The 65,236-nt window shown below is 43.1% G+C and overlaps 1 protein-coding gene across 1 annotated transcript; it reads left to right on the top strand.

Moving 5' to 3' along the window:
• The first annotated feature begins 22,620 nt into the window (after nt 1-22,620).
• LOC120924968 (C-X-C motif chemokine 10-like) lies at nt 22,621-29,543 on the top strand. The gene is made up of 4 exons (XM_040335901.1): nt 22,621-22,742; nt 22,861-22,984; nt 25,192-25,275; nt 29,243-29,543. The coding sequence occupies exons 1-4, from the start codon at nt 22,682-22,684 to the stop codon at nt 29,295-29,297; spliced, it is 324 nt and encodes a 107-aa protein (XP_040191835.1). The 5' UTR covers nt 22,621-22,681; the 3' UTR covers nt 29,298-29,543.
• The last annotated feature ends 35,693 nt before the right edge of the window (nt 29,544-65,236 follow it).

The raw sequence follows: 65,236 nt of genomic DNA, 5'->3' as shown, positions 1-65,236 counted from the left end.
TCCTCAGTGGCGGATGATACGCCATCTCCCAGTTATCCAGTGCCACCCTTGGGCACCTGAGCCAATCCAAGTTTTATTCTTTGTATTTCCTAAACAAGTGCAACCTGGTCCATCCCTTGCTAAAACAGACAATGCCAGCTTAAAGGTCCAATTGACTCTCGAGTAAGGTTCCTAGTGATATCTCCGTTGGAGCTGCAGGGTTAAAAATACAAAATAACTAAGAAGTAGCTTTACTTATTTGATTGACCCAAAATTACTGCCAGCAGGACACTGCCAGGAACATTTCACAATGGGTACTGTTCCTGGGAAACAAAGACAATGGTAACTATAGTGTAGCCACCTTAGGAAGTATGGGCCTGATCCACAAAAAACGGCCGTAACTTAACTTTTGCCATTTAAGTTACACCGCCGCAAAATCGCTACCTAAGTGTCTGATCCACAAAGCACTTACCTAGAAATTTTGAGCGGTGTAACTTAAATCCTTAACTTAAAGGCGTTCCTAATCTAATGGGGCGAGTCCCATTTAAATTAGGCGCGCTCCCGCGCCGGACGTACTGCGCATGCTCCCGACGCGATTTTCCCGACGTGCATTGCGCGAAATTACGTTACGCCGAGTTTTGTGAATTGCGCCGGGTAAAAAAAGTTGCGTCGGGAAAAAAAAGAGATGCGGCGGGAAAAAAAAAATGTAAAAAAAAATTTTACAGCGTCGCGGGAAAGAAGGGTCTACTTTTACATGGTGTACTAACTTTACACTTTGTAAAAGCAGCCCTAATTTTGCGACGGCAAACTAATACTTACGGAGAAAAAACGAAGCTTCGTGGATCTCCGTAAGTGCTAATTTGCATACCCGAAGCGGCATTTCGACGAGAAATGCCCCCAGCGGCGGCTGCGATACTGCATCCTAAGATCCGACAGTGTAAGTCCCTTACACATGTCGGATCTTCTGCCTATCTATGTGAAACTGATTCTGTGGATCAGTTCCATAGATAGAAACAGGGATACGACGGCGTATCAGTAGATACGCCGGCGTATCCCTTTTGTGCATCAGGCCCTTTGTTATTTACAGAAAAACTGAGTGAAAAAAAAGGAGGGAAAAGAAGGCCTGAAATAAACAAAAACAAAACAAATACAGGCACCTAATTTACTGACTGGTAAGCTGAAATATGTAAAATTTGTATTTTTGAGTTTAGATTTAAAACTTCTAACACACGTTCTTAAACAGTGGATTCAGCAGGGTAACAATAACAGTATTTGTGATTTCAGTTCAATTCACAGGCAGTGCATTTGTGTCAGTACTTATAGAAAATGTACATAGCCTGACACAAAGAAAACTAAATGCAGCCATCACATTTATGGACTAGTAAGCTGCAATATAATAGATGTGAGTTACGTTTAGATATTTCCTAACTGCAACAGATGTCATTTTAATTAAATAAAAAAAAAAAATGCAGACTTATTTAGCTATAATATTGTAAAAGGAGTCCGATATTAATTCTATGCAGCTATCACATATATATCAAATATATTATGATGCTATAATAACATCTTTAATAATCTATTAGCCACACGGATCTCTGGGAAAGTCCACAAGACAGGAATTTCCAAAAAGGTCACGACCTAGCTTTGTGCTTCGACAGGAAAAGATCCTCAACTCTACTTTAATAACTTCTGAAAGGCTTCCTACAAAACTGAAACATGAACGGAAAAAGTCATGACATCATGGGATTATGCAATCCAGTACAAATGTATATAAACAGACCAATGCTGCTGCCCTTCACATAGTTGTCTACTCTAGATCTTAGTCAGAGAGAATCCAACACCATCAATATGGACAACAAGTGTGCTGTCATCATGTGCGTTCTCCTGCTCTCTACTCCTCTTATACAAGGTACAGTCCCTCTGCCCCGTTGGGCTTCAAAGCGGAGCAGGTAGGGCAGGCTGTGTGGGAGGACCCCCTCACACACCCACCATTGCCACCCGGGGCATGGAGAAAGATGGCAGATTGCCTCTGGGGGAGGCCTGCCTACTCCCAACTCCTGCAGTCCGGCTCCTCTCTCGAGTACACGCACAAAATACACTTTAAAAAAAGGAAAAAAAAAAAAAAAACAACGTTTTTAAACCCACGCATGCTCAGAAGCAAGTTATGACGCGAGCTTGAATGGAACAGAGTGCCGTCGTACGTGTTGTACGTAACTGCGCTTTGCAAGAGCATTTTCAGAAAACGATGGTGTGTGAGCAATGTCGTTTTTAAAAAAAAGTTTGAAAAAAGTCGTTTTTTTTTATGAAAAAAACAAAGTTTTTTTACAAGACAAAAAAACACCGTGTGTACGTGGCATAAGTGTAGCAATAAGTTTCTAAATGTTGTAGTTTCAATAAAAGTAACCATATTGCTACACTTAGAGGCTCCTCTCTTCTTTTTTTTATACTCAGTTGTGACATGACACTACTTGTATATCAAGACATCGCTGGTATATCAAGGCAAAATGTATTACAACATTTTGCTTGTCTTGCAAAACGCTCTCAAACCAAGGTTTTACTGTACTTACTGTACTGTACAGTACTAAATAAATAATATCACAATTAGAGTGTATGTAACCCCTAACAAATAATTTTTCTTTTTTGCTCCCTTTGCTCTATAAAGTATACAATTTTAGCAATATTTTATATCAGTTGAATTAGTGGAAAAAATACTCGCTAGACTTGTCAGTAAGCCTGTAACTCCCTGTAAACTTATCAGCTCCATCAGTTATCACTTCTGCCCAGCTGTCTTCTGTGGATCCCAGAACAGAACATTGAGCGAGCTTTGTTATTTTAGGACAGGACATGTTTTACTGGCAGAATCACCTGGGGCTCTCAGACTCCTCCAAATTTCGTTTTTTTTGGCTGCTGTAATCCAACTTCTTGTTAGAAGGTGGCTACCCTCAGTCCCCTTGTATGTAGGTATGCAGCCACCCTCTCTTGTTTACTCTCGAGATGGACTAGAGACTATGGACGATGGGATTTGTAGTGTGCATAGAGCAGTGTACAATACTGCATATAATGTGCACTGCATGTTTCAAACAAATAGAAGTGAGGGAGAACAGGAGAGGTTTGTGAATTCATAGAGGACATTACAAGGGGGCAAAAACCCAGTAATAAACAATTTTCATGAAAAACAGATTACAGGGCAATTAAGGAGTACACGAATAATATATATTTATATATATATATATATATATATATATATATATATATATATATATATATATATATATACACACAGTTTTCTCACATAACTCAAAAGAAAACAAACAAAATACATACGTAGCTCAGGCGCCTACAATACAGTCACAGGAATAACAAGTACAATACATTACTGCAGTGTGTATATTATGACAGATAATAAATTGGGGTGAGGGTGCATCAACTCCCCCTCCAGTTACAGCCCCAGCAGACCCAAAGCGCAGCTCAGCCGGAGCAACCCGCGAGGACCAAGCCACAGAACAGTATCTTTGCGCACTCCAATTCTGCAAGCCTTGTCGTACTTCAGTGGACAGCCCCGATTGACATACGTGTCTCTGTACAGGGGAAGGCTGGTGTTTACCAAGCGCTTCCACTGCACCAAAGAGGGGGGTGTGGGTTTCTTCCAGTGCATAGCAATATTTTTACGTGCATAAGAAAGCAATAGGCTGACCAGAATGCGTTTTGCGGAAGTCAGGACAATGTTTTCAACAATTCCTAAGAGACATACCTCCATCACCAATGGCATCTGGACCACTGCAACTTTATTGATCATGTCCAACACCATCTCCCAGTACTGTTTCACCCCAGGGCACCGCTAGAAGATATGGGCGAAGTCGCCGGGGGAGGCGCCACACCTCCAACACTCCGGGGAATGCGCGGGGTTCATCTTATCCAAGAATAATATTTAGTTATACTTTTAAGGGTCTCCTTTTTGTCTATACATTTGAGTTTTAGTAAGCAATGTAAAAGGGCACAATCTGAAGTATAATAGGCTGTATTTGGGGGCATTCCTGCATAAATATCAATTACAGTAGGTACCGTATTTTTTGCCGTATAAGATGCTCCGGCATATAAGACACACCCAATTTTAAAGGAGGAAAATCTAGAAAAAAAAGATTCTGAACCAAATACTGTAGTAAAATATTTGCCCCCCACTGGTCATCACCATCACACCACCCCAACATTAGCCCAGTAACATTAGCCCAGTAACATTAGCCCAGTAACATTAGCCCAGTAACATTAGCCCAGTAACATTAGCCCAGTAACATTAGCCCAGTAACATTTGCCCAGTAACATTTGCCCAGTAACATTTGCCCAGTAACATTGCCCAGTAACATTGCCAGTAACATTGACCAGTAACAGCCAGTAACATTACATTGCCCTGCCCCCTAATAGCCAGTCCAACACACCTTACTGTTCCTCCGATGCGCGCTCTGTTAGGATCTGCGCGCAGAGGGGTGATGACGTCAGCGCACACCGCCGCCGGGTGTACCAAGATGGGGGACGGGTAAACTTGTCTATTCGCCGTATAAGACGCACCAACTTTTCCCCCCCAGTTCTGGGGAAGAAAAAGTGCGTCTTATACGGCAAAAAATACGGTACATTTGTATGAATTTAAATATTTTTATTTCTCTACTCCAGTCTTTCCCAACCTTTTCAACATAGATAAACCCTTAAAAAAATGTTTTGGTCTCAGGGAACCCCTACAAAAAATGACTATATTTACAAATCATTATACATTAGTGTGATGGTCAGTGGGAAGAATGCTCCTTACACATGTGGCCATTGGAAAGAATTAGCCCCTTACAGATAGCTAAAAAGATCAATGTTGTCAGTGGGAACTTATCTGATGCCGCGTACACACGGTCAGAATTTCCGACAACAAATGTTCGATGTGAGCTTGTTGTCGGAAAATCTGACCGTGTGTATGCTCCATTGGACATTTGCTGTCGGAATTTCCGACAACAAAAATTTGAGAGCTGGTTCTCGATTTTTCCGACAACAAAAGTTGTTTTTGGAAATTCCGACCATGTACACATTTCTGCGCACAGAAATTCTACGCATGCTCGGAATCAATTTGACGTATGCTCGGAATCATTGAACTTTTTCTTGGCTTGTCATAGTGTTGTACGTTACCGCGTTGTTGGCGTTCGGAATTTCCAACAACATATGTGTGACCGTGTGTATGCAAGACAAGTTTGAGTGAACATTCGTCGGAAAAAAAATCTACGGGTTTTGTTGTCGGAATTTCCTATCGTGTGTACGCGCCATTAAAAGCAAAAATTGCTCATTGCTCAAGGAACACTTAGCAACCTCTGGAGGAACCCTAGGGTTACATGGAACCCTGGTTGAGAAATCTCGCTCTAGTCCAGGGGTCTCCAAACTATTGTTAAGGAACTACAATTCCCATCATGCCTAGTCAACTGCTGGCCTAAAGCATGTTAGATATATATCAGCTAACTTGTGTACAGGGAAATAGTGATTGTTTATTGAATTTTATAAATTAAGCATTTGTATAAAGCAGGGAATATGACGTTTATCAAACATTGACTGAAAGTGGATCTAAAGTGATTGATTCATCTGCAGTGAATGTTTGGTGGATGTCACATTTACTGCTTTATACCTATGCTCCTTTATGTGTCATATTTTGGACAATTCAACATTTATGGAATGTCATATCAGCTTGTATGTCTTATGATCTATATTTTCAATGCTCTAGGTTCCTGAAACATATTCCTGTGATCAGACACCCATGAGTGAAAAATAGAAGCTGAGGAATGTGGAGAACCTTCTAGGAAAAAAAATTCTACCTCCCTCACTGTCAAGTGACTATGTATATTAGGGCATTTCAGTACACAGTTGGAAAATGGTAATATGTGTGTAAAGTTGTATATGTTTAATGTACGGTATGTAAATTTCTTTGTTTTAAAGCAAGTTCATGTATTTAAAATATGCATGTTGTTTGCACAGCTCACTAGAAAACCAGATTATTTATTATATTTCAGTTATTTATATAGCGCTGACAATTTATGCAGTACTTTACATATATTATACAATCACTTCAGTCCCTACCCTCAAGCAGCTTATAATCTAAGGTCCCTAACTCACATACATACGAGTAACTTTCTCTAATGCCTTGTACACACTATCGGTTTTCCCGGCGGTAAAAAGTCCGCTGGAAAAACCAAGGGGAAAACCGAGAACCTGCTCGGCAGCTTTTTTCCCCCTACACACGGTGGGTTTTCCTGGTAGGAAAACTGCCAATAGAGCTTTGGCCGGGGATACCGGTCATCTGTATGCTCCATCGCAGTGTTTACCATAGAAAAACTGCCGGGAAAAAGACCACCGGGAATCCCGGCAGGAAAAAAAAAAAAGTTCTCATTTTTCCCGCCGGGATTCCTGGCGGTTTTCCTGTCTGGAAAACTGCCATGGAGCATACACACAGACTGTTTTCCCGGTCAAAAGCTGTCATGGCAGTTTTCTCGACGGGAAAACTGGTCGTGTGTACGTGGCATAAGGAGCCAAAAATCAAGAAGCCCAAGGAATAACTTTCTTTAGAGAGAAAAAAGCAATTATGTAATTTTCCTGGAATGCATGTTGGCACAAGCCATTATTTTCTGGTTCTCATATGCACAAGGTTTTCTATGCATCTGAACAGAGAAGTGTACAGAATACCTCTATGCTCTGCTGTATTACCCAGTGCACTAGGTGTGCTGTAAAGGGCTCAGCACTAAGGCCTCATGTACACTAGATGTTTTTACCGCTGCTTTTGGGTGTATTTTTTCCCTGCCTCCAAACTCGCCTGCATGTTTAGATGCGCACATGGTGGAGATTTACTAAACCTGTTGCGCACAGAATCTGGCACAGCTGTCCATGGTAGCCAATCAGCTTCTATCTGGTTCAATTAAGCTTCAACAGTAAAACCTGGCTGCACCATAAATTCTGCATGCACAAGTTTTAGTAAACATCCCCCATAGTCTTTTTGCAGCGTTTAATGGCAGGAGACTTTAGAGGAAGAAAAACTTGAATGTAAACGCACGTAATTGCGTGTAAACGTTAGGCTTCTATAGCGCTTAAGAGTTAATTAATTTTAATGGCCACATACTTATTCTGGTCAATTAAATGAAATAATGCCCAAATGATTGATGCCTGTACAGTATTTATATTTGTCAATACCATCTATTTAAACCACCTAGATGTAAATACATACCTACACATGTTAAAAATAAAGTACTAAGATACTTTTTTAAGATGTTTATGTTTTATGTTCAGAAATAAAATTATGAAAAAAAAAAATGGTGTGCTTTTGGTGTTCTGTTTTGTAACCTTTAACTCTGGGACCCAGCCTGGTCCTTACTCTACGGAGATCCATTAAAAAATGGGGTTCCATTCACATAGCAGGTTAAAAAATTGCCTCCTAGAAATTCATAAAATTCGTAATTGATAGTTCATTTAGGGAGCCTCCTAGAAGTGACAACTGCACGTTTGCTTCCACAGACATCAACTCATTAATGCGTCTTTATTAATGACAATACTCTCCCTCACCTATTTCATCAGTCTTCCCACCTCTCTGCCCTACATACAATACATATATGTGCCTCCAGACGGCAGATCAGACTGAGATGACATAGAGATGTCCTAGTAGACTTGTTTATTATATCCACCTGTAAAACGTCCCATCACCTCTTTAGAATAATATGTACTCTGAGAATACTCCTTAATGTTATTACTTTTTATTACGTAAATAAAGTAGATGTAAACTCCAACTTGGTATTTTATTAAAATAATTATGTTCACATTTTAGCATCCTGTAGCCTCTCTGCAGTAAATTTTTGTCTATATGTTGCACTTCTGAAAGACTGTATATTTCTCAGGGTGGGTTTCCAGATGTGACTATTGGACAATGCCTGTACAATGTGTGTTGAAATGGCCATTTGTAGTCTCCATCAGGTGCCAGTGTGACAGGGCAACAACACAAGAGTACAGTTGGGAGACAGGGACAGGGCATTATCACCCTGGCAGGCAGATGACAGGTCCATGTTCCCTCTGCTGATGCCCGCTCTCCTCAATCACCAGTTCGTTTACACCCAACTGCCATCTGACCCGAACTGCTGCACAGTAGATTGGATGTAGGCGGGTGTAAACCGACACTCGTCCATAAAAAAGAATAGAGGTTCAGTTTGGGTCCGCCTGAAAAATGAACAGGAGGACCCGATCTGAACGTTCTTGTGAAAGAAACCTAACCTACTACACCCTACCCACACCCCCGATCCCTGCTGCACTTATTTTCTTCCTTGATTATCTTCTGCTGCCCACACCAGCTGTGTGTAGCAGTCTGAGCATCTGAAAAATGCAGTTCACAGCCAAGAGGTTGTATAGCATGCATAATGCTCACAATGATGAGCAGGTATTGATCAGCACTGGCACATGACCTTGCTGGTCAATAAAAAAAATTCAGAGCCTTAGGTGCAGTGGTATAAGTACACTTACATCCAAGGAGGTAAATGCAGTGGGGGATCGGGGATGTAGGGAGGGTGTTTTGAGTTAGTTCATCTTTTCATGTTTTGTGAAAAGGTCAACTAACCCTTTAAAGTCTATATGAGATTTCAGTGATTGGGTTTACAAGTGTAATGTAAGGTAAGGTGCTGCTGCCAAAAACTTTTCTCATATTTTTGCACAGTCATCCACTTATATGACTCTCCTTCACTGCTATGCACACCTATTTATGTGCTGGTTTACAAATTCCAGTAGTTTATAAAAGTAGATAAAAGATTGCACAGGAACACAATGACATACTGAATACTTGAAAATGCTCCAAATATAAACCTTGATAAAAAAAAGATATATATCTTAACATTCCGGTGGTACTATCCAACCCGCATGCTAACAAGTTGTTTAAATGAGAAATTGAATTGAAAGAATGTGGGGAAATCACACAACTATGAAAATCTCCCAAACTTTTTTTTGTATCTTCTTTTTTGGTCTTCTAAATCTGGGAAATCTGGGAAAACTGACAGTATACCTATAGGCAACTCTCTAATTTCTGGCTGTGTGACATGTGTCTCTGTCTGCCTGTCAGTCTTCCAGGATGTTAAAAAATCCTCTTTATAAAACAATGAAGAGCAGGGAAGCCTGAATTTTGTAAAGTCCATTATTACCAGTATCTCTGTTACATATAAAGTAGAGCATCTAAAATGATCTGATGTTGTTTGAGCTACATATCAGAGTTTTTAAATAGACAGTCAGTCATTGCAGTGATTGAGATGATCAGGTCACTACTGAATTGCATCATGTAAGGCCGCGTACACACGGGCAAACATGTACGATGAAACCGGTCCGCCGGACCGTTTTCACCGTACATGTCTGCCCGGGGATTTCTGTACGATGGCTGTACTAACCATCGTACAGAAATCCGCGTGTAAACAATACGCGGGGCGTGTCCGCGGCGTCGCCGCGACGATGACGTGGCGACGTGGGCGGGCCTGCCAGTTAAATGCTTCCACGCATGCGTCAAAGTCATGTACGGTAGGTCTGTACAGACGACCAAACATGTCCGAGCGGGCAGGATTCCAGCGGACTGTTTTAAAACAAGTCCAGGAATATTTGTCCGCTGGGAAAAGGCCCGGCGGGCAAATGTTTGCTGGAATTCTGTCCGCTCGGTCCTACACACAACCGAACATGTCTGCTGAAACTGGCCCGCGGACCAGTTTCAGCAGACATGTTTGGTCGTGTGTACGGGGCCTAACAGTGACACTGTAAACTTGATGAGAAGATGGTAAGGATAGGGATGACCCCTTAGCGTGCTGCTGCTTCTTTTAGCAGTGATTGTAATGATGCTAAAAGTGAAACAATAAAAATTTAAAATTCCTTTAAATATAGTGCATGGGGTCCCCTAAGGCCTTGTACACACGGTCGGACCAAACCGATGAGAATGGTCCGTCGGACCGTTTTCATCGGTTCACCTCTGAAGTGGCCGTACGGCCTGATATGTGTACACACCGTCAGTCCAAAATCCGATCGGGTCAGAATGCGGTGACGTCAAACACACGACGTGCTGAATAAAACGAAGTTCAATGCTTTCAAGCATGCGTCGACTTGATTCTGAGCATGCGCGGGTTTTGAACCGATGCTTTTCTGTACTAACCATCGGTTTGGTCCAATGGGGCAGCGGTCCATCGGTTCGGTTTTGAAGCATGTTTTAAAATTTTGGACCGAGGTAAACAGACCGATGGCCTATACACACGGTCGGTTTGGTCCAATGAAACTGAACTTCGGTTCATTCTCATCGGTTTGGTCCGACCGTGTGTACGGGGCCTTAGTCTGCCTGGACTATACCATGTATAGAACCTGCTGCAGCAAAACTGACACAAAGAAAGAAACTTTTTTTTTAAAACGGCATGGAATCTCTCCCAGAATCCATACCAGAGCCTTATACGATAGGCCAGGATAAGGGGGATGAGCGAGCGCTCCCCCCTGAACCATACCAGGCTACACACCCTCAACATGGAGGGTGCTTTGGGGCAGGGGGGCCCCAAAGCACCTTGTCCCCATGTTGATGGGGACAAGAGCCTATTCTTGGGCAGTGGTTGTGACGGTCTGCAGGCAGAGGGCTTATAGGAATATGGAAGCCCCCTTTAACAAGGGGGCCCCTAGATCCTGGCCCCGCTATGTGAATGAGTATAGGGTACATTGTACTCCTTCTCATTCACCCAAAAAAATGTCACTAACAAATAAAGACACTGAGACAGTTATTGACAATTCCTTTAGCAAAAATAAATCTGCAAAGTTATCTGGTGGCACCACCCCCTTGTGACATCACCGACTGGTGTATGCTGGGGTAGTGATGTCACAAGGAGTGATGTCCACAGGCGATGTTGCCAGGTGGCCCCGCCTCTTGCATGGGTGGAGTTAGTATAAATTGGGGGACCCCCATGACATTTTTTTAAAACTTTTTCTGTTGCCGGCAAATTTGGCAATGCTTTTTTTCATTCAGCTGTCAGTGGGGAACCCTGCTAACAGCTGATCACTGATACGTTGTTAAGGATGTGGCACCCAGCTTCCCGACACACTGCTTAACCACTTGACCACCAGGCCTATTCTGGCACTTCTCTCCTTCATGTGAAAATCACAATTTTTTTGCTAGAAAATTAATCAGAACCCCCAAACATTATATATTTTTTTTTAGCAGACATCCTAGGGAATAAAATGGCGGTCATTGCAATACTTTTTGTCACACCGTATTTGCGCAGCGGTCTTACAAGCGCACTTTTTTTTAATAAAAATCACTTTTTTGAATTAAAAAATAAGACAACAATACATTTTGCCCAATTTTTTTATATATTGTGAAAGATAATGTTACGCAGAGTAAAATGATACCCAACATGTCACGCTTAAAAATTGCGCCCGCTCGTGGCATGGCGTCAAACTTTTACCCTTAAAAATCTCGATAGGCGACGTTTAAAAAATTCTACAGGTTGCATTTTTTGAGTTGCAGAGTAGGTCTAGGGCTAGAATTATTGCTCTCGCTCTAACGATCGCGGCGATACCTCACTTGTGTGGTTTGAATACCGTTTTCATATGCGGGCGCTACTCGCGTATGCGTTTGCTTCTGCGCGCAAGCTCGTCGGGATGGGGCGCTTTAAAAAAAAAATTTTTTGTTTTCTTATTTATTTTTATTTAGTTTTATAATTTTTTACACTGAAATAAAAAAAAATTGATCACTTTTATTCCTATTACAAGGAATGTAAACATCCCTTGTAATAGAAAAAAGCATGACAGGTCCTCTTAAATATGAGATCTGGGGTCAAAAAGACCTCAGATCTCATATTTAGACTTAAATGCAAAAAAAAAAAAAAAAAATGTCATTTTTTCAAATGACAAAAAAAAAAATGTTTCTTTAAGAGGCTGGGCGGGACTGACGTTTTGACGTCACTTCCGCCCAGCAGAGCTATGAGGACGGGTGAAGGAGATTTCTCCTTCAGTCCCGTCCCCGCTCAGCTGCCGGACACATCGGATCTCCTCCGCCGCTACCGACGGCTCCGGTAAGCGGCGGAGGGCGCGGGAGAGTTGGCGGCTATGGATGCCGAATACAGGACTCGGGAGCGCGCTCTCAAGGTTCAGCGACCACCAGAACGGGCGATGTTCAGGTCCGAACTATTGCTTGCCCCACACCGCTCGCCAATCCTTATTCTTTACTATTCACTGAAAAGCTGGACTGGATACTGAACCTATATTGTTGATCACAGTGTAAACAGCAAGCAAATGCAGCACCCGTCTGGTAAGGGTGTTAAAGTTAAAATGATTCACATATCTATTTTACCTGTACATTCAGCTGTTTGCTACATGTTTGGTCCTAATAACAAATGCATACGTTAGATCAGGGCTCAAAATTTCAAGTCCTGAGCTACTAGCCATGCCTTAAAAATTGCTCGCCACCAATCAGATTGGACAGCTTTGGCCATTTGCAATCAGATTGGACAGTGTTTGGCCATTTGCAATCAGATTGGATAGAGTGGGGCCATTTGCAATCAGATTGGACAGCGTATTGCTTTTTGCAATCAGATTGGACAACATAGGGCCATTTGCAATCAGATTGGACAGCTTATGGCCATTTGCAATCAGATTGGACAGCGTAGGGCCATTTGCAATCAGATTGGACAGCATAGGGCCATTTGCAATCAGATTGGACAGCTTAGGGCCATTTGCAATCAGATTGGACAGCTTAGGACCATTTGCAATAAGATTGGACAGCTTATGGTCATTTGCAATCAGATTGGACAGCGTAGGGCCATTTGCAATCAGATTGGACAGTATTTGGCCATATGTAATCAGATTGAACAGTGTTTGGCCATCTGCTCTCTCTCCCCCTGTCAGCATGCAGTCTGGTATTGAACTGCAGGTGTGGAACTACAAGTACCAGCACTCTACAGGCAGGTAGGGGGTAGAAGCACAGCTCCTGCAGACACTCTGATTGGACATTATTGGTGACAACTCCCAGCATACCTTAGCTGTACCACCTCCTCCCTGTTTCCAGTCTATGTTCTCTGCTCCCCGCCTCCCCTGTACACGCCCTCATCTGGGCACACCATCCAGGGCTGTGAGGCGGCAGCCGGCGCTCATGTGATAGCTCCACATTCGGGCCGCCGCGTCCCAGGGCCGACCTGAGTGTCACTGCTGTAGTCCGCAGTTCATAAAAGGCGCCGCCGCAGTGAGATCGCTAACCATACACCCGGTTGCCCGCCCCCTGTCTGAGCCTGGGCTGGCCTCGGAACTGCGCCTGCCATATTTTTACAGGCTGCAGCTGACCATAACGGACGATTGGCAGCCTTGCTCCATGCTTGCCCCCAAATTATTTTCCCTCGCCAAATCCGAGCAGACGAGGGGAAATTTTGAGGGCTGCGTTAGATAGATACACTATATAGCCAAAAGTATTGGGACACCTTCCTTTACACACACACACATGAACTTTAATGGCATCCCAGTCTAATGCCGCGTACACACAACCGTTTTTAATGTCATAGAAAAAACAACGTTTTTCTTGACGTGATTCTTGTCAAGCCTGCCTTGCATACACACGATCGTGAAAACAAAATGCCCGAGCAAAGCGCGGTGACATACAACACGTACGACGGCACTATAAAGGGGAAGTTCCATTCGGATGGCGCCACCCTTTGGGCTGCTTTTGCTCATTTCGTTTTAGTAAAAGTTTGGAGAGAGACGATTCACGCTTTTCAGTCTTTGTGCTTTTCAGGCTGTTACAGAGTGACGACTGTGCTATCTCCATTACAAACGCTAGTTTTACCAGAAAGAGCGCTCCCGTCTCATAACTTGCTTCTGAGCATGCGTGTTTTTTTCCTGACGTTAAAGCCTACATGCTCTGGAGCCCACACACAGTCGTTTTTTAATGACCAATTAAAAAAATTGCATTTTTCTCATCATGAAAAACAATCATGTGTATGCGGCATTAGTCCGTATTGTTCAATATTGAGTTGGCCCGAACTTAACATAAATCTATGGTTAAAAAAATATTGAGTTGGTCCGCCCTTTGCAGCTATAACAGCTTCAACTCTTCTGGGAAGGCCGTCCACAAGGTTTAGGGAATGTTTGACCATTATTTTTAGAAGCACATTTGAGAAGGCCTGGCTCACAGTCTCCGCTCTAATTCATCCTAAAGGTGTTCTATCAGGTTGAGGTTAGGACTCTGTGCAGGCCAGTCAAGTTGCTTCACCCCAAACTTGCTCATCCATGTCTTTATGGACCTTTTTTTGTGTACTGGTGCGCAGTCATGTTGCAACAGAAAGGGGCCACCCCCAGACTATTCCCACAACGTTGGGAGGATGAAATTGTCCAAAATGTATTGGTATGCTGACACCTTAAGGCAGGGGTCTCCAAACTTTTCAAGCAAAGGGCCAGTTTACTGTCCTTCAGACTTCAGGGGGGCTGGATTCCGACCAGTGGGGGTAGAAAATGCCTAGGGGCCAAGCATCAGTGAGAATAAACACGGCCTCAGTGTTGGAGGTCAGTAGGAGCAGGAATAGTGCTCCATCATTGGTGTTAGTGTAAGAAATAGTGCCCCATTGTTGGTGTCATTGGGAGGAATAGTGCCTCATACCATTGGGAGCAATAGTGCCCCAAGAGCCGGATGAAGGCTAGCAAAGGGCCACATTTCGGCCCTCGGGCCGCAGTTTGGAGACCCCTGCCTTAAGAGCTCCCTTCACTGGAACTAAGGGGCCAAGACCAACCCCTGAAAAACAACCCCACACCGTAATCCCCCCTACACCAAATGATTTGGACCAGTGTACAAAGCAAGGTCCATAAAGACATGGATGAGTGAGTTTATGTACAGTATTTCACAAAAGTGAGTACACCCCTCACATTTTTGTAAATATTTTATTTACTTTATTTTTTTTTTACTTTTCATGTGACAACACTGAAGAAATCTAAATGTCAAATATTGAATGAAAATAGTATAAAAAATCACACACACACATACATATATGTGTAAATATATATATATATATATATATATATATATATATATATATATATATATATATATATATATTTATAGTATCTCACAAAAGTAAGTACACCCCTCACATTTTTGTAAATATTTTATTATATCTTTTCATGTGACAACATTGAAGAAATGACACTTTGCTACAATGTAAAGTAGTGAGTGTACAGCTTGTATAACAGTGTAAATTTCCTGTTCCCTCAAAATAACTCAACACACAGCCATTAATGTCTAAACAGCTGGCAACAAAAGTGAAACCCCTAAGTGAAAATGTCCAAATTGAGCCCAAAGTGTCAATATTTTGTGTGGCCACCATTATATTCCAGCATTGTGCTCCTCCGCCTTCCATTTGAGGATGCCCCACAGATGCTCAATAGGGTTTAGGTTTGAAAACATGTTTGGTCAGTCCATCACCTTTACCCTCAGCAAGGCAGTGGTCGTCTTGGAGGTGTGTTTGAGGTCATTATCATGTTGGAATACTGCCCTGCGGCCCAGTCTCTGATGGGAGGGGATCATGCTCTGCTTTAGTATGTCACAGTACATGTTGGCATTCATGGTTCCCTCAATAAACTGTAGCTCCCCAGTGCCAGCAGCACTCGTGTAGCCCCAGACCATGGCACTCCCATCACCATGCTTGACTGCAGGCAAGACACACTTGTCTTTGTACTCCTCACCTGTTGTCACCACACACGCTTGACACCATCTGAACCAAATAAGTTTATCTTGGTCTCATCAGACCACATGACATGGCTCCAGTAATCCATGTCCTTAGTCTGCTTGTCAGCAAACTATTTGCAGGCTTTCTTGTGCATCATCTTTAGAAGAGGCTTCCATCTGGGATGACAGCCATGCAGACCAATTTGATGCAGTGTGCGGCATATGTTCTGAGCACTGACAGGCTGACCCCCCCTCACACATTTAACCTCTGTAGCAATGCTGGCAGCACTCATATGTCTATTTCCCAAAGACAACCTCTGTATATGACGCTGAGCATGTGCACTCAACTTCTTTGGCCGACCATGCGAGGCCTGTTCTGAGAGGAACCTGTCCTGTTAAACTGCTGTATGGTCTTGCCCACCGTGCTGCAGCTCAGTTTCAGGGTCTTGGCAATCTTCTTATATCCTAGGTCACCGGGGAGGGAAGATGGCTAATTGGGCCCAATTTGGACATTTTCACTTAGGGGAGTACTCAATTTTGTTGCCAGTGGTTTAGACATTAATGGCTGTGTGTTGAGTTATTTTGAGTTGACAGCAAATTTACACTGTTATACAAGCTTTACACTCACTACTTTACATTGTAGCAAAGTGTCATTTCTTCAGTGTTCTAACATGAAAAGATATAATAAAATATTTACAAAAATGTGAGGGGTCTACTTACTTTTGTGAGATACTATATATATATATATATATATATATATATATATATATATATATATATATATATATATATATATATATATATATATTATGTGTGTGTGTGTGTGTGTGATTTTTTATACTATTTTCATTCAATATTTGACAATTAGATATTTTGTATTTACTTAATTTAATTTTTTTTTTTTTGATACACCATGGGCTAGATTCAGGTAGCTGCGCTTGATGTTACGGCCGCACAGCGTATTGTATTTACGCTACGCCGCCGCAACTTACAGGAGCAAGTGCAGTATTCACAAAGCACTTGCTCCATAAGTTGCGGCAGCGTAGCGTAAATGGGGCCGGCGTAAGCCCGCGTAATTCAAATGTGGAAGGGGGGGCGTGTTTTATGCTAATGTGTGATGATCTGACGTGATTGACGTGTTTTAGGAAAGGCGCATGCAGGGGAGGGCTGGCAGCCTTAGGCCTGGGGGGCAAGTCTAGTCAAGTGGCCCACTGAACCAGCTCACCATCCATCTGCTCCACATTTCCCGCAGAGAGAGAGAGACTTCTCCACATTGCCCACATTTCCGGAATTTGCCTAAACAGAGAGAAACCGTTTCACATTGCCGGAACAGAGAGAAAAATCGATCCACATTACCGACATAGAGAGAAAAATCGCTCCACATGGCAGTCTCTCTCTCTGTGCGGTCAATGTGAAGTGGTCCCTCTCTCTGTGTGGGTAGTGCAGTGCATGTGCAGGCACAGGCCTATGCACTGGCCACCAGGACCAGATTAAAGGCATTGTGGGCCTGGTGCGGCAGTGGAGCAGATTTAGGAGCGGCATGGATATGATGCAAGTAATGTTCTATCCCAGCTTTCCTCTTACTGGCCACTCTCCTGCGTTTCCAGGAGCCTGTGCTGGCTTGTGCCCAGACTTGGTTGCAGCCACACAGGTGTAATGCTAGGCCTGGCATTTGATTTACCAAGCTTTCGTAAGAGAAATGTGTCAGTGTGTGCTGTGCTCTGAGGTGAACGTTTCCCAGCCATCAGAATACAGTGATCACTGCCGGCAGCTATAGCAGCCAGCAGTGATCGACAAAAAGAAAAAAGGACAGGCTGGCTGTACTGCAGTCAGCAAGCAAACTGAAAAAATTCAGAAAAAAACATCAAATGCAGCCACTGTTGCCCATCAAACGCAGCCACGGTACCCCATTAAACGCAGCCACTGTTGCCCAGAAAACGCAGCCACTGTGCCCCATCAAACGCAGCCCCTGTGCCCCATCAAACGCAGCCCCTGTGCCCCATCAAACGCAGCCCCTGTGACCCATCAGACGCAGCCCCTGTGACCCATCAAACGCAGCCCCTGTGACCCATCAGACGCAGCCCCTGTGACCCATCAGACGCAGCCCCTGTGACCCATCAGACGCAGCCCCTGTGACCCATCAGACGCAGCCCCTGTGACCCATCAGACGCAGCCCCTGTGACCCATCAGACGCAGCCCCTGTGACCCATCAGACGCAGCCCCTGTGACCCATCAGACGCAGCCCCTGTGACCCATCAGACGCAGCCCCTGTGACCCATCAGACGCAGCCCCTGTGACCCATCAGACGCAGCCCCTGTGACCCATCAGACGCAGCCCCTGTGACCCATCAGACGCAGCCCCTGTGACCCATCAGACGCAGCCCCTGTGACCCATCAAATGCAGCCACTGTGCCCCATCAAATGCAGCCACTGTGCCCCATCAAACGCAGCCACTGTGCCCCATCAAATGCAGCCACTGTGCCCCATCAAATGCAGCCACTGTGCCCATCAAAAGCAGGCAATGTGCCCCATCATATGCAGCCACTGTGCCCCATCAAATGCAGCCACTGTGCCCCATCAAATGCAGCCACTGTTCCCCATCAAACGCAGCCACTGTGCCCCATCAAATGCAGCCACTGTTCCCTGTGCCCCATCAAATGCAGCCACTGTACCCCATCAAACGCAGCCACTGTACCCCATCAAATGCAGCCACTATGCCCCATCAAATGCAGCCACTGTTCCCTGTGCCCCATCAAATGCAGCCACTGTACCCATCAAACGCAGCCACTGTGCCCCATCAAATGACACCCCCTCCGGACACGGACACCTAAATAGGGGCTGGGCACGGCGGCCATGGATAGATTCATGCAAGGCAGGAATCTATCAATTTTACATATAGGGGGTGGCATGATAGAGGGGGCAGCGCCTGTGCACCCTTAATAGACAGGCCACCACTGCACTGATGTGCTGGCGGTTTTCCATAGCCGCAGTACCTCAGACTTCTTTTAAGTTGTGCGTTTTTGCTGCATTTTCTGGAATTGCACCAAAGATGAAGCATGCAGGACTTTATGTGCACTTTCAGAACATGTAGCAAAAAGGTACAACCTAATAGAAGTCTAACGGGACCGGGGGTAACATGCAGCAAGACAGTGCCAGTACACCAGCATTGCGACCAAACTGCAGCGTACGTGTGTGTGAACCCACATCAAAAAACATAGGAGGGCAAGAAACTGTCACAGGCTGCAGTGCTAGTAATGACAGGCTGCTGGTAATATGCAGAGGGGGGGGGGGGGGGGAGAGAGAGCAGGAAGGGAGGGAGGAGGGGCTCAGTCACTTGTCACTTACTTGGTGGCAATGGACAGTCCCAGGAGGCTCACTTCTTTCCTTTTTTTTTTAAGCCTGTGTATGTCGAGCAGAGAAGCAGACTGCTCTGTTTTAACTTTCCCTCCCACATATCCTCTTCAGACAACACGGGCTGCCAGTGTGGGCGGGGAAAGAGCAAGCAGATCCACCCACCCCCTGATAGAGCTTCGTGTGGAGGAGGGAGGGGAGGGGCTGGGCTGAACTTAGACACACAGAGACTGTGTCAGGCTGTCAGCCCAGAACAGAGCCCATCGCTGCTGCAGTACTAAATCCGGCCGTGTCTTCCCCCCGAGCTGCCGCTCTCAGCCAGCTCAGCGGCCCTTGTACAGAACATTAGAGCGGCCCGGGGGGAAGATGCATGCCTGTCACCCAGGCCAGTCCGCCCCTGGGCGCATGTGCCGTCCGTGTACATATCCTAGTGTGCATTGCTCCCAAGTACACCGCAACGACGTATTGGTTTCGACGTGAACGTAAATTACGTCCAGCCCTATTCGCGAACGACTTACGCAAACAACGTAAAAAATTAAAATTTCGAAGCGGGAACGACGTCCATACTTAACATTGGCTGCGCCACCTAATAGCAGGAGCAACGTTACGCCGAAAACGCCTTACGCAAACGACGTAAAAAACTTCCGCCGGGCGCACGTACGTTTGTGAATCGACGTAACTAGGTAATTTGCATACTCTACGCCGAAAACAGAAGTGCCCCTAGCTGCGAAAAGGAATATTGCACACAATTATACTCCGCCGCATTAAAGTTACGTCGGCGGAGGAAGCCTATTTTTTAGACGTATCTGCCTTGGAGAATTGGCGTAACGATACGCCGATGCAGATTCGAAATTACGCGGCGTATCTGGAGATACGCCGCCGTAAATGCTTGCTGAATCTAGCCCCATGTGTTCTGTGAAAGTAGCTTCCCTCTGACTGGTATTCCAGTCACCTTTTTTCTTTAGTAATAATACATATTGTATGCTGCAGGGACCACGCTGACTTGGTGAGTTGGCCTATCTCTACAATTTAAACCATTTCAAATCTTTATTAGCACTAAAAACAGACAGTGGTTCTAATCCTTCTGCACTGTATCCATTCCACTGACTATCACTTCATGAGATAAAATGCAGAATGGCTTTATGAGTAAAATATCTCACATTTTGATTAAAGGCTTTCCGACCGTATACTGTACATATACAGCAGCAAGGCGGCTACCCTGTTCAGAATCACTTACCTGTACATGATCCTGCACTTCCGGATCTGTGGCTCGCATGCTCACTGTCTGCCGGGACCCACCGATCGTTCCTGAGAGAGGCAGAACAGCAGTTTGTTGATGTAAACAAGGCAGATTGACGTTTTGTTAGTAGGGAAGGCAGAGAGCCTGTGTTTCTAAGCAGAAACTTCCCACAGTAAAAACACCCCACACACAGTTAGCAAGCGCTCCCTAGAAACACATCTAACCCCTTGATCACCCCTGATGTTAACCCCTTCCCTGCCAGTGTCATTAGTACAGTGACAGTGCTGATCACTGGTCTCCAAAAAAGCATCAAAAGTTTCACTTAGTGTCCGATTCGTCCGCCCCAATGTCGCAGTCCCGCTATAAGTTGCTGACCGCCGCTATAACTAATAAATAAAAATAAATAAATATTAATTCCTTAAATATATCCCATAGTTTGTAGACACTATAACGTTTAGGCAAACAATCAATATACGCTTGTTGGTATTTTTTTTTTACCAAAAACATGTAGCAGAATACATATTTGCCTAAATTGATGAACAAATTCGATCTCTTAAAAAAAAATTATTGGATGTGTTTTTTTTTTTATCGGAATATTTTTTTTTCACTCTTTTTTTGTTAATAGAACAAACCATAAAAATCGCAGAGGTGATCAAATACCTCCTAAAGAAATCTCTATTTGTAGGGAAAAAAGGGACAGACATTTTGGGCCAGATTCACGAACAATTACGGCGGCGCAACGTATCCCCTTTACGTTACTCCGCCGCAAGTTTTCGTCGTAAGTGCTTGATTCACAAAGCACTTGCGTGTAAACTTGCGGCGGCGTAGCGTAAAGCCGTCCGGCGCAAGCCCGCCTAATTCAAATGGGGCGTGTACCATTTAAATTAGGCGCGTTCCCGCGCCGAACGTTCTGCGCATGCTCCGTTAGGAAATTTCCTGCCGTGCTTTGTGCGAAATTACGGCGCCCCAACGTGTTTTTTGAACGGTGACGTGCGTTACGTCCTTTCGTATTCCCGGACGTCTTACGCAAAAAAAAAAAAATTGAAATTTGACGCGGGAACGACGGCCATACTTTAACATGGGCTGTCTATTGTTACACCACCTAAATAGCAGCCGTAACTTTGCGACGCGAAAAGCCGACTAGCGACGACGTAAGAGAATGCGACAAAATTATTAAATAACTCATGCTTTATTTTAGTATTTTTTTTTGTGAATTGCAAAAAAAAAATAAAAATTGAAAAAAGCTATAAGTTAATTTATCTCTAATTTTAAGATGAAAATAACTCTGTGGGCCAGATTCACGTAGCGCAGCGGATCTATAGATCCGCTCGTTCTACGTGAATTAAGATCCGCTCCCGCAAGTTTAGGAGGCAAGTGGCTAATTCACAAACAACTTACCTCCAAACTTGCGACGGCGGATCCTAAATCCCCCGGCGGAATTCAAATTCCGCGGCTAGGGGAGTGTACTATTTAAATCAGGCGCGTTCCCGCGCCGATTTAAATGCGCAGGCGCCGTCCGCGAAATTTACCGGCGTGCATTGCTCCCACTGACGTCGCTAGGACGTCAGTGGTTGCGACGCTTACGTAAACGACGTCCGTCCGTATTCGAGAACGACTTACGCAAACGACGTTAAAAAATTTAAATTCGACGCGGGAACGTCGGCTATACTTAACATTGGCTGCGCCTGATAAAAGAAGGGGTAAGTATACGACGGAAAACCGCTACGGAAACGACGTAAGAACACTGCGACGGGTCCGCGTACGTTCGTGAATTTGCGTATCTCGCTGATTTACATATTATTTATCGTAAATGGGCGCCATTTTTAAATTGAAAAAAAGATCCGACAGTGTAACACATTGTAACACTGTCGGATCTAGCCCTTTCTATGCGTAACTGATTCTATGAATCAGGCGCATAGATAGGACCAGTTTACGCCAGAGATACGATGGTGTATCTGTAGATACACCGTCGTATCTCTTTGTGAATCTGGCCCTGTGAATTTAGCCCTGAGGGTGACATACAAACATATGAATAGTATATGTGTGTTTGCATTTATAGTAAAACTCTGGTAACACTAGAGCACCTTTTATTTCTGTAATTAGTTTAATAAATTGTAACTTATGACAGTATGTCTGGCAAATGCATTTCTGGGAAATGCTTGTCTCCGGCAAGAATAATATATGTCTAACAATGGAATTTATTTAGATCGAAAAAAAGTATTTCGGGGACTTTCACTTCTTCTTAGTTTTTCTGTGATGCAAATACAGGATATGAGGATATGAGAAATTCCAAGCAATGACAAAACGTAATGATGCAACCCGGCACACAATCTTGGTGTATAAATAGGGAGATACAATACTCCAAGCTACTATCTGCACTAACTCATAGTCAAGGACATCACAACTACTATCATCATGGACAACAAGTGCACTATCCTCATCAGTGTTATCCTGCTCTCTGCTGCTGCCATTCAAGGTAAAGTCATTAGCATTACATATATTCTTGCATTTACCTTATTTACTTTTTTTTTTTTTTTTTTTTTAATCTTTTTTAGTCTTTTTACTAATCTTTCTTTATTTTAACTTTTCAACAGGGTTTTCAATTGCTCGAGGCAGTCGCTGCTTGTGCACCAAGCTGGACAACAGGCTCAATGTACGAGCACTGGAAAAACTGGAGATTTTCCCAAGCAGCTCTGGCTGTGAAAGGATCGAATACATGTAAGTACCTGCTAAATTAAGAGATAGCTAAAGAAATATGAAGGCTGCGACTACTAACTCTATCTAAAAATGCCAGTTCCCTGGCTATCATGCTGGCCCAGCCTTGTCAGAACTTTCCGAGTCACTGAACGGTACAATGGGCCAGATTCAGAGAGACTTACGACGGCGTATCTCCAGATACGCCGTCGTAAGTCCGATTGTGCGACGTCGTATCTATGCGCCTGATTCTTAGAATCAGTTACGCATAGATTTCCCTAAGATCCGACAGGTGTAAGTGTCTTACACCGTCGTATCTTAGGGTGCATATTTACGCTGGCCGCTAGGTGGCGCTTCCGTCGATTTCAGCGAGGAATATGCAAATTAGGTAGATACGCCGATTCACAAACATACGTCCGCCCGGTGCATTTTTTTACGTTGTTTACGTTAGGCTTTTTCCGGCGTATAGTTACCCCTGGGTCTATGAGGCGCAGCCAATGTTAAGTATGGCCGTCGTTCCTGCAACGAAATTTGAATTTTTTTACATCGTTTGCGTAAGTCGTTCGCGAATAGGGCTGGACGTAATTTACGTTCACGTCGAAACCAATTACGTCCTTGCGACATCATTTGGAGCAATCCACAGTGGGATATTTTACGGACCGCGCATGCGCCGTTCAACAAAAACGTCAAAAATGCGGGGTCAAGTAAAATTTAAATAAAACACGCCCCCAACATCCCCATTTGAATTACGCGGGCTTACGCCGCTACACATACGTTACGCCGCCGTAACTATAGGCGCAAGTTCTTTCTGAATACAGAACTTGCGCCCAAAGTTACAGCGGCGTAACGTATCGGAGATACGTTACGCCAGCAGAAAGATCCGCTGATCTTTCTGAATCTGGCCGAGGAGGAGGTGCTCTGACCACACTAGGACTATGAATGCTGTATGCTTCTTCCTAGTCAGTGCTACAAACTATTGAAGCCAGGGGCAGCCAGCCAGTTAGCAATGGCTGACTCCATATTTACATGAATTTTCTAGAAATATAAACATACAGGGGGAGAAAAACTCGAGCGTGCAAAATCTGGTGCAGCTCTGCATAGTAACCAATCAGCTTCCAGGTTTTATTGTAAAAGCTTAATTGAACAAGCTGAAGTTAGAAGCTGATTGGCTACCATGCACAGCTGCACCAGATTCTGAGTGCTCACGGTTTTACTAAATCTTCCTCACAGTTTCCATGTTACATTTTGTAAAACAGCTCCTACTTGGGTATATCCAGTATATTACTATAATTTTTTATGATGATTATGATGATGATTATTATTATGCAAACTAACATCATCAAGTCGAATTTAAATCTATCATGCTTATAGAAAGCCAATATCTGATTATGAATATCAGTTTCTAGAGCAGTCCTGATTTGTCCTCATTTCTGAATGATAAATCTGATCATTGAATCACTTAGGCCCCTTTAACACTGGGGCGGGGGCAGCGCCGGCCCGTCAATTTAGTGGCACTATTTGGCTCGCTAGTGGGTGCTTTTACCCCCTGCTAGCGGACGAGAAAGGCTTAAAACCACCGCAAAGCTCTGCAGAGGCGCTTTGCCGGCAGTATAGCCATGGTGCCAATTGATTTCAATGGGCAGGAGCTGTATACACATCCGTCATCTGTGCCCCATCACAGAGTTTTACCTTGACTTCCTGTCCCACAGCTAAACAGGAAGTGCGAGAAAATCCCTGCAAACAAAGGGAATTCCTTGGGGACCCCTAGGCCACCAGAACTAGTGTCCCCATTGGAATATTTCCCCTCTATTACTTTTCTGGGGACAACCCAAAATGTGGGCTTTTCTTTCACTTTCACTTTCAATGATAATGTTAAACAGAAAATATAGAGAACACACAGAGGGCACACAGACAGCAATAACAACATACATGTGTTCTAATCCATCTATACTCTGTCTAAAACAAAACAAAAAAGTTTTGCCTTTAGTTATACTTTAAATATAGAAAAAAAACTTTTTTAAGATTGTTTTCTTTGACAAGTTTTACAGTTTAGTCCATTAGCAGGAACATGCAGTACATTAGGTAGTTTTTAATCCAGAGAGAAAATAGCTTAGGCTACATATAAACCAGGGAAAAACATGGTAACTTCAAACCAAATGTAAATTCACTTTTGAAGATTTTATTTTAAAAGATTTTATTTTAAAAGTCTCCTTGTTTTCATTGATTTGCAGTGCTACTTTGAAAAACTCACCTACTAAAAAATGTGTGAGCCCCCACTTATTTGAAGTAAGAGTGCTGCTGAGTGGAAAAAATCGGTGAGTATTCACTATTACAATGGAAAATGTCTGCATGAACATTGGGGGGCCATTGCAAGCTCCCCTTGACCCAGACTTCCTAGTTGTGTGTATTTAGTCTTGGGACTCATTTTTTGGCAAGATGAATCCCTTTACCCCCTCTTCACCCCGCCTCTCTTTTTGTCCACTTTCCTAGTCTATAGGTATCTTTGCCTTGCTTCTCCTCACTACCCTCAGATAATACCATATCCAATTTGTTCCTACCTTGTTACCCTTCTATACCTTTAGAGGATTTGTCCTACACCCGCTGCCACCCTCCCTCAACATACCCAGGCCCGGATTTACTCCCTTTGCCGCCCCAAGGCCGGGTCCTTCAATGCCGCCCCCGCCTGCGCAGTACAGGGGGGACATTATCCGGCTGGGGACTTTTTCGGCAGGACACTGAGAAGCGGGGGGGGGGAGTGTTGCTGTCGAATATGACATTGAGAACTGAGGGGGTTGTCACCACCTCTTCCCTCAGTTTTCTCTCCTCTAACCATCCGTGACATGACAGGGGGGAACTCCCGAAATGAAAGTGGTGAAAGTGTCCTCTCCTCTCAGCCACAGTGCCGCCCCTGCACCCACTGCCGCCCCAAGGCCTGGCCTTGCTGGCCTTGTCTGGAATCCGGGCCCTGAACATACCCTTTCCATAAGCGTGCGCACATAGGGTGTAAGGTGTGCCTGGGCACACCCTAATCACCCTGTACTGTGCAGATTCCCCCTGCTGCCTGGCTGCAGAGAAAGGGACTGGGGAATCTCTGTCCTCAGTCCCTTCTCTGCCTCAAAAGTTAGACATCAGGGGTCTGTTTAAACCACTGATATTTCACCAAAACCCCCAAACAGGGCTCCTAAAAAAAATAATATAAAAAAAAAAAATAATAATAATAAAAATAAAAAAAATAATACAAATAAAGATAAACTACTGACACCGATCTCTGCCCTGCTGACAAAGCCCTACTGACTTGCTCACTGCCATATATGGTATATTATACACGCATGTGTGTTTGAGCTTTGGTGTGCACACCCTAATGCAATAGGCTGCGCACACCTATGACCCTTTCCCTTTAATTCATAAATACAAAATTCAGACCGAAACTGGGACAATATCAGTATGATGTCTTAGCATCTCATACAGTAATTTCTAGATACCAGCTATGCCCAAAATATCTCCCTCTGTAAGCAATTACTCATACCCATCAAGATTTATGTAACTGTTATTACTTTCTGTAATCGCTTTGCATTCTAAAATGTAAGACTGGAGGTTTCATTTTGTCTCACTTCGGTCTGAATAAAAAAAAAAAAAAGAATAAAAAATAAAAAAAAAATAGCTCCCCTTGTATCAAATTCCTATGGGCCATATTCTCAGAAGAGTTACGATGGAGTATCTCAGGAAACTCTGTTGTATCTCTGTTTTTTGACCCGCATATCTATGCGAGTGATTCCTAGAATCATTTTCGCATAGATACGCTGTAGATCTGACAGGTGTAAGTCACTTACACTGTCGGATCTTAAATGTAATTCGCCGCCGGCCGATAGGTGGCGTTTACGTTCAGGTCTCATTTGTTTATGCAAGTGTTTGGGGAATACAGCACTTGCTCCTGTAAGTTCGGGCGGCGTAGTGTAAATAGCTTAAGTGACGCCGCCGCAGGATCTTAGAGAATCTGGCCCTATGATGGGATATTGTGCAGATAAGGGTCTTCTGCTGCAGGAATACTAATGTTGTATGAATTTGGTGAGTTTGCAGAAGAATAGGTCAGTTTAAGTGTTTGATTATGTTATTGTTATACTCAGTTTGTGAGTTAGTTAGGTTTAGAGCCGGTTCACACTGGAGCGGCACGACTTCGGGGGCAACTCGGCAAGGCGTCCTGAAGACGACTTCAGAGGCGACTTGCAAAATGACTCCTGTATAGAAGTCAATGCAAATCGCCCCGAGTCGCCCCCAAAGTCGTACAAGAACCTTTTTCTAAGTCGGAGCGACTTGCATCGCTCCTATTAGAACGGTTCTATTGAATAGAATGGGACGCGACTTGTCAGGTGGCTGAGTTGCCTGACGAGTCGCCCCAGTGTGAACCGGCTCTAAGGAATTATGTGTTAGAAGAAAAGGTTACATTTTAGGGGCTCACTTGGGTGGGGGTCACCACTATCCAAAATGTAAAAAATGTACTAGATTTAGTGTCTGGGAACAGGTTTAATGTTAAAGCAGATCTCCGCTGAAAAAAAAAATATTAAAAGCCACCAGCTACAAATACTGCAGCTGCTGACTTTAAATATTAGGACACTTACCTGTCCTGGAGTCCAGCGCCGTCCGCAGCAGAGGACGAGCGATCGCTCGTCACTCTCCTACCCCCACCGCCATCCTCTATGAGGGAACCAGGAAGTGAAGCATTGCGGCTTCACTGCCCGATCCCTACTGCGCATGCGTGAGTCGCGTTGCGCCATGCTCACTGGCTCCCGCTGTGTTCTGGGAGCCGTGTGTTTCCCAGAACACAACGGGGGGGGGACGGGATCTGACGTCCTGCCCGCAGTCTACCCGCAGAGAGGACTCCCGGAAGTGGGTGCAAATACCTGTCTTTAGACAGGCATCTGCACCCCCCTAAAAGGTGTCAAATGTGACACCGGAGGGGTGGAGGGTTCCAAAGAGCGGAAGTTCCACTTTAGGGTGGAGCTCCGCTTTATTAAGAGCATTTTTTAGTAGTTAGGTAAAGTATCAGGGTTAGGGGTGGGGGCAGTGTCGGGGACAAAATCATCCAGCGTTCAGGCCAAAGATGCACAATTGCTCCCCCCCTTCATTATGTGCGAGGGGGGGAGCACAGCCTGCACCTCCTTTTGGAAAATCCAACAGGGATCTAAGAGCAGAAAGTAAACCAAAGAGCCAAAGTAATGATAAAAGTCACACTGGACCGTTGTTACCGCACTCAGATGACCAAATGAGAAACAGACAAAAACACCAGAATTGGGAAGCACAGATCCAGGAGGATGCGTGGAATCAATTGGAGATGGAATCCATGTTAAATTTAAAACAGTTTATTGCTGATAAAACCATGTAACCAATACACAGTGCTAATGGGAGCCAAAGGTGGTGGAGAAATGGCTGTCCCACTTCCGTGAGGGCTGTTGACAAAAAATGGGAAGCCTGAAAACACTTTCCAACAGCTGGGATCGGTGACCACAACCTCCTCTTGGCTCTCTCCTCATCTCCTTGCCAATTCCAGTGCTGGGCTGACAGAAGTAGTGCTGCTGCTGTCACTACTCCTCTCAGCCTTATAGCTGAAGAAACTAGCCCCCATCCCTACAATACATGCTGCACCCAGGGTAGCCACCCCGTCTGCCCACCCCTTGTCTCAGCCCTGGGTGGGGGGAGGGGATGTAACTTTATAATGCTTACTTTTTGCTAAATAGCTTACATTATGTTTTGAAACTGCCACATTTATAATATATATATATATATATATATTTGTAAATGCCATTTACACCTGTGTGGTGTATACTAATTTGCATAATGAAACATTTTTGTAATTATGGTGACAAGTCGATTAGGTAAATCATAGTGACTGTGATGCTACATGACATCAAATGTCACACAAAGCACAGGCTTGGGCAACAAATGTTCAGAGGAAGGCATGTTGCCCTTGTTTCATTATATTAAATTTTTTTATTCTATTTATTTAATTTTATATACTGAGTACTGATTTATTTTGTATAAATCAGGAAAACATTTGGGGTCAGCCTAAGACTGTAAACAGGCAATACATACAGTTTATGCATATGTTATATTTCAAAGTGAATTTGCTATTTAATTAATGATGAATAACTAGATTAATGCCGCGTACACACGATTGTGTGTACAGGGCATACAAGTTGATAATGGGTATTATTTATTTAACATGCTTACTTAAATTGGATGATTACCAAAGTATTCATAGCTTTTATTTTATTTTCTTTTCTTTAGGCAACTCAAACATATTCCAGTGATAAGACACCCAGGAACGAAAGCAACAAATTAAGAAAATTCACACCATGCCTCTTATTTATACACTAGTTTGCTACTTTGAATGTATTACACAGTAGCTTTGTTGTAACTGTTGTTATTTAAGCCTTGTTCCTGTAATAATGTTCTTTTTACCACAGTAAATTATTTTCTGAAACATTTGTTTTTACCACTGTAAAAACATATGTTACCTAAATTATTTGTATATATGTGAATATATTTATAATGTATAAATAATACAGACCCTTCTGTGTAATATTTTTTAAAAGAAAATTTAAAATTTAAAGAAAAACATAAATACAAAATATACTTTTGTAATATTTCAATAAAGAATGAATTTACTTAATTTAAATTGGTCTTTGTTTTTTTCAGTTCACAATTCTAAAAAGTGTTTTTAGTAATATTTTAACAGTAACAAGGAATGAAGTGTGAGGCCGCGTACACACGGCCGAGAAACTCGACGGGCAAAACACATCGTTTTGCTCGTTGAGTTCCTTGCGAAGCTGCCGAGGATTTCGGCGAGGCAAATTTTCCCATTGCTGTCAAGGAAATAGAGAACGTGTTCTCTTTTTGGCCCGACGAGATCCTCGCCAGTTTCCTCTTCGAAAAGTGTACACACGACCGGTTTCCTTGGCAAAAAAAAAAAACCAGCAAGCTTCTTGCTGTTTTTTGCCGAGAAACTCGGCCGTGTGTACGAGTCCTGAGAGTGAAACAGCTTATGTATAGTGATAAATCTATATGTAATTATTAATTTGTTAGACGCTGGCAAGTGAATGCAAAGGTTATCGATTTTTGCAGTTTTGTGCCTGCGGAAGGTTTCATACTGTATAAGATATTTAAAGTATATGTAATAGTGTAAAGCTGCTAAGTCTTCTGTTGGTAAAACATAATATGTAACTCATGGGTTGATTTACTAGAGGCAGTTTGGCTGTTCACTTTGCAAAGGAATTGCTTAGCCAAGGGTTTGAAGTGGTTATACCGGGATCAGTGGCGGTGCGTCCATAGTGGGCGCAGGAGAGGCGTTGTCGCCAGGCCAAGTTTTGAGCCAGAGGGCTCTTCTGGCCGAGTTAGCCAGGGCTGCCGACCTGGCTGACATGCGCACTGATTCCGCTGAGGCGTCCGCTATGTAAGTGACTCCTCACAGGATCATAGGGAAGGAGGACAAGATGGTCTCCTTCGCTGTTCTTGCTTCAATGTGCTCTTGTATCTTAGAGAGCCAATGCTCCAGGTTGCGGGCCACAACCGTAACAGCTAGTTCTGGCTTTAGATTCCCGATTGTAGAGTCCCACGTCTTTTTCAAGAGGAAATTAATTCTCTTGTCCATGACATCGCCCAGGACTCCCATGCCTGATCGTGGAGGGTAAGAGGTTTTTTGTCGGCCTGAATGCTGAGGGTTGTGTAAACTGCCCCTTAGGCCTTGTACACACGGTCGTTCAAAACCGATGAGAATGGTCCGACGGACCGTTTTCATCGGTTAAACGCTGAAGTGGCCTGACGGCCTGATATGCGTACACACCATCGTTCCAAAAACCGATCGGGCCAGAACGCGGTGATGTCAAACACACAACGTGCTGAATAAAAACGAAGTTCAATGCTTCCAAGCATGTCTCGACTTGATTCTGAGCATGCGTGGGTTTTGAACCAATGCTTTTCTGTACTAACCATCGGTTTGGACCGATCGGTTCGGTTTTGAAGCATGCTTTAAAATTTTGAACCGAAGGAAAACAGACCGATGGGCTATACACACGGTCGGTTTGGACCGATGAAACTGAACCTCGGTCCACTCTCATCGGTTTTGTCCGACCGTGTGTACGGGGCCTAAGAGGTCCTCTACCTCGTCCAGTGACAATTTATAGGGAGGGTTTCCTGGACTCCCCGTCCCAGTCCTCTCCTTCTGACCCCTCTTGGAAATCAGAGGTGGCACTATCTGGTAGGATATGTTCCACCTGGGAAGGGCCTGCAGGAACATCTGCTGTAGCTGCAGCCGCAGGTATGACAGGTGCAGAGCCCTGGGCCTGTGGCTCGGTTGTAACCTGGGTGGGAACAGCGGGAAGCTGCAATTTTTCAAAGAGGGTTTTGACGGAAGAAAAGGTGGATGAGAGCTCTTTAACTGACGCTGCTAATCCAGATTCCTGTTCCAACTCCCTTTCCCTGACTAAGGACTGTATGCAATCTCTACACAAAACCTTAGTCCATGACTCTGGGAGAGTGTCCCTACAGGAGGCACATTTTCTTTTAGAGCTATGTGTCCTTCCACCACCCGCTTTCTCAACGGCTTTCTGAAACACAGGTAAAAAAAAAGCAGAAAAAAACAGCACATTAAAATATGGTTACAACCCTGGGAGTGCGCTAGTCCCCTATTCTGATGGAACTAGGGCCTCCCCCCCTGACCACCCAGGGGGATTTGCCTCCCCATGCAGTGAACCATACATGGGGGGGCAATCCTAAGATAGAGAGGACCCTCCCCAGGGTGCTCTTACCTTAGACTGGCTGGAGGTCGCATCCGTTGTCTGGGCTTGCTCCAGAGATGCTGCCGGCATGACTGCAGGTGGCTGCTTGCTGTAGAGTCTCACATCGCCTGTGCGAGATCCGACTCTCCTCCAGCGTTCGCCCAGCCCCCTATCAGCACCGCGACCCGGAACCGGAAGTCGCGGGTCAAAGGGGAAGCATCCGCCCTACGCCGGAGATGACGTTACCCACCGTCCGGTTCAAAAAATTGCGGCCTGTAGAATGTACAGGGCAAGCTGAGCTGCTTCCCCTGCTGTGGCCCTGTGGACGCGATAGGGGCCCCCCGCAACCTACTACTGTGCTCGGCGAGGATGGGGTGGCTGTTCAAGAACAGCAGGTATGTACCACACCTTTTAAAACCCTGGAAGCCCCTGCTTCCCACTAGGTATGTAGATGGCCTCAGTCCCCTGACTGCTCAGCCAGGTTCCCTGCACAGTGTCTCCCCACCGGAGGAAACACTAATAACTGAGGTCTGGCAGGGGGAAGTGAGAATTTATGTGCTGGCGCAGTGTTTCCTAAAGGAAGAGGAGGAGCCTATCTCTCAATAGTGGCTGTCCTGAAAGACGGGAAGGGAAAGTAGGAAGAGAACCAGCGAAGTGTAGAGTCACAGAGACCAAGGCCCAGATTCTCAAAGGACTTACGACGGCGCAGCGCCATGTACGCCGTTGTAAGTCCTAATCTGGGCCGTCGTATCTATGCGACTGATTCTTAGAATCAATTACGCATAGATATCCATTAGATCCGACAGGCGTAAGTCTCTTACGCCGTCGGATGGTAACTGCAATTTTTTTTTTGCCCACTAGGTGGCGCTTCCGTCGATTTCCGCGTCGAGTATGCAAATTAGCTAGATACACGAATTCACGAACGTAAGCGCGGCCGACACAGTAAAGTTACGACGTTTACGTTAGGCTTTTCCCGGCGTAAAGTTGCCCCTGCTATATGAGGCGCAGCCAATGTTAAGTATAGCCGTCGTTCCCGCGTCAAAATTTTAAAAAGTTACGTCGTTTGCGTAAGTCGTCCGTGAATGGGGCTGGACGTCATTTATGTTCAGGTCGAAACCTTGCGACGTCATTTGGAGCAATGCACACTGGGATATTTTAGGGACGGCGCATGCGCAGTTCGTTCGGCGCGGGGACGCGATTCATTTAAATGAAACACGCCCCCTACCCGCCGAATTTGAATTCCGCCGGGTTATTTACGCTACGCCGCCGCAACTTTACAGGCAAGTGCTTTGTGAATAAAGCACTTGCCTGAAAAACTTGCGGCGGCGTAACGTAAATGATATACGTTACGCCAGCACAATTTTGCGCCCATCTACGTGAATCTGGGCCCAAAAGCGTGGAGTTTTTTGTGGAGGAGGGGGTGGTCAAAGGTATGCTGTCATGCCTAACCATTTTCAGTACATGTGTTTTTTTATTTCTGTTCTATGCAGTGTTTAGTGAACAGGGGTGAAAGCAGCCAAATGTGGCAGACCTTGAATGTTTTTTTCTTTGCTTTTTATTTTAGTTTTATTTACTAGGGTTGTCCCGATACCACTTTTTTAGGACCGAGTACAAGTACCGATACTTTTTTTTATGTAGTCGCCGATACCGAATACCGATACTTTTTTTAAATGTCATGTGACAGTTTTCAAACCACAATACAGACTAAGGATATTTTCTTTAGAATTATGAAGAACTCTAACTCAAGACATTATAAAAGAATAAAAATGAGTAAAAATGAATAAAAATGTTTTATTTGCTTGTCACGCAGTAGTAAAAAACTCAAAGAATTTTCATAGAACATGTTGATAAATACAAAAAAAGTATTCTATTTAGGTATCGGGAGCATTTGCGCGAGTACGAGTACTCCCGCAAATACTCGGTATCGGTCCCGATACCGATACTAGTATCGGTATCTGGACAACCCTATTATTTACCATATGGATTTCTTTGTATTAAAAGAATGCTGACTAGCAACAAAATATACCAAGGTATGGCCTTGAAAAGGAGGAACAGTAAGTACGGTATGTAAGAAAAGTGCTCTGAGAAAAGCATGACCTTCTCATAATCAGATTACTGGATTTATTTCCAATATAGACTGTAAATATTACAGATTAACAAACAGAACATACGGTACATCCTTTCCTGTATCAAATGTTTATTTGTAAAGTAAGGATCAAAACGCCAGCAAAAATATAATCTATTTATAAAGTAAAGAAAATATAATTCCCCTTTCAATAAAATATGTTGCATTTTGTTCACTACTGGTAGATGTCAGATACATACCATTGCATAAAATGTTTGTGTTTCCTTAGGGCTCACACCACAAAAACGCACCCAAAATCCATTCCAGATGCGTTTTTGCATGCATATTTTTAATGTGTTTTTGCCCCTTCTGGTGTGCTTTTGATGCATTTCCGGATGCATTCCAAGTGCTTTTTTTTCCTGTTTTTTGGGGTGTGATGCGTTTTTGATGCATGGCACTTTCCAAATGCATTCCAGTGCATTTGTTATGCGTTTTTACTGCACTCCAGTACAGTCCAGTGCAGGAAAAATGTTCTACTTTTTTTTCTGGAACTGACTGCACTGGTGTGAACTATGCCATTGGAAACCATATAACCTACTTTCCATGCGTTTTTGATGCAGAAAAAAAAATGCACTGGACCGCATGTGGTGTGAACAGGCCCTTACTAAAGGCAATGGCACATGTACATTGTGACACATGTACCTCAAAGTTGAGGTTTACATCTGGGTAAAATATGAAAAAAAAATACATATTTGGTACACCTCTGTAGCTCTGCTATACACTCACCATTCCCTTTTGTTGGTCTCTTTAACCACTTCCCGCCCGCCATATAAAAGAATGACGTGCGCAAAGTTGTTAAGTTATCCTGACTGGACGTCATTCAACGTCCAGCACGATAAGCCGCGATCACGCGCCAGCAGGAGCACAGCACGGTGATCATTGGTGTGGTGTGTTAGTCTGACACACTGCATCACCGATCTCTGTAAAGAACCTCTGACATAGGTTCTTTATCATGTGACCAGCTGTGTCCAATCACAGCTGATCACAGCGTAAACAGGAAGAGGTGTGTATTGGCTTTTCCTCCACTCACGCTGACAGATGCAGGTAGAAGAGAGCCGATCGGCTGCTCTCCTGGCAGGGGGTCTGCGTATCCCCCAAGGACCACCAGGGAAGCCATCCAGGGCCACCAGGTATGCCCACCCATGACCACTAGGTTTGCCAATCAGTACCCATTAGAGGTGCCAATCAGTGCCTATCAGCAATGCCTGCCAGTGCCTTCACATTAGTGCTGCCTATCCGAGCCATCTATCAGTGCCCATTAGTGCCACCTATAAGTGCCCATCAGTGCAGCCTATAAGTGCCCATCAGTGCGGCCTATCAAAGCCCACTGCCCATCAGTGTCACCTATGAATGCCCATCAGTGTCGCCTATCAATGCCCATCAGTGCTGCATATCAGTGTCGCCTTATCAGTACCCATCAGTGCAGCCTCATCAGCTCCCATCAGTGAAGGAGAAAACGTACTTAATTACAACATTTTATAACAGAAACAAAGAAAACCTTTTTTGTTTTTCCAAATTTTCAGTCTCTTTTATTTGTTTAGCAAAAAAAAACAGTGGTGATCAAAAACCACCAAAAGAATGCTCTATTTGTGGGAACAAAATGATAAAAATGTTGTTTGGGTACAGTGTTGCATGACCATGCAATTGTCATTCAAAGTGTGACAGTGCTGAAATCTGAAAATTGGCTTGCGCAGGAAGCGAGAAAGTGCCCTGTATTGACGTGGTTAAATGCTGAAAATATTCTTTAAGGCTCCTTTCACATTTGTACAACTCCAAAGTTGCGCCGACTTTGGAGTGCAACTTTTAAGCAAGTTTGGATGGGTGCAACATGGATACGATTTTGGCTTTGACCAGTGATAACAGTCAACTTATGCACAACTGTTGCATTGTATAACATTCAGGTACAACTTTCATGCAACTTTTGAGGTCTATGGCCCTCAAGTTGCAGGAAAGTCGGACCAAAGTAGAGCATGAACTACTTTTAAGTCGCTGCAACTTTATGTCGCACATATATGAATGGTTATCATTGGAAAATATGGGGAACAGCTTGTCATGTGACATTGATGAGCATGACAGACACGAGTGTGAATGGATTCTAACACTGCAGGTACAGAAAAATACCAGTTGACCCTTCCAGAACGTTATGGAGATTAGGAGAGTGTTTTAAAGTATAGTCTAGCAGGTAAGAGCACAGGCAAGACTGATAACAATGCTTGGGATTTTAGGATCAGGCAGATCAACAGGTATTTTTCTGTGCTTGCAAAACATGGGGACATTTTGACCAGGCATACACTTTACATACACACATATTTATGTACAGTTGTTTGCAGTGCCTCTTAATGGCAAATAAATGTTTTGCAAAGTGTTTAAGTCTAGGTTCACACCTATGGGGCTGTGTTTAATGCGTTTTTCAGGCACGTATTTCAGTGCATTTTGCGTTTTTAAAGCAGTGTTTTTTATGTGTTTTTGCATGCAGTTTTCATCCATTTTGCGTTTTACGTTGTTTTTCTTTCTCTTTAAACACACTGTAAAACACACTGTATAAAGCTGGTTGCTAAGGAGGGGGCCTGGAAGCCGGCCGCCATGTCCCTAACAACTGATGAGTCATCAGCTGAATGTAAGGAAAAAAAATTTCGTAAAACAAAATTGCGAGAAAAACAGCATGGTGTTCCCCCCAGGTCCATACCAAGCCCCTCGAGTCACAAGGGGCGGGCTCTCCGAGCGATATCATTGGATTACTGCATCCAATGCCTATATAAGAGGCACCGGACAGCGTGGAACCTAACGGAGGAAGACAGCTTTGCGGCAAGACTAGCTTCTTTTTATTTTTTATTCGCGGGTAACCGGCAGCAGCAAGAAAGAAGAAGAAGGCGGCGACGCGAGGAGGAAGAAGACGACGACTTTGGGAGATGACAGCTTGACAGCTCGGGGGGAAAACAGTGGCGGAAGAAGGCGCGGGCACCAAGAGAGATGACACAGAGAGACACAACACCGGGAGACACGACACCGGGAGACACGACACTGGGAGAGACGGCACCGGGAGAGACGGCACCGGGAGAGACGGCACCGGGAGAGACGGCGGCTCAAAGCTAATTTACTAATAAAGGAAATGTCAAAAACTGGCTCTTGGTTTTTGTAACTTTTCACTGCACATTGAAGAATCCATGCCTTCTGTACTGACAGAACGGCAATCTGCCTTGTTTACATAGGCAGACTGCCGTCCTGCCTGTGTACTGAAGCATTGGCAGGTGCTGGCATACATCAAGTCCACCGTACCCACCAATCAGTTCACCGATCAGTTATACACAGCGGGAGCAGGCCGCAGGTGGCGCACGCACATGTCTCAGACCCGAGAGTGTCAAATCATGCACTAGGTATGTGATCTGGCGCAGAGTGGCCACCCTGCCACAGTATATGTATGATTCGTTGCCGGCAAGGGGTTAAAACCTAAGTGCAGCCAAAATAAAAAACTGAAAATCAGCACACGGGACATAACTTACAGACAGAAGTATGTGTCTCTTGTGCTGATGCCTCTTTTTTTAGGATGAAATACTCCTCCATCCATACTCCCTACCCCTGCCGCTGTAATCCACTGGGGAGGTGGGGGGAAATAGAATTAAATGGCTGTCACAGGTTCTCATCAAGAATGCCCGAATATGCCCACCCTTTCCACCCAGCTCGTCCATTCATCGAAGCTGTACTATATCTTCTTACATTGAAACGTGATCTATGAATAGGGGGGTGGACCTTTCAATCATCCGCCTGTCCTCCATTTATAGAAGTATCGGTTCTATAAATGGCACACCTCCCAACTTTTTAATATGGGAATGAGGGACACCTATTAGCAAAAGTATGTAGGCATAGGACACATGCCACACCCCCTTAAAGGAGAATTATACAAAAATAATTTTTTACCACTACTATTCCTTTTTACCAGCTTTTTGAAATTAACAAATGCAGCAATCTAGAAATTAGATAAAAGGTTTAACCATTTAAAAGATAAAGATACATTTTATATACAACTATATAGATCAGACCAAAATGAGGGACAAATGAGGAGGAAAGACAGAGGGACATTGTTCCGAATCAGGGACAGTCCCTCGAAATCAGGGGAATTCGAGAGCTATGAAATGGAGAAGCTGGGCAAAAAAAGGCCAGCTTTGTACAGAGAGGAGGGGGAATTTTTGAATTTTTGGCTTGCGAAGAATCTTGGATTGCAAATAGAATTTATGCTTAGAGGGGTGAATGTAAAGGTTAATGCTAACTTTCTTTGAGGGGATTTTTTGCAGACACATGATGCCCACACATCAGTGCGGGCAGAGAAGGGCACAGTTTGGTATCTTCACCCTGGTTCGGCGCTAGATGACCTTTCCCGACACTGCACAGAACTCTTCCAGTTTTGCATGATGGTTAATAGTGGAACATGCTTACCCTGCGATTTCAATACTTTTAGTCACTCAGAAAATACTGAAATGAGAGGGACGGCATAACAGCCAGCATTTCACAACAGCATGGAAACTAACATTTCAAAAGAGACCAGAAACGGCATTCCCCGTATCCAGAAGTTTCCTTTAATTAATTATATAACTACATATTTTGAAATCTTAAAAACTTTTCTACAGATAAATGCAACAGAAATGAAAGTGAAAGTTTGCTTCTTGGAAAATGATTGTTATGATAAATTTGGGCATTTTCATCATCAGCCCATTGTTCTGCTGTAAAAAGGAGAAACTGCTCCAGAACAAGAGACGATTGTCTTTGAAAAACACAACGCTTCTTTGTATATTATTATTACATACACACAACTGAAAATGATACAAGAATGATAGCAATGCTTTGAATGGATTCCATTCAAAGCAGTACATTCCAAAACAGTAGGTGAACTGGTTTATGGTCTAGGTGGGTAAAGGCAGCTTAATGAAGATGAAAAACATTACCGTTAATTGAAACTGCACCACATGTGCAAATTTCACCAATTGATTTATTAGGACTCAACTAATGCTGGCCATACACTAGACGAAAAATCGGGCAAAAATCACTCATTGAGACACTTCGTTCGTTTTTCGGCAAGTTAATGGGCACAAAATGGTTAATCGTTTGTGACGTTTTCGTGAAAAAAAACGATCGGCAAGTTTGGAAAAATTTTGACGGCCGAACGATAAATCGTAAGGTTAATGCTATTGCGCATGTATGAAAACACTATAACCCGGAAGGTAAATATTCGTATGAAAGAACGTTCACGTCAAAAGGTCATGATACACTTCACCAACTACCTGCAATCTCTTCAAATGTGATATACCTTTATGTTTGTTTAAAGAATTCACTACGTACACAAAATATGCAATATTAAAACTTTATTGAAAAATGTATTATTTTGAAACAAAAATAAAGTAATCCTGTTCAATATTTATTTTCCTTATTTCTTTTTGTTTTTTCGTATACAAGAGAACATATAATTAAACATTAATCCATATTTTTTTTTTTTTTTTTACACAATAGAGCATAATTTTTTTTATTACACAGGAGAGCATAATTGTTTTTATTACACAGGAGAGCATAATTTCTTTTATTACACAGGAGAGCATAATTTCTTTTATTACACAGGAGAGCATAATTTCTTTTATTACACAGGAGAGCATAATTTCTTTTATTACACTGGAGAGCATAATTTCTTTTATTACACAGGAGAGCATAATTTATTTAATTACACTGGAGAGCATAATTTCTTTTATTACACAGGAGAGCATAATTTCTTTTATTACACAGGAGAGCATAATTTTTTTTTATTACACAATAGAGCATAAACTTTTTATTACACAGAGCATAATTATTTCGGATTAGAAAGTAGACCATATATTTCTCGGAATTACACAAGAGTGCATAATTTTTTTGGTTTAAAGTGTGTGAAAAAATGTTCTTCAAGTTGAATAATCAACATTATGCATATATGAAGCAATTTTTTTAAAATTATCTCTCATGCTTTTCAAAGTTCAATTTTTTGGTATCAAAAATATCTGTAGTTTTTGGCCCGCAGAATAAACATGGTTTGAGATTCTACTTGAGGTTTGTGATGTCAGTCACCCATACTATAATGTATGTCAACAGATGGAAAAGTGACTGTCCTAGAACACAACATAATATACTATAGTAAAAGTGACTGCCTGCTCAAATCTCAGTGACAGCTTTGCTCCAACCATGTTTTTCCATGCCAGGCTTGACTTTTAAACGTGCAAAGGACTCACAAACAAACAAAAAAGCGCTTGTTATCAAAAAGTAAAATAGTAGAACTTCTGTGCAAACTTCAGCAAACAATTAACTAAACCAAAAAACAAAACATAATAGAGACATGGACCAAAAAGACACCTTCTAAATTTTAGTTAGTGTGTCAATAACAACCAGGAATTGCTTCTGGACAGAGGTTAAGTGATCTTTGATTTTTTCTAATTCAGAGCATTTCTCCAACTCTGAGGCCTAGTACACACGACCGAGGAACTCGACAGGGGAAACACATCGTTTTGCTCGTCGAGTTCCTTGTTAGGCTGTCGAGGAACTCAATAAGCCAATTTTCTCCATTCCCGTCGAGGAAAAAGAGAACATGCTCTCTTTTTGGCTTGTCGATTTCCTCGACAGTTTCCTCGTCGAAAAATGGCAAAAAAAAAAAACAGCAAGTTTCTTGCTGGTTTTTGCCGAGAAACTCGGTCGTGTGTACGAGGCCTCAGGAGCACTTCAACAGATCAGATAACAATCTTTGGCCAGTGACGGTATTTAATTCCTGTTCCACGGGCAGATGTGCTGTTGAAGATAGAAAAAAATCAGGGGAATGTGTTTCCTATTCAGTTCAAGTTACAGTGTAACCTGTGGTGCTTGTGGTGCTTTCACAGGGATGCTGTGCCTGGTCTGCTTTAACATCTATAATACTTTGGTCTGGTTCAGCATCATCCTCATCAGGTCCTTTTTCAGTAACTGGAGATGTGTCATCAACGATAATAATATTCAGTTCTGTTGACACAGTGCTGTTCTTAAATGCTTTTTTGGGTTTTTCTGTGTTTAAAGAAAACAAATAAAAAAGACAAAAATTAGTATGCATGCTAAAGATTCTATTTTTCATACATGAACACATTGCAGTCAGACTACATGGATTGCATACCTAGTTAAGAGAACAAAAATGGCATAAATTCTTTTCAATTACCTTTTCGGATCAATTTGTGTATTTTACACAACTGTGCTTCCTCTCTATGTTTAAAGTCGGACCATATCTTCCTCAGCTGGACTTTTGATCTGTCCACACCATACTTCTTCCCAAGCACATGGATAACCTTCTCCATGATGTCCTCTTTTCTTCTATTAGGCCTAGGGTAGTTTTTGTGTCTCCCATCATAATAATTTTTCTCTACAATCTTCACCATAGTTGTCATTTCTTCCAGGGACATAGGTGTTGCCTTTTAAAAAAAAAAATCCAGCCTAATTCTTGTAGAAAGGACATGCTCCTTCTCTTCAGACATCGTTCTGATGGTTAAGATGGCACCGAAAGAAGAAGGGCGGAGCATGTAAACTCCCATAATAACTCCCATACTGCAATGCGGTGCATTTTGACCCGACACACAGAACGTTGGCAAGATTATTCTGCGGATGATGAACGATCACACGGACCAAAATGCTGAAAATTCTTTACATTTGAAGGTAAAGCAGACCAGTTAAATATTATATGTCAGTAATAAGATTTAAGTGTAGAATGTTTATTAAACCATGATGTATTGTGTTTTATTACATCCCCACATTTCCTCCCCCATTTTATAGACATGTACAGGGAACTGTCTTGTCTATGGAAAGTGCACTCTAAAGAGTAATCTGACAGGCAGAAGCGCAATGAAGTGTACAGTAAATTGGCTGAACTGTGCACTGTGGTTTATTCAAAATCAGATGTGGCCTATGTGAAGCAAAAAATATCAAATTTGTGGACCATTTTCAAGAAGGAATTGAACAAAATCCAAGATTCCAAGAAATCTGGAGCTGGTGCAGACCAAGTTTACATGCCACGTCTGTGGTACTTTGAGAGCTTGAGATTCCTGACGGAACAAGAGGAACCCAGAGCCTCGGTATCTAGTCTGGACAGTAGTGTGAGTGCTACCAATTCTGGAGATGAGGAAGATGGGACATAGTTACATAGTTAGTCAGGTTGAAAAAAGACACAAGTCCATCCAGGACAATTGAAGGAATTGATAACAGTCAGGTAATTTAAGCAAAAGTTATTTTCTTATTTACTTTGCTATAAACATAAAAAAAAAATGTATTCAATGATAATACTGAACACATCACACCACAAATGTCTTTACTGAAAAAACAATATATCAATCCAGCCAATGACATTATTTTTTTACATTTAGAGATTGTATTGCCAATCTACTGCACCAGGGCCAAGAAAGTATTGCATATAGTCCAGCCGATTCTGATTGGCTATTTGACTAGCGAGACGTGACGGGGCACGGCCTAGGTCTGAAAGCCCTTCAGAATCGTTACGCCACTCACCAGGCATGACATCCCCAGACAGAGTATCTTTCCGGTCCATCATGGTTTGTGATATGTAGGTGGAGCTAGTATGTCTCAGAAAATTATGTAGCACACAGCAACAATGAACCATAAGGTAAATTTTTGGGGGGGTTACATTGATTGGTGTATGAAAGATCCGAAAGCGGTTGGCCATAATCCCAAAAGCATTTTCGACCACTCGTCTAGCACGAGATAACCTATAATTAAAGATTTTCTGATCAGGCGTAAAATTTTTAAGGGCAAAGGGTTTCAAAACATGTTCAGATAATCCAAATGCGTCATCTGCAACAAACACAAAATTTAGGCCTTGCACTGTTTCCTGTTTGGATGGTAGATTTAGTAGTCCATTTTTTAAACGGTGAGAAAAAACAGTTTTGTCAATCACTCCGCCATCTGAATTTCTACCATTTTTGCCAATGTCCACAAACATGAACTCATATTTTGCGTTGACGATTGCCATTAGGACAATGCTAAAGTAGCCTTTGGCTGTAGCTTTCCATTCCTCCACAGATGCTGGTAGCTGTAAAAGGTAAAAAAAAAAAGAAGATTTTCAGTATGCAATCATTTAGACATTGTTTTATTTGCCAATATTATACAGGATCTGTTTGGGAATGAGACGCAGACTGTGGCATCACCAGCAGCGAATCGACCAAAAAAAAGAAAACCAACACAACAGGCAACAGAGAACTTTCTGTTGCAAGCAACTGCAGCCCTCAACCAAAAAAGAGAGGAGTGCGATGATCTGGGTGAATTGACGGTCAAAAAGATACGTCGCATGACAGAGGAACAGAAACAATTGGTGGAACCCTTATTTCTGCAGCTTTTGAATAAAGGGTTAAGAGAGGAGCTTACTACCAACACCCATTTAGCAGAGCATAAACCCACCAACAACCAACCATCCCAACAACATCACCCAATTAATCAGTGGCCCGTCCCATATCAAACACAACAGGATCGTCCCCAAGGCCACTGGGGCCATGACTATAACTACACATACAAGATTTGTTAATTTATTACTTTTTACTTTTACTTATTACTTTACAGTTATGTTTGCAGCTTCAATGTTCAAGGAAGCAGTGTTTGTCAGACTTTAAAATAAAAGCAATCTGTTATTCCCTTTAAATATTTGTCTTGTAGAATTCTTATGATGGCTTGGCAGGTCTCAGGTATGATGCGGCCGAGTGACTGGGCAGAGATTCCAGTAGTGAATTTGAGGTCTTCAAAACTTCGACCGGTTGCCAGAAAACTTAATGTTGCTACCAGTCTCTGCTCCGCTGTGATGCTAGCTCTTAAGACGGTGTCTTTTTTGGTTATGAGTGGTGAAACTAGACTGAGTAGCAGCTGAAAGGACTCATCAGGCATCCTCAGATAATTGCGGTAATCTTCAGGATTGTTTTCCTTAAATTCTCTCACCAATCTCATATGTGAGAAGTTATCACGGTTCTTTAGCCACTCTTTATTCCATAACCTTCATCTTTTTTGGGGGGGCTGCTCAGCTTGCTCTATAGCCATCACTCCAAGCATTACTATGGCAATGGTCCTCTCATCCACATCCATATTGATGGTGGTGCTGATGTAGGTGATGCAGTAGAGATGCAGGTGATACAGGTGATGCAGTAGAGATGCTTACTACGCTCAAGGATCGTTTTGACAAACGTACGTTGCTTCTCTGGGCGTATACGTGAGCACAGGAAGTCAGGGAGCAGAGGTCAAAAATGTTTTGTCACTTCCTTTTTCAATGCAAAAACCGGATGAAAAAACGGTAGATTAATGTACTCAGAACGATTTATCGTTCGAATATCGTAATTACATGATGGCGGGATCGTGCTCTCACGAACGTATGTTCGTTTTTCGAGAGCACAATCGGCCGATTTTTTGTCTAGTGTATGGCCAGCATAATGCTATGGAGGAAATTGGTGTTTGTTTCAAATCATGGGATTTATTGCAATAATTACACTACAATTAGTTAAATGGAAGGTAAATAATAATTTAGGCCAGGACTAGACAAATAAACCTGTTTGTCCATAATGTTCTGTACAACGTTGGCCCTGATAACAGCTCATTAAAGCAGAGGTTCACCCTTAGAGAGCACATTTTCCCCTTAGATGAATGCTCGTTTTGTCTAGGGCAGGGGTCTCAAACTCAAATTACCTGAGGGCCACAAGACAAGTTTTCATATGCCATGGGGGGCCGCATGCAAACTTTCAAACTTCAAAAACAACAGTACTGGTGTCAGCGAACACATTATTAACCCCCAGCACTGGTGTCAGCGAGCGCATTATTACCCCCAGCACTGGTGTCAGCGAGCGCATTATTACCACCAGCACTGGTGTCAGCGAGCGCATTATTAACCCCCAGCACTGGTGTCAGCGAGCGCATTATTACCACCAGCACTGGTGTCAGCGAGCGCATTATTACCACCAGCACTGGTGTAAGTCAGGGTTTGACAAATTTGCTTGGAATCTAGGAGCCAGCTAAAAAAGTTAGGAGCCAGAAAACGCACCCTGTCCCGACGAGCTTGCGCGCAGAAGCGAACACATACGTGAGCAGCGCCCGCATATGTAAATGGTGTTCAAACCACACATGTGAGGTATCGCCGCGATTGGTAGAGTGAGAGCAATAATTTTAGCTCCTCTGTAACTTAAAACATGCAACCTATAGATTTTTTTAAACGTCGCCTATGAAGATTTTAAAGGGTAAAAAAAGTTTGTCGGCATTCCACAAGCGGACACAATTTTGAAGCGTGACATGTTGGGTATGAATTTACTCGGCGTAACATTATCTTTCATAATATTAAAAAAAATGGGGATAACTTTACTGTTGTCTTATTTTTTAATTAAAAAAAGTGTAATTTTTCCCAAAAAAGTGCGCTTGTAAGACCGCTGCGCAAATACGGCGAAACAGAAAGTATTGCAACGATCGCTATTTTATTCTCTAGGGTGTTAGGATAAAAAATATATATAATGTTTGGGGGTTCTAATTAGAGGGAAGAATATGGCAGTGAAAATAGTGTAAAATGACATTAGAATTGCTGTTTAACTTGTAATGCTTAACTTGTAATACCAACGGCCACCACCAGATGGCGCCAGCTCACATCTGGTGGTAATAACTTGTAATACCAACGGCTCACCACCAGATGGGGCCAGCTCAAAAAAAAAAAATTTTTTTTTTTTTTTTTTGCTCCCCTCACTTCCACCCTGCCTAGGGGCCATTTATAACTGGTCCGCGGGCCGCAAATGGCCCGCGGGCCGGTACTTTGAGACCACTGGTCTAGGGGAATCGGCTAGTTGTTTTAAAATATGATCCGTACTTACCGTTTACGAGATGCATCCTCTCCGTCGCTTCCGGGTATGGGCTGCGGGAATGGGCGTTCCTTCTTGATTAACAGTCTTCCGAGAGGCTTCCGACGGTCGCATCTATCGCGTCACCATTTTCCGAAAGAAGCCGAACGTCGGTGCGCAGGCGCAGTATAGAGCCACACCGACGTTCGGCTTCTTTCGGCTACGAGTGACGCGATGGATGCGACCGTCGGAAGCCTCTCGGAAGACTGTCAATCAAGAAGGAACGCCCGCTCCCGAAGACCCATACCCGGAAGCGACGGAAGAAGATGCATCTCGAAAACGGGTAAGTACTGCTCATATTTTAAAACAAATAGCCGATTCCCCTAGACCAAACGAGCAGGAATATAAGGGGAAAAGAGGAAAAATTAAATAAATGGGTGAACTCCTGCTTTAAGGTCCTGAGTCCAAAATGGTACTGCAGCATCCTGATTTTGAAGCTGACCACATATCTTCAGTGCATTGCATAATTTGTTTGGACTGATGAAGACATCCCATCTGTGGATGCTGAATTATGTTCTTACCAAAGTCTCTATAGGGCATTTTCAGCACAAAAAAATGTGCCGGAAAACTTGGCTTATACTTCAGCTTGTCCAATTAGGCTTTGACAAAAAAACTGGAAGCTGATTGGTTTATATGTAGAGCTGCACCAGATTTTGCACTCTCCAGTTTTAGTAAATCAACCCCATTGTCACACCTTGGGTTTACCAAATAGTGGTGCGGTTGGGATTGTGAATAATCACTTGAAAATGATCTCTCTAATGGGATGATTTTTGTTAACCTATAAAATTACATAGTTAAAGAGTTAGTCATGCAGAAAGAGACATACTGAAAGTACATTTAGCTCTACCAATAGAATAATAAATACAGTAGAAAACCTCTATATACAGAACCCTATTCCCGCAGTAGATCCAGAGGAAGGCAAAACAAATCCAATATACTAGCATAGTCCAATTTGCTCCAGCAGGGGGAAAAAATCCTTCCTTATCCACCAGGATGCAATCAGATCCTGGATCAACAGTATCTGATGTTATTACCTATAAATTACATAAAATGTTAAAGTGGTTGTAAACGCGGAAGTTGTACCTATAGGTAAGCCTATAATAAGTCTTACCTATATGTACAGTAAATATTTCCAAAAACGTGCGCCATTTAGGATATATTTACCTTGTAGTGCGTCGATGATGTCATCGGCGCACGCACTGTGAAAAAAAGGTGTTTCTTCAATAGCGAGTGCCCTGACTGGCGGGCACAGCAGCAGCCGGCGATACCAAAATGGAAGACTATTATTAAAGGTTAGTTTATAACTAAAATCACAGTGGCAGATCTGTTCTGCAGTGATTACCGGGTTGCTTTCAAACTGATATGCAGGGTTACCTGTACTGAGGCATAGACTTCTGGTTTTCCGTGTGGGTTTAGTACGTTTTCAAAAAGTGCGCCACACCTGCAGGATATCACAGAAGTCAATAAAAGTGCAGCTAACCCGCAGGTAACCTATCGGTGCACTGCGCTGCACCCGTGGTGTGGGTAAACTGCAGCACATCAGGCCCCATTCACACGATTGGTCTGACTCAATTGGACCCTTCATTCCTCTCTATGGAGTGGCAGATGTAAATGGGCTTATGTTCATTTACACCCGTCTACCTTCAATCCGATCTGCTAAAATAAAAATACGCCCCCTTTCATCTGGGCGGAGGGCTCATAGAGGAGAGTGGGCTGTGTTCACGTCTGTTCTGCATATGCAGAGTGGACACAGACCCGCCATCCACCCGCTCCGCTCATTGTGGCGCGCGACCGGTTGCCTATTCGTTTAAGGGGCCCTTGCTCTTCAAAAGGTTGGGCACCCTTGTTGTAGGACAATCAACTGAGCTGGCCAGAACTAGTCCTTGTGGGAGTCTATACCGCATTTTCACCAATCTTACAGAGAAGAAGCTTTTGTAGAGGTTAAACCTGTTTTCCCCTAAACGTAAAGAGTGCTGCCTTGTCTTTTGTAATGACCTTAAAATGAATATTGACTCCCTACTTTAGCTAGAGAATATCTTTTATTTAATTTTATTTTTTGTTTCTTTATTTAGGACAAAAGTACCAATATAAACATCCACACATAATTCAGCCCACGCATCTGGGGTTCAGTAATGACAGACATTTTAAACACTATAAAAATGAGTACAACAAAGGTATCTGAATATTTACCACTTGTCTGAGCCCCAGGAATATTTCTGAGGAGTGACTTATTTTGAAGGCATATGGTAAAAAGGAAGATCAACTCACAGCTGTGCTGTAAAACTTGATTTTACAGGAAGGGAGGGGGTTGGGGAAATGGGAGACATATGGTAAAATATGAAAGTTGGGTGGAATGCAGCAGAGGAAGGTGGACGGACCGATGTGATTATGAAAGAGAAGCACCATAGGCAGGTGGTCTAGAACATTCTGTCATCATCTATGTCTCAGCCTCTCCCCAAGACCAAGTAGCCAATGTGTTTCATTCGCCCCATTCCAGAGTCCAGAGAATTCAGCATATCCTGATATTTCAGCAAAAAAATCAAGGCAGTCCATGGTCACCAACTATCTCTTGAATTATTCCTCTCGAATATATAGAGAAGATATCATATTTTCCATTTGTCTAATTCCGTTAAGTTTGGAGAACCAGAGGGATATTGGCAGAGATCTGTTCTGTTTCCACAATGCCGGTATGCAGGCCCAGGTCGCATTAGGAATTCATTCTTGTTTTAATGATTTAGCTGGGAGGGAGATTTTGCTTTGTAGTGAGAGACATGCTAACACTGCCAGTAGATTGTATAGCTTGACTGAGGCTAGCTCAAAAACAGATTTAGGCTGGGTTTAGATATGTGCGGCCGCGGTTCCCAGCAGAGGGTCTAGCGTGTTCCTGTATCCCTGTTCACTGGTTCAGGTTTGATTCAGGTCCAAATTTTTGCCTGAATTTGCATCTAAATCTGACCCAAAGACACACAGAACCCTTTCGGAATGCTGACTGCGGCCTCCCCAGACCTGTGTGAACTGGCTCTATAGTGAGCTGGGCACACTTGCATGTTATGCGAATTGGGTGCAGGGTAAATCCGCATCCAATTTACACACATGTGAACCCAGCCTAAAATGGGATGATGTTGATTTTAATAGTAGGACACTTTTCAGTTCACTAATATTCTGACATGGATAGGCAAATGTATTTCTTTTAAAGGACTACCAATCTGATGTATAAAATTTCACCAGAAACTATATACATCCCTTTAGATTGTAAGTTCCATGAGCAGAGTCTTCCTATTCTTTGTGTATTAAATTGTAATTGTAGTGTTTCCCTCTATATTGGAAAGCACTGAGCAAACTGTTTACGCTATATAAATCCTGTATGATAAAAATAGAAGCGCTCCGGGACTTTTTAGGTAAACATTAGATCAGTAAACACTATTAAAAAAATATTAAATCCTTATTAAAAATACATAAATTATCCGTGATTTTCACTATCAACTATATCAACTACTTCATGCAATATTGCATATTATGGAGTAAATGTAATTGAGCACCGCTAAATTGGATAATTTTGTTTAATAAGGACTTAAAGTGGTTGTAAACCCCTACAATCCACTTTTGACTTACCTGCAGCTACCCCAGATATCTCCTAAGCCTGCACGGCTTAGAAAATATATCCCCTGTATCTGCATGTGCCGACGTCATCGGCACATGCGCACTGTATACACGATCGGAATTTCCGATGGACAGCATAAGGCCTCATGCACACTGGACAAAAAAGCCAGTAACGTGAGTGATTTTTTCAGCGTTTTTGTAGTTGTGTTTCCTAGATTTTTTAGCAAAACTATACTCCCATAAAGGCTTATGGCAAAAAAATGCTGATAGACGCCGAATAGCGGCGTTTATCAGCAATTTTTTGCTGTTTCTAACTTTTACAGCTAGTTAGAGCGTTTTTACAGTTGAAAAACTCCTCTCAAAACCCACTAGTTCTGGGGGGGTTTATCCAGCTAGAAAACACCCCTCCAAAAAACTGCTCATAACAGCCTATGTGTGCATGGACACATAGGAAGAAATGCTGGAGAGTTTATTGACTGCAGAAAAAAATGTCTTAGGCCAAAAACAGCAGCTGTAAAAAAGTCCAGTGTGCATGAGGCCTTAAAGTGGATGTAAACCTGATTCATAAAATTTGAGCTGGGCACATATATCTTAGTGTTTTGTTATCTCTATTCAAAGAGCTAAGTCCCATAGTTCTCTCCTGAACCATTCCTCTGTTATCAGCCTGATAACTCCTGACAAATTCTTGGACACATCACATAAAAGCAGCCTGACTTTTCTGTCAGGTGAGATTGCTATAAATAGATTAGCAGGGAGCTGGTCCTATTACAAAACACCTCTGAGAGTCTCTGCCTATGATGAGAGGGGGTGTGTGCCTTTCCTCCAATCAGCAATTTTAGCTATCTTGGCTGTATGCCCAGACATCACACTCTGTGTTAAACAAGAAGAGAAAATCTCCTAATACGATCTGAACTTTCTAAACAGTATATAATATGTGAAGACAGCAGATATACATGTAAAACCTATGTAGGGAGATTTGGTTCATCCCTGTGTATCATCTGAGGTTGTTCACTTCACTGGGTGTATGGAGAGTTTACATTCACTTTAATGTTACAATGGGGTTGATTTCCTAAAGGCAAATAGACAGTGCAGTTGCTTCAGAGCTTAAGTAACTTTGCAAAGAATATCCAATCACGTGCAAGAAAAAAAATGCATTTTTGCTTGCACATGATTGGATGATGGAAGTCAGGAGAGCTTCTGCTCATTTACTAAGGAGCAACTTCTCTTACAGAGTGCAACTACACTTTGGAAAGTGCACTTTCTGTTTGCCTTTAGTAAACCAACCCCATTGTATTTCTCTTTCTCCGTCTAAGCGATGTTGGGGGGGAAGAATGGTGATCTGATTCTTTAATGATTAATCATGCAGCTCTACCTTGGAGTAGATGTGCTCTGGAAATCAGCGGAGTCATAATAGCTGTAAATGTTTTGTATAGAGACAGTATGGGAACTGCTATTGGAGTGTTTCACATTTACTACACACTGTGATGTTACTTTCTCTATTGCCAATATTATTGTGCTCCACAGGAGCTGTGCTGATGCATTATGGTGTTGTTTGATTTTTTTTTAATTAATCTTTATTTTGTTTTTAAGAATATTTTCAAATACCGTACAAAATACATAAAAAAATAAATTCTATCCAAACTTCCTATTTACCATTCACCCCATTTCTCCCCCCCAAGATCCGATATTTTTCGCCCTTTTAACTCGTTTCAATCCCTTCCGCTTCTATCATAGCCCCTGCATAATTCTCTGTTTACTTGAACTCCCGCCACTTCTTCCATATTAGTCTGTGTCTTTCCTCCTCCTGGATATATAATCTACCCTCTGTATCCATTCTTTTATGGATGGCTTCTCTACTTGGAGCCATTTTTTTGGGATCAAGGCCTTTGCAGCATTGAGCAGGGGAGGGATCAAAGTTTCTTGATATTGTTTCTTAGTTTTAATGTTTCCGTGGAATAATACATTCCAGGCATTTTGAGGGATCTTTTTCCCGGTTATCACCTCAATGTGCTCTAGGATACTATGGCCTAGATTCACGTACGGCCGATCTACGTTGCGTGGGCGTAGCGTACCGTATTTACGATACGCCGCCGCAACTTAGAGAGGCAAGTGCTGTATTTACACTTGCCTCCTAAGTTACGGCGGCGTAGTGTAAATGGGTCGGCGTAAGCGTGCGTAATTCAAAGTAGGCTGTAGGGGGCGTGTTGTATTTAAATGAGGCTTGACCCCATGTAGATGCATGGCCGAAGGAACGGCCCATGCTCAGTATCACGTCGTATTTACGCCCAAAGATACGTCGGCTCAATGCCTGTGACGTGAACGTAATTTACGCACACCCCTATTCGCGTACGACTTACGCAAACAACGTAAAAAGATCCGCTTGTTCCGACGTCCATACTTTGCATGGGCTGCACCACCTAGAGACCAGCTTTATCTTTACGCCGGCGTATGTCTTACGTAAACGGCATAACTAATTGCGACGGGCGTACGTACGTTCGTGAATCGGCATATCTTGCTCATTTACATATTTGACGCAGAAATCAAGGAAGCGCCACCTAGCGGCCAGCGTAATTATTGCAACCCAAGATACGACGGCGTAGGAGACTTACGCCGCTCGTATCTTGGCCAAATCTATGTGTAACTGATTCTATGAATCAGGAGCATGGATACGACGGCGGCCATTCGGACTTACGACGGCATATCTGGAGATACGCAATCGTAAGTCTTTGTGAATCTGGACCTATGCCAGTACTCTTTTATTTTCGGGCACTCCCACCAGATATGTATAGTTGTTCCTATTTGTTTACAGTCCCTCCAGCACTGGGGGGATCTACTTGGCTGAAATTTGTTGATTCTTTCCGGGGTCAGGTGCCATCTCACCAAGCACTTATAATTAACTTTGATAGTAGTAATATCATTTGCATAATTATAAACTGCTTCTATCATTTGCTTTTCCTCTTTATCACTAAGTCTTGTTCCAATTTCCTTATATACGGTAAGGCCCCCCTTCCTTCTAATTCTGTTAATATTTTCATACATTTGATAGATTCCGTGCTTAATCGGCTTTTTGACATTACAAAGTTTTTCCATTGGATCCAGGGTCTTCTCCTCTCTAATTGGTTGAGGGATTGTGCTTACCAAGTGCTTAAGTTGCAGGTACTCCCACTCACTCAACTGCTGCCACCCATGCATTGTTATTAAATCTAATCTTGTCCTAATTTGTCCTTGTGTCGTTATATCTTGTAGTTGTGCATTTCCCATATCTCTACCCATCCGTGTCCCTTTACCTGGGATTAAAAAAAATTGTTCCCGTCAGCGGGATTAATGGGGAATTATGGGGGTAATCCACAAAGAAGCGGCGCAACGTAACTTTTCGGATTTAAGTTACACCGCCGCAAAATTTCCACGTTAGGTGCTGATCCACAAAGCACTTACCTGGAAATTTGCGGCGCTGTAACTTAAATCCGGCCGGCGCAAGGAGTTCCTATTCAAATGGGACTCGCCCCATTTAAATTAGGCGCGCTCCCGCGCCGGACGTACTGCGCATGCTCCGTCGGGTAACTTACCCGACGTGCATTGCGCTAACTGACGTCGCTTCAACGTCATTTGCTTAGACGTTTACGTAAATGGCGTCCAGCGCCATTCACGGACGTCTTACGCAAACGACGTAGAATTTAAAATTCGACGCGGGAACGACGGCCATACTTAACATGGCTTAAGACAACTAGGGCTCAGCCCTAGTTTTACGCGGCGGAACTCGACGTAAACGACGTAGATTTAGAGCGACGGGCGCGTCGGAGCGTTCGTGGATCGCCGTAACTGGTCATTTGCATATTCTAGGCCGGCCGCAATGGCCTCGCCACCTAGCGGCCGGCCTAGAATTGCATCCTTAACCACTTGCTTACTGGGCACTTAAACCACCTTCGTTCCCGGAGCAATTTTCAGCTTTCAGCACTCTCACACTTTGAATGTTAATTACTCAGTCATACAACATTGTATCCAAATGAATTTTTTGTCCTTTTTTTCATAGAAACAGAGCTTTCTTTTGGTGGTATTTGATCACCTCTGGACTTTTTATTTTTTGCGCTATAAATGAAAAAAGGCGGAAAATTTTGAAAAAAAATGAATTTTTCTTAGTTTATGCGATAAAATTTAGCAAAATATTAATTTTTCTTCATAAATTTTGGCCACAATTTATACTGCTACATGTCTTTGGTAAAAATAACCCAAATTAGTGGATATTATTTGCTCTTTGTGAAAGTTAGAGAGTCTACAAGCTATGGTGCAAATCATAAAAAAAATATCACACCTGTTGTACCGGTGCCTATCTCATTTCTTGGGGCCCTGAACACGCCAGGAAAGTACAAATACCCCCCAAATGACCCCTTTTTAGAAAGTAGACATTCCAAGGTATTTAGTAAGATGCATGATGAGGTTTTTGATGTTGTAATTTTTTCCCACAATTCTTTGCAAAATGAATATTTTTTTAATTTTTTTTTTCCCCCTCACAAAATTGTCATTGTAATAGGTTATTTCTCTCACATGGCATGTGTATACCACAAATGACACCCAAAAATACATTCTGCTACTCCTCCTGAGTATGGCGATACCACATGTGTGAGACTTTTTTACAGCCTGACCACATACAGAGCCCCAATATGCAGGGAGCACCATCAGGTGTTCTAGGAGCATAAATTACACATCTAACTTGTTGACTACCTATTACACTTTTGAAGGCCCTGGAGCACCTGGACAATGGAAATGCCCACAAAGTGACCCCATTTTGGAAAGCTAACACCCCAACGTATAATCTATGAGGCATAATGAGTCTTTTGAACGATTCATTTTTTTCCAAACGTTTTTGGAAAATGTGGGAAAAAAATGAAAACACATTTTTTTTACGCAAAGTTGTCCATTTATAAGATATTGCCAACACATAGCCTGTACATAGCAAAAATTACACCCCAAAATACATTCTGCTACTCCCCCTGAGTATGGCGATACCACATGTGTGGGACTTTTTCACAGCCTGGCCACATACAGAGCCCCAATATGCAGGGAGCACCATCAGGTGTTCTAGGAGCATAAATTACACATCTAACTTGTTGACTACCTATTACACTTTTGAAGGCCCTGGAGCACCTGGACAATGGAAATGCCCACAAAGTGACCCCATTTTGGAAAGCTAACACCCCAACGTATAATCTATGAGGCATAATGAGTCTTTTGAACGATTCATTTTTTTCCAAACGTTTTTGGAAAATGTGGGAAAAGAATGAAAACGCATTTTTTTTACGCAAAGTTGTCCATTTATAAGATATTGCTAACACATAGCCTGTACATAGCAAAAATTACACCCCAAAATACATTCTGCTACTCCCCCTGAGTATGGCGATACCACATGTGTGGGACTTTTTCACAGCCTGGCCACATACAGAGCCCCAATATGCAGGGAGCACCATCAGGTGTTCTAGGAGCATAAATTACACATCTAACTTGTTGACTACCTATTACACTTTTGAAGGCCCTAGAGCACCTGGACAATGGAAATGCCCACAAAGTGACCCCATTTTGGAAAGCTAGCACCCCAACATATAATCTATGAGGCATAATGAGTCTTTTGAACGATTCATTTTTTTCCAAACGTTTCTGGAAAATGTGGAAAAAAAATGAAAACGCAATTTTTTTATGCAAAGTTGTCCATTTATAAGATATTGCCAACACATAGCCTGTACATAGCAAAAATTACACCCCAAAATACATTCTGCTGCTCCTCCTGAGTATGGCGATACCACATGTGTGGGACTTTTTCACAGCCTGACCACATACAGAGGCCCAACATGCAAGGAAGACCAACCGGTGTTCTAGGGACACATAGCATACACATGACAAGAATTACACACCAAAATACATTATGCTAAGCAAAGGGTAAACAAAAAATGTACCTGTGGTTTTAGTAGCGCAGTTGTCCACGGGACGATAGCACTGGTCCAGGCAGCAGGCAGGGACTTGGTCAGCAAAAGAAAATGCAATTGTCCAGGCAACAGGCATGATGGCATAGGTCCTACAGGCAGCAGGCAGAAGTAGGGCCTCGTTCAGGACAGAATGGGGACAGGGGTAGAGGCTTCTCCCACCCAAATCTCTTTGAAGCCTCCGGGCAACCAGACCCTAATCTAGAATGAGAAAACAAAAACAATAGTTTTCTTCATCCAGAAAAACAATTCTGGAGCCCCTCACATGTGAGACCCCTGTGCTTTGAATCCCACTAGTCCACTGGCAGGGTAAAAGATCAGTCCAAGAGGCAGGCAAAAAGAATGGTCAAACGGTCCAGGGTCAGTTCCAGATCAGGCAGAGGTATAAACAGAATCGGTAGGCATAAGCGTGGTCAAATAACAGTCCAGGGTCAGTTCCATATCAGGCAGAGGTATAAACAGAATCGGTAGGCAAAAGCGTGGTCAAATAACAGTCCAGGATCCCGGACTTCCGTTTCTGGGGGAGGAGTCGAAAGCATGGCGGACTAGGTACCTCCGTGAGGAGAGTCTAGAAGCTCCCCGGGCGCTCGCGATCAGGAGAGCGGCTATAGCTGCCCCCCTCCACCTCCCACCTGGCCCCACTCTAGGAGCGGAGAAAAGCTGAGCATTACAAGGGGACAAAAAAAAAAAAAAAACTTTCACCGCAGCTGATGTCGCGGCGGACTCGGAGCAGAGTGAAGAGTAGCAGAGCTCCCCCCGCTCAGTCTGAGCACTCCTACATTACCCGTTATATGACCGTGAGAGGAGACCTGCAGACACACTACGAGGATCGCGGGGTGAGCAGAAGGAATTCGCTCACAGAGAGTTCATCGCCGGCACCACCAGCAGCTGCTTCACCCGGAGCTCCCGACATACCAGCTGACTCACAAGCGGCAGAGCGTGAGGACACATCCCCCGGGGGAGCGCTTGAGACGACGAAAGGTCAGGTGAGAGACACCACGCATACAACAGTCTCAGCGGTGCAGACAGACATTCAACCACAAAAGCATTTTCCTTTAGACGGACAGTGGGTTCAACACAACACAAAGGCGCAGACACCTCTGTTCTCCCCATCAGGAACATTACAGCAGTCAGACAGGCTAGTAGAGCCTATATCTGGGATACAGTTGTTGCCTGTGAGGTTTGATAGAGATCTAAGCAGCCAAACTCAGGGGGTAGAAATGGCTAACCATAAAGAGATTAATCCCCTTGCAGACCCATTTATCTCAGTTTCGATTCAAGGCTCTCAGGAGAAAAGGGGGGAAGTGAGGGGGGAAGCGATGGAGCCCCCCCCTGACAACAGACAGATTAGCAGGCTCATACAGGCACTGCCCACCAAGGAAGACATTCAACAGATTGTAGCAAACATCACCGCTGCAATGATGGGTGAAATTGAAAAAGTCCGCACAAAGGTGGTGGAGGTGGATCAAAAAATTGAGAGGTGTGAGGAGCAACAAGGTTCTATGGAGGTCAGATTGGTTGAACTAGAGAAAAGAGTCCAGACCCAACAATACCAATTGATCAGACAGCAGTTACAAGCAGAAGAGGCGGACAATAGAAGCAGAAGAAATAATCTGCGCATAAAGGGGGTACCTGATAAATTTGAAGGCCTGGAATTAAGGGGCGTAGTAACCTCCATTCTGAATAAAATCCTGAAAAAAAACCCAGATGCACCATTGGAACTAGACCGGGTACATAGAATTCCTGGAGGGAGGTTTCAAGATCAAGCCACTCCTCGCAATGTTCTTTGTAGAATCCACTTCTACAGAGTAAAAGATGAAATTCTCAGGGTGGCATGGAAGGAGGGAACACGGGGGGTCCTGGAAGATGCTGATATTCAAATATTCTCGGACCTATGCTTACAAACTAAGAACAGAAGAAGACTATTAAAACCCCTATTAGAGCATATACGAAATAATGGGGCCACATATCGATGGGGGTTTCCACTAGCATTAATAGTGAAGAAGGAGGGATTGAGCTATTATTTGAGCGAACCCTCACAACTCCCAATGCTATTTCAATTCCTGGGTGTAGAAGCAATAAATGTCCCCAATTGGCTGGACCTACCCAGAGAAGGCGAGAAAGAGAAAAATATGTATTGAAAGCGCTTGAGGTGGACCTATAGAGGAAACCATACAGGCATAGTCCCTGTGTGTTTTTTTTTTTTTTTTCTTTTTCTCGCCTGTCTTATTCTTGTCCTCCTTGGGTTTTTTTCTTTTTTTTTCTCCTGGGAAGAGGATGAAGAGCGAATAGACTACTACATGAGTACAACATGAGTATAATACGAAGAAGGAGTAGAGAGGAGAGGAGGGGGAAGAACAAGTCACCGAACTTTGCTTCCTAATAGACAAATTCCCTTACTATTTTTATTTTTATTTTTTCCTTCCTTTCCCATCTACAGCAGCAAAGGAACCGAGAGAAGACCCAGAGAATAGGAGCATGGGAGGCACTATGTAGACTTTCTAGGTTCGGGGAGCAAACTGCAGATCACTTCCGTCTCCCGAGGGGGGTCCCTCGATGTTGGTTTTTTTTTTTTTTTTTTTTTTTTTTTTTTGCCCGCCCCCCCCCCCTTTTTTTCTTTTTTTTTTCCTGTTTGAAGCGAATCTTGCAAAAACGTAGGGAAAACACTTTACAAGGGCACAGGCTTTCAGAGACATTTTAGATATTAGGGTACAAGTATGTGTACAAAGGGTGTAGATAATCGAGTGTTTATCTTAGAGAGGCGACACGTAAAGACTATTAGTTAAGCCGGAAACTATATAAATTATTTAAACTCCCTGAGGTTTTCTTTTCTCTCCATTTTTCTTTTTTGATCTGTTTTGTAGTTGCCCTGAAATTGTAGGGGGTAGAGAGGGTGGGGTAGGGAGGGTAGATAGATCACTGGCCACGAATAAAAACATAAATATGTAATGAACACGTAGTTATAGACACTGGGGGATGGGGGGGTATTCTCTCCCCTTTCCTCCCCTTTTTTTTTTTTTTTGGGTGAGAAGGGAGGCAATTGAACCTCAAACACAGTGCTTCACATTGAGGTCACTATTAGATTCACATAACGTTTTTTTTTTTTGGGGGGGGGTCATAGGGCGGGGGGGAGATACAAGGTACATTATAGATGTGGTTAAGTTTCTTTTTTTTTTTTTTTTTTTTTTTTGTGGTGATTCACTAAGTGCTCAAAGGTGTGTGAGATTAAAAGATAGGAGGAACAGGGGTTTGTTCGAGGGGAAGGGGGAGGGGGGGGAGGATGGGGGGGAGGCGATAGGAAGTAACAGGGTAGGGAGGGTGGGGCAACACGAACTTAAGGCAGGATATGAAGGGAGGTAGAGAAAATGGGAGTGAGAATGGATACTGGAGGGGGGGACTGATTGGGGGGGGGGAATTGATTAGCCTAGACTCACCCATATGGGGCTGTAAGTGTCGCCACAAGGCCATATAGATTAGGTTATGGGTTCTCGACGGGGAAGGAAGAGGTCAGGTTTAATATAATTGGGACTAAATGTATATGAATTTATGATTTTATGCTTTCTCTTACTTCTATCCTTACGATTTTCCTTTTAATCATGTGTATTATGTATATATATATACAAAAGATGCATAAATGTATGTACTAGTCAGGAGGAATGTTTAGAATAAGATGAGTAGAATAAGTCGAGTAAACTGTATAGAAGAGATCCAATGGGCCACAAGTTAGCTGATTTAGGACGGATGAAATAAATGTGGGGTGGGGGGGGGGGAACAGCCTTATAAAATAAAGAGGATGGGCGCCGGTTGGGGAGACGGAAGAGACTCTCCGCTGTGCTTTCACACTTTCCCCAAAAAGCGTCTCTCCTCCTTTTGGAGGGAAGTCGGAGACGCGTGGGGGTGGTTTGTGTGTGTTTTTTTTTTTTTTTTCCCCTTTTTTTTTTTTTTTTTGAAATATTACTCGGATATCTGGACAGAGGTCTTGAGTTCGAGCTACAAAAGGGCTGGGGGGAAAATTTTTTTTTTTTTTTTTGGATCCCGATTGTAGTCTGCCATCTCGTTTCTCTCACACCTCCTCCCTTGGAGATAAGGTTCGAGTCCCCCGTAGGAGGGGTGTCGGCACATAAACAGAATTAAACAATGAGATCAGAAATGTATAAAATAAATATAACCTCATATAATGTTAAAGGGCTAAATATCCCGGAAAAAAGAACGAAACTGATGCTGGAATTGGGAAGATTAAAAACACAAATCGTTTTCCTACAGGAAACTCATTTCAGAAAGGATAAGATTCCAAAATTGAAGAACCAGAGATTCCCAGTGGCTTACATGGGGGCCTCACAATCTTCAAAAGCAAATGGGGTAGCAATTCTACTAGCTAAAGACTTAATCTGGATTGAATCTAAAGTGGTGACAGATGAAGAAGGAAGGTTCCTTTTGATTAAAGGGACAATTAACGAACAAAAGGTTACACTTGTAAATATTTATCTTCCTAATGATGACCCGATCACCACTTTGGGTAAATTCGCGGAAAAGATAAAAGAAAACAAAGAAGGGGTTTTGATATTAGGAGGTGATATGAATTTGCTATTGGACCCCAGCCTGGACTCCTCCAGGGGGGCATACGGCATATCTAACGCCAAACTGAGACAAGTAAGAAATATGCTGTATGATTTGCAGCTAGTAGATAGCTGGAGGTCCCAACACGCCCATGAAAGAGACTATAGCTTTTACTCCCACAAACATAAAACCTACACACGGATTGATTACATTTTCCTAGACCGAGCGGTTCTGATGAACCTAAGGGAAACTTCGATTGGTTCTATTACAATCTCGGACCATGCCCCAGTTAGCTGTCTTATTGACTGGGGAGTTTCAGGACCCAGAGAATGGAATTGGAGGCTCAATGAGTCTCTAATTAAAGACCCAGAGTATGAGGAGAAGATAAGACAGGAATTAGATTTATTTTTTGAAAGAAACAGTGATGAAGAAACTTCTCCTCTTTGTAAATGGGAAGCACACAAATGCTATATGAGGGGAGTGCTTATTTCTATGGGGGCCCATAGGAAGAGGAAACTCGGGGTTAAGTTAGATACCTTACTGAGAGAGATTAAAATAGCGGAAAATGTACATAAGAAAGCGCAGAAAACAAGAAATGAGGAGAGATTGATGTCCCTAAGAGAGAATTTAAATTTACTATTGATGGATAAGGCGAAAGCTAAGTTGAGCAGATGTAGAAGGGCTTACTATGAATTTGGCAATAAACCCAGTAAGATGCTAGCGAATGCACTGAGGGAGTCTAGGGCCAGTAAACATATCGAGAAAATAAAAACAAAGGGCGACAACATAGTGAGCTCCTCACAATTAATAGCAAAAGCGTTCAGAGAATATTATATGGGCTTGTACCAACTAGATAATCAATCCGCTGTAGAGAAAATACAGAACAGAGAGGAGAGAGTAAGAGAATACCTAAGGAAGTCAGCAATGCCTAAAATCCCAAATGAAAATATAGGAAGTCTGGAAAGCCCAATAACGGTAAAAGAATTTCAGGAGGTAATAAAGGAAATGAAACCAGGGAAATCACCTGGACCTGACGGATATACGCTTCTATATTATAAAACCTTTCAAGAGAAATTAATATCCAAATTTCTAGAGGCCTTTAACTCATTGAAAAAAGGACATCAGATGAGAAGAGAAACATTAGGGGCCCACATAGCTGTTATTCCCAAGGAAGGGAAAGACCCCATGGTATGTGCGAGCTATCGACCGATATCGCTGTTGAATATAGACTTAAAAATATTTTCAAAGATAATCGCCAATAGATTAGCAATACATATTCCACCGCTCATACACTCGGATCAGGTGGGCTTTGTCCCTGGAAGAGAAGGGAGGGAGAATACGCAAAAAGTGCTAAGTACCATCTACTTGGCCCAATTCCACCATAAACCATTAGCACTTATTTCAACTGATGCGGAGAAAGCCTTCGACAGGGTGGACTGGGGCTTTTTAAATGCTACATTAAAGCACATAGGGCTAGGAGTTGGTATGCAGAACTGGATCGCAAGTCTTTACTCCTTCCCATCGGCTAGAGTGAAGGTGAATGAGGCACTATCGGACCCATTCCCAATCCGGAACGGGACCAGGCAAGGTTGCCCGCTCTCGCCAATCATCTTTATTTTAACACTGGAGCCACTGCTGAGGACAATACGATCAAATGCTGATATAAGAGGTTTTCAGATTAAAGGAACTGAACATAAAGTAGCGGCTTTTGCAGACGATCTGTTGTTCTCAGTAGTGGCTCCAGAACTATCACTTCCACCTCTGATGAAAGAGATTAGGGATTATGGAGTTCTCTCTAACTTTAAAGTAAATTACAGCAAGTCAGAGGCGATGGGGATAGAAATGAACAAACAAACACAAGACCAATTAACAGTTAATTTTACCTTTAAATGGACGGACTCCCATATAACCTATCTTGGGACAAAAATTTCAAAAAATTTAAATAGAATATTCGAGTTGAATTTTGTTCCGATGGCCAGGAAAATTAAATCAGACTTCACTAGATGGGAAAAGGAGACTTACTCATGGTTTGGGAGAATTAACATCCTAAAAATGAACGTGTTACCAAGACTACTTTATTTATTCCAAACATTACCGGTAAAGATCCCTGTGAGCTTTCTTAGGGAATTAAGAGCCAGGTTCGCAAAGTTTATATGGGCAGGTAAAACGGCGAGATTACGGAGAGAAATTTTAACTTTGCCCAAGGAGAGGGGGGGAGTGGGCTTTCCGGACCCAATAGGTTACTACGAAGCAGCACACATGTCAAGGGTGGTCGAATGGTGCATTCAGGAGAAGCACAAACCGTGGATACTCTTAGAGCAAAAAATTACAAACATCCCCCTAGAAGGATTGGTGTGGATACAAGAAGTAGACATACCAGGTGAGGTTAAGAAACACCCAACAATAGGGCCTACCCTGCGCGTCATGAAAAAATTGATCAGGAAAACGAAACTCTCGCCTCACCCAAGCCCACTTACTCCGGTCCTGGGAAACCCGAAATTTCAAATGGGGCTCCTAGATCCACACTTCAAGAGGTTAAAACGTTTAGGTTGGAGTAGAGTAATACATTTTGAAGGGGAGAGTCTAGGGGCAAGAAGAGAGGAAAGAGAAGAGGTTATTAAAAAAGAACTCGATTTACTTAGACAAAATCAACTAAAAACGGCCATCAGAGCAATAAATCCAAAAAGGGGACTGCTAAGAGACCTTTCAGGATTTGAGGAAATCTGTCTGAAGGGAGAGGAGATGAGACATGGTATCTCTCTGATGTATAGTCTCTGGGTAGAAATGGGAGCACCAAATGACTTACCATTTATACGAACCTGGGAAAAAGAGTTGGAGGTGTTTTTTTCCGAAAACCAGAGAACAAAAATTTTTAAATTTACGCATAAAGCATCATTGGCCACCAGATACCAAGAGGGGGGGTATAAAATCTTAACCAGATGGTATAAGACCCCTGTAGCATTAAACCGGATATTCCCGGAAGTTTCAGATAGGTGTTGGCGATGTGGCAGGGAGAAGGGTACTATGCTACATGTTTTCTGGTCATGTGTAAAGTTAAGGGACTTTTGGAAAATGGTCATTGACACAGTTAGAGACATCACAGAGGTGGACTTGGGAAGTAATCCGGCCACTTATCTTTTATTAGATATATCACTGTCCATGGCAAGGTTCAAGAGGTCCCTGATAAGACATTTTCTGGTTGCAGCAAGGGCATGTATTCCAATCCTTTGGAAAAGTACCAATATCCCAAATAAGCAACAATGGCTAGGCAGAATATCCGAAATCCAACAAATGGAGAAGCTTACCATGGGTATAAGAGAACAAGAGGAGAAGTATAGATTGACATGGTCACCGTATATAAGATACAGAGAGGGAGATCTCTGAGGGAGGGGGGAAGTGGGGCGAGGAGGCGACAATCGGGAAAGATAGGGTTTCTTTCTTTTTTTTTTTTTTTTTTTTTTTTTTTGGGAGAAGGGAGGGAGGGGAGGAAAGGGGTTACTAGCCGATGAGTCAGACACTGGTGGATGAGTTATAAGTTAGGGTTATTGACAATGTGTGGTTGTTAATTTAAACAGTAATATATAGAATTTTGAAGTGGCTAAGAAGACTGTAATAATGAATGTAGCAACATATAGAAGCCAGGTATGTTTGTAAATGTAACAACTTACTATGGATATTTTTGGGAAAAAAAAAAAAGATGTAAAATAAAGAATTTAAAAAAAAAAAATAACAGTCCAGGGTCAGTTCCATATCAGGCAGAGGTATAAACAAAATCGGTAGGCAGAATCGTGGTCAAATAACAAGCCAGGGTCAAATACAGAGCAAGCAGAGGCATAAGGGGTGTAAAGGTAAATGGCAGGAAGTGACTAATAATTTAGTAAGGAATGATAACGGCGGAAACAGCCGTCTATGCAGAGGCCTGGTTGGGAAGGGCATTGGGCACAATAAAAACGGGTGTCTCTTCTCACTCCATCTTTGGAGCACACCCGGCATTTTTTTTGGGAATTTCGGCCTGTTGGTCCGGGAGGGATTTTATCTGGGAAGTGGCGCTCGTAGAGTCGGCTTACCACATCTGATCGAATGGTTGCTGGTGGGTTGCTGGTGTATAAAAGGGCAGTGGTGATTTCCTCCTGGAAGTAAAGGTAGGATTTGGGTCTTGGAGTGGATTTTCGATATAATACGTACGTGTTGTATATGGCCAAATTGAATAAGTAAATTGAAACTTTTTTATACCACTGGTATGATCATCTTGTGGAAAGGTAGGGCTCGATCATTTGATCATTGAAATCGACACCCCCCATGAACTTATTGTATTCGTGGATACATTTAGGTTTCTGGATTTGCCCATTCCTCCTTCTGATGGTAACGCATGTATTGTTGTGGATGGTAGAAAGCACGTACACATCCCTTTTGTCCCTCCATTTCACGGCCAGAACTTCCTCATTGCGTGCACTCGCCGTCTCCCCTTTTCTTAGCTTCTTGGTGACGAGGCTTTGAGGAAAGCCCTTCCGGTTCGACCGTACGGTGCCGCATGCGGGTGTCTTCTTTCTATACAGTAGCTGGCTGTCCTTTCCTTCATATATGTTGAAGGCATAGGTATATCCGGTGGCACGGTCACATAATTTGTAGAGCTTCACTCCATAGCGGGCCCTTTTGGAGGGCATAAATTGCTTTATGCCGAGCCTGCCAGAAAATTTGACAAGTGACTCGTCAACACAGATGTTTTGGTCCGGGGTAAACAACTGGGGGAAAATTTGGGAAAAATAATCTAGTAGTGGCCGAATCTTATAAAGTTTGTCAAAATTTGGGTCATCTCGGGGAGGGCACTGGGTATTGTCACTATAGTGTAGGAATCGCATGATCATTTGATATCTGGACCTGGGCATTTTTGAGGAAAAGACGGGCATGTGGTATATGGGGCGTTTTGACCAATATGAACGTACTTCGTTTTTGTGGTTTAGTCCCATACAGAATACGAGGCCCAAAAATTTTTTAAACTCTTCCACTGTAAGGGCTCTCCATTGGAAGGGACGGGCATAATAGGATGTGGGGTGACTGGAAATAAATTGTTGGGCATAGAGATTGGACTGGGAAACAATTGAGGAAAGCAAGTCCTCAGTAAAAATTAAACTGAAAAAATCTATTGGGGCAAAATTTTCTGTGTCCACTTGGACTCCTGGCTGGGCAGTGAAAGGGGGAATGTTGGCTTCTCCTGAATTAGGAGGAAGCCACAAGGGGTACTGAAGGGAATAGGGAAGGCTGGCATGGGACCTACTGGTACGTGACCTTGCTTGACGAGGTGTTGCGGTTCTGGTGGATGGCACAGCGGTGCTGGTGGATGGCACAGCAGTGCTGGTGGATGG

This window comes from Rana temporaria, chromosome 1, assembly GCF_905171775.1.
Source record: "Rana temporaria chromosome 1, aRanTem1.1, whole genome shotgun sequence".
Lineage (NCBI taxonomy): Eukaryota > Metazoa > Chordata > Amphibia > Anura > Ranidae > Rana > Rana temporaria.
Note: the sequence above shows the minus strand (reverse complement) of the source record. Positions and strands in the feature narration are given on the sequence as shown.

Bases quoted from the DNA above. Each gene is read 5' to 3' on its own strand.
- LOC120924968 (XM_040335901.1), top strand. From the start codon at position 22,682: ATGGACAACAAGTGCACTATCCTCATCAGTGTTATCCTGCTCTCTGCT. The intron at 22,743-22,860 runs GTAAAGTCATTA...ACTTTTCAACAG, and splicing joins CTCTGCTGCTGCCATTCAAG to GGTTTTCAATTGCTCGAGGC. The intron at 22,985-25,191 runs GTAAGTACCTGC...ATTGATTTGCAG, and splicing joins TGTGAAAGGATCGAATACAT to TGCTACTTTGAAAAACTCAC.